This window comes from Aspergillus sclerotioniger, assembly GCF_003184525.1.
Source record: "Aspergillus sclerotioniger CBS 115572 chromosome Unknown BO94scaffold_23, whole genome shotgun sequence".
In the NCBI taxonomy this organism is placed as follows: domain Eukaryota; kingdom Fungi; phylum Ascomycota; class Eurotiomycetes; order Eurotiales; family Aspergillaceae; genus Aspergillus; species Aspergillus sclerotioniger.
Window position 1 is genome coordinate 1 of NW_020291013.1, and position 60,240 is coordinate 60,240.

At 37.8% G+C, this 60,240-nt stretch overlaps 10 protein-coding genes across 10 annotated transcripts; 7 read left to right on the forward strand and 3 right to left on the reverse strand.

The window, feature by feature from the left end:
• Window positions 1-19,919: 19,919 nt before the first annotated feature.
• chl1 (DNA helicase) lies at window positions 19,920-23,246 on the forward strand. Its single transcript, XM_025612246.1, has 8 exons — window positions 19,920-20,232; window positions 20,289-20,293; window positions 20,478-20,568; window positions 20,621-20,787; window positions 20,849-21,490; window positions 21,546-22,211; window positions 22,265-22,435; window positions 22,506-23,246. The coding sequence occupies exons 1-8, from the start codon at window positions 20,109-20,111 to the stop codon at window positions 23,199-23,201; spliced, it is 2,562 nt and encodes an 853-aa protein (XP_025464906.1). The 5' UTR covers window positions 19,920-20,108; the 3' UTR covers window positions 23,202-23,246.
• Window positions 23,247-23,473: 227 nt separating this feature from the next.
• On the forward strand, window positions 23,474-24,335 carry BO94DRAFT_521498 (60S ribosomal protein uL15; the record flags this gene model as incomplete). Its single annotated transcript, XM_025610150.1, has 3 exons — window positions 23,474-23,587; window positions 23,732-23,930; window positions 24,117-24,335. The coding sequence occupies exons 1-3, from the start codon at window positions 23,556-23,558 to the stop codon at window positions 24,333-24,335; spliced, it is 450 nt and encodes a 149-aa protein (XP_025464907.1). The 5' UTR covers window positions 23,474-23,555.
• Window positions 24,336-24,847: 512 nt separating this feature from the next.
• Window positions 24,848-26,336, reverse strand: BO94DRAFT_567688 (uncharacterized protein). The gene is made up of 2 exons (XM_025614644.1): window positions 25,788-26,336; window positions 24,848-25,735 (listed from the first exon to the last, which is right to left on the reverse strand). The coding sequence occupies exons 1-2, from the start codon at window positions 26,176-26,178 to the stop codon at window positions 25,014-25,016; spliced, it is 1,113 nt and encodes a 370-aa protein (XP_025464908.1). The 5' UTR covers window positions 26,179-26,336; the 3' UTR covers window positions 24,848-25,013.
• A 919-nt stretch (window positions 26,337-27,255) lies between these two features.
• On the forward strand, window positions 27,256-33,270 carry pld3 (phospholipase D). Its single transcript, XM_025605887.1, has 4 exons — window positions 27,256-27,498; window positions 27,580-32,985; window positions 33,052-33,120; window positions 33,175-33,270. Exons 2-4 carry the CDS (start codon window positions 27,581-27,583, stop codon window positions 33,179-33,181), a joined length of 5,481 nt encoding a protein of 1,826 aa, XP_025464909.1. The 5' UTR covers window positions 27,256-27,498; window position 27,580; the 3' UTR covers window positions 33,182-33,270.
• A 408-nt stretch (window positions 33,271-33,678) lies between these two features.
• BO94DRAFT_548450 (uncharacterized protein) lies at window positions 33,679-35,259 on the reverse strand (the record flags this gene model as incomplete). Its single annotated transcript, XM_025613401.1, has 1 exon — window positions 33,679-35,259. One exon carries the CDS (start codon window positions 35,257-35,259, stop codon window positions 33,679-33,681), a length of 1,581 nt encoding a protein of 526 aa, XP_025464910.1.
• A 2,172-nt stretch (window positions 35,260-37,431) lies between these two features.
• On the forward strand, window positions 37,432-40,784 carry orlA (putative alpha,alpha-trehalose-phosphate synthase subunit Tps2). Its single transcript, XM_025605886.1, has 3 exons — window positions 37,432-38,103; window positions 38,161-40,405; window positions 40,523-40,784. The coding sequence occupies exons 1-3, from the start codon at window positions 37,678-37,680 to the stop codon at window positions 40,690-40,692; spliced, it is 2,841 nt and encodes a 946-aa protein (XP_025464911.1). The 5' UTR covers window positions 37,432-37,677; the 3' UTR covers window positions 40,693-40,784.
• Window positions 40,785-41,341: 557 nt separating this feature from the next.
• Window positions 41,342-42,709, forward strand: BO94DRAFT_587925 (uncharacterized protein; the record flags this gene model as incomplete). The annotated part of the gene is made up of 5 exons (XM_025615863.1): window positions 41,342-41,413; window positions 41,467-41,673; window positions 41,726-41,922; window positions 41,993-42,036; window positions 42,132-42,709. The coding sequence occupies 5 exons, from the start codon at window positions 41,342-41,344 to the stop codon at window positions 42,707-42,709; spliced, it is 1,098 nt and encodes a 365-aa protein (XP_025464912.1).
• Window positions 42,710-43,748: 1,039 nt separating this feature from the next.
• BO94DRAFT_163545 (putative MFS monocarboxylate transporter) lies at window positions 43,749-45,903 on the forward strand. Its single transcript, XM_025605885.1, has one exon. The coding sequence runs from the start codon at window positions 44,086-44,088 to the stop codon at window positions 45,547-45,549; it is 1,464 nt and encodes a 487-aa protein (XP_025464913.1). The 5' UTR covers window positions 43,749-44,085; the 3' UTR covers window positions 45,550-45,903.
• Window positions 45,904-45,969: 66 nt separating this feature from the next.
• Window positions 45,970-47,116, forward strand: BO94DRAFT_537352 (PDGFA associated 1 family protein). The gene has a single exon (XM_025612247.1). The coding sequence runs from the start codon at window positions 46,298-46,300 to the stop codon at window positions 46,925-46,927; it is 630 nt and encodes a 209-aa protein (XP_025464914.1). The 5' UTR covers window positions 45,970-46,297; the 3' UTR covers window positions 46,928-47,116.
• Window positions 47,117-47,262: 146 nt separating this feature from the next.
• BO94DRAFT_537353 (unc-50 family protein) lies at window positions 47,263-48,879 on the reverse strand. The gene is made up of 4 exons (XM_025612248.1): window positions 48,701-48,879; window positions 48,478-48,581; window positions 47,978-48,315; window positions 47,263-47,911 (listed from the first exon to the last, which is right to left on the reverse strand). The coding sequence occupies exons 1-4, from the start codon at window positions 48,808-48,810 to the stop codon at window positions 47,600-47,602; spliced, it is 864 nt and encodes a 287-aa protein (XP_025464915.1). The 5' UTR covers window positions 48,811-48,879; the 3' UTR covers window positions 47,263-47,599.
• Between the last annotated feature and the right edge of the window lie 11,361 nt (window positions 48,880-60,240).

Sequence of the window (60,240 nt, forward strand, 5' to 3'; positions counted from 1 at the left end):
CAGAATATGTATAATATAATCAGAAAAAGATGAAAAACCCAGATTAATTATATTTTATTTAAGAAAGTTAGTTCAAGTAAAACTCAACTATGATATTTTATAATAAGAAATTATTAATTATTATAATAATATTCAAGTAATAAAAGATCTATCTTAAAAAAAATAAAGTATATTATTATTATAAAATAGACTATAAGAACTTAATCTACTTTATAATAACCAAAGAATTGACTAGAAGATAGGCAAGATAGAATAAAGTTTTATTATAATATAATTTCTGTATTATATATTATAAAAAATAAAAAAATAAATATATAGATATATTAAGTCACAGACTAGATTATAAAATAAAAGAAAAGAGTATTAAATCAGCCATTCTGAAACAAAATAAAGATAGATTAATCAGTTATAATAAAGCTAATCTAGCAGTAATATTAGAAATAAGCAGTAATATAATTAAATAATTAGCTAATATTATTAAAAAAATAAGAAACTTTAAGAAATAAGTAAAGACTTATTAAATAAGATTATTATTAATAAAAATAGACTAGTCTACTTTTATAGATTAATCTTTATATTAATTATCATAAAATAAAGATTATGATTAAATATTATAATAAACTATTTAAAGATTACTTAAAAATTAAAAAGATTATAAAATTAATTATCAGAACTATTATATTTTAAATCTCAGATAGAAAGTATATAATTATATTAAATAATATAAAACATATATTAAGAATAAGTCTGTAAGATATTAACCTTATATTTAATATAAGTATAAAAAATACTATAATAATTATAAAAATAGATAATAATTAACTTTATTAATTTACTACTAAAATTAAAAAAATATAATATTATTACAGTTATTACTAATCATCTTATTAAATATATTTATCTTATATTAAATAAAATAATAATAACAGTAATACAGATAGTAGAACTATTTTTAAAAAATATTATTATAAATCATAGAATACTAAAATATATTATATTAAATAAAGATAAGCTATTTATCTTAAAATTCTAGATTATTTCTAGATCTTATAAAAATTAAAGAATAAATAATAATAACTTATCACTTAAAGATGAATGGACAAATAGAAAGGATTAACTAGATAATTAAGTAAAATCTAAGATACTATATTAACTATTAATAAGATAATTAGATAAATCTATTATTTATAATATAGTTCTTATATAATAATACTAATTACTTAATAATTAGAGTCTTATGATTCTATATTAATTATAGTTATTATCCCAGATTCCTGGAAATATTATTAAGAAAGTAACTAGTTATTAATATAACTAAAGATATTATTATATTTATAGAAAACATATATATTCAGTTATCCTGAGATATTAAATTCATGAATCTAAGAAATAAGATCTATTATAATTATTAATACAGAAAGAAACCTAATCTAAAAAAAAAGAAGAAAATGTTCTTACTCTATAAAAATATCAAAATAAAATAATTAAGCTAGAAGCTTAATCATTATAAACTAAGATTATTTATTATCAAAGAAAAGAAAGAACCAGTTAATTATAAGTTAAGGCTACTGAAATTAATAAATAAAATTTATTTAATATTTTATATTTTATTATTAAAACCTGTATCAAAGAATGCTAGAATTATAAAGAATATAAAGATTAATAATAATATAAAATAAGAATATAAAGTTAAAAAGATTTTAAATTATAAAAAGATTAATAATAAATTATACTACTTAATAAAATAGAAAGATTATAATATCTTAGAAAATATATAGAAACTTATCAAGAATTTAATAAATTATTATTAATTTATAGAGTAATACTATTAATAAACAAGTTAAAGTTTATTTAGAAAAAAAAGAGCTAACTAGCTAAGATAAACTAAGATCAAACTTAGATATAGTAGCTAGTTTAATATTATTATTTATAATAATACTAGTCTCAGTCATAGATATTATAGCTTATTAATTATATAGCTTTTCTTATATTTTATGCTTCTTTTATTCTTACTTCTTAAGCTTTTCTAGTTTTTTAATCTTCTTTATATTATAAGTTATAAAGTCACTAACTTATTTTTATAATAATTATTTTTATTTTTATAATTAAAGAAGTTTTGCCAGAATAACTTCTTCTTCTTTCTTAATAAAACTCTGAGTCTTAATTAAATACTTTTACTCAGTATTAGAAAAAGAAGGATCAGATATTTTATAATAAATACTATTTATTTTAATATATTTATTATAATAATCAGAATCTTTAAATTTAATATATACTTTGTATAAATAGATATAATACTTATAAGAAAAAACTATAAGAAAATCCTTATTTTTAATTTATTAGTAAAGACTTTTCTTATAAATAAAAGAACTAGATAATATAATTAAATCTGGATAAAAAATAAATTAAGAATATTATTAAATACTTATCTTAAAGGAGGGTATTATAGATTTATGTTTCTTAAGAACAAGAAATCTTGAAGAAGGAGAAGTAATATTATAAATCCCTGCTAGTTAAACTACTAGTAAAATAGACTTATTAGATAAAAAATACTAATAAAAACAGTACTTAGATAAGATAAAACTATTATTATAATTTATTATTATAATATCTGGAGCAGCTATATATTATATAATTAATAATATATTATTAATAAGCTATAACATATTAATACTATAATCAAAATATAGTAATAATATAATATATTATAATAATAATATAGAAAGAATAAAATATATAAAAATATTCTTTTATATACTTAGTTAAGTTCTGTTCTTTTTATTTAATTTACTGTCTTTAAATAATTATATACTTAGAAGCTTAATAATAATACTTATCTATATTTACTTATAGATAGCTATATAGTATTATTCAGTCTTACTTTTCTTTTCTTATTTAAGACTAGTTGTTCCTAGATAGTCATCAGCCTGATACCTCCTTGACTCAGTTCGACGGTACGTATACCAGTGAAGCTAAGCTAACAGGAACAGGGAGAATTGATCCTAGGGTTTGACAAATAACTCAATATTATTAATAAAGATTAATCCTTTAGAAGCTAATATTAATAATATAGAAGCCCAGATCAATAATATAAATTAAAAACTAGATTTAATACTGTAATATTTTATCTAATAATATTTGAATATATTAATACTGATGGAAGTATTATTTTAAAATAGTCTAATATCTAATTCCTGTCTCAAAAACAGATTATTATATTAATTAAAAAAATTATAATTTTAAACTCTATATTAATAGCTTATATACTAATCTTCTATAATAACTTTAAAGTAATTCCATATTATAAATTTAAAATATTTTTAAAATATATTCTGCTATAATTCTATATTAAGAATACTTAAGATTAAAAGTACTTTACTCTGAGATTAAGATCTGATAATCAGAATAGAGAGTAATGATATTATATTTGCCTTTATATATATAATCTCTAAATAAGAAGAGAAGCTTATTAAGTTTATTAAGTCTGTATGAATAATCTTTATATTAACTAACTTGCCATATCTGAATATTGTTATTTTACTTTTTAAAAGAATCTATTAAAGTAATAATCAAGTTATTAAATATAAAGACTATCTGATACTTAATTCCATATATTCTTTTATATTTTAAATAATATTACTGTTGATTAATCTTTAATCAGCAGATTTGGTAAAAGATTTTATTAATAAAACTTTAAATATAGGCTTCAGAGTTTATCTGTATTATAAGTTACTTTATATTATTATAAATCAATATCAGATATTACTGGATTAAGAAATCGAACTGCTAGTATAGAAATCAGATAATATTATTTATAATAATTAAAATATAAGTATAGCTAATCTTATACAGTGCTTCATGTTCTGAAAAATACCAGAGATATAAAAGACAAGTAGTTAAAAAATAGAATACAAGATTAAAAGTAATATTACATTAATATTCTTATATAATTTAATTAAAGTATAGTAAGTTAAAATAATAACTTCATTATTAATAAATCTTTCAAATCAGTGAAATTTCTATATAAATAATCAGAAATCATGAAATTTAAACAATATTGTCAAACCCTAGGATCGCTTCCCTGTCCCGGTTAGCTTAGCTTCACTGGTATACGTACCGTCGAACTGAGTCAAGGAGGTATCAGGCTGATGACTATCTAGGAACAACTAGTCTTAAATAAGAAAAGAAAAGTAAGACTGAATAATACTATATAGCTATCTATAAGTAAATATAGATAAGTCTTATTATTAAGCTTCTAAGTATATAATTATTTAAAGACAGTAAATTAAATAAAAAGAACAGAACTTAACTAAGTATATAAAAGAATATTTTTATATATTTTATTCTTTCTATATTATTATTATAATATATTATATTATTACTATATTTTGATTATAGTATTAATATGTTATAGCTTATTAATAATATATTATTAATTATATAATATATAGCTGCTCCAGATATTATAATAATAAATTATAATAATAGTTTTATCTTATCTAAGTACTGTTTTTATTAGTATTTTTTATCTAATAAGTCTATTTTACTAGTAGTTTAACTAGCAGGGATTTATAATATTACTTCTCCTTCTTCAAGATTTCTTGTTCTTAAGAAACATAAATCTATAATACCCTCCTTTAAGATAAGTATTTAATAATATTCTTAATTTATTTTTTATCCAGATTTAATTATATTATCTAGTTCTTTTATTTATAAGAAAAGTCTTTACTAATAAATTAAAAATAAGGATTTTCTTATAGTTTTTTCTTATAAGTATTATATCTATTTATACAAAGTATATATTAAATTTAAAGATTCTGATTATTATAATAAATATATTAAAATAAATAGTATTTATTATAAAATATCTGATCCTTCTTTTTCTAATACTGAGTAAAAGTATTTAATTAAGACTCAGAGTTTTATTAAGAAAGAAGAAGAAGTTATTCTGGCAAAACTTCTTTAATTATAAAAATAAAAATAATTATTATAAAAATAAGTTAGTGACTTTATAACTTATAATATAAAGAAGATTAAAAAACTAGAAAAGCTTAAGAAGTAAGAATAAAAGAAGCATAAAATATAAGAAAAGCTATATAATTAATAAGCTATAATATCTATGACTGAGACTAGTATTATTATAAATAATAATATTAAACTAGCTACTATATCTAAGTTTGATCTTAGTTTATCTTAGCTAGTTAGCTCTTTTTTTTCTAAATAAACTTTAACTTGTTTATTAATAGTATTACTCTATAAATTAATAATAATTTATTAAATTCTTGATAAGTTTCTATATATTTTCTAAGATATTATAATCTTTCTATTTTATTAAGTAGTATAATTTATTATTAATCTTTTTATAATTTAAAATCTTTTTAACTTTATATTCTTATTTTATATTATTATTAATCTTTATATTCTTTATAATTCTAGCATTCTTTGATACAGGTTTTAATAATAAAATATAAAATATTAAATAAATTTTATTTATTAATTTCAGTAGCCTTAACTTATAATTAACTGGTTCTTTCTTTTCTTTGATAATAAATAATCTTAGTTTATAATGATTAAGCTTCTAGCTTAATTATTTTATTTTGATATTTTTATAGAGTAAGAACATTTTCTTCTTTTTTTTTAGATTAGGTTTCTTTCTGTATTAATAATTATAATAGATCTTATTTCTTAGATTCATGAATTTAATATCTCAGGATAACTGAATATATATGTTTTCTATAAATATAATAATATCTTTAGTTATATTAATAACTAGTTACTTTCTTAATAATATTTCCAGGAATCTGGGATAATAACTATAATTAATATAGAATCATAAGACTCTAATTATTAAGTAATTAGTATTATTATATAAGAACTATATTATAAATAATAGATTTATCTAATTATCTTATTAATAGTTAATATAGTATCTTAGATTTTACTTAATTATCTAGTTAATCCTTTCTATTTGTCCATTCATCTTTAAGTGATAAGTTATTATTATTTATTCTTTAATTTTTATAAGATCTAGAAATAATCTCTAGAATTTTAAGATAAATAGCTTATCTTTATTTAATATAATATATTTTAGTATTCTATGATTTATAATAATATTTTTTAAAAATAGTTCTACTATCTGTATTACTGTTATTATTATTTTATTTAATATAAGATAAATATATTTAATAAGATGATTAGTAATAACTGTAATAATATTATATTTTTTTAATTTTAGTAGTAAATTAATAAAGTTAATTATTATCTATTTTTATAATTATTATAGTATTTTTTATACTTATATTAAATATAAGGTTAATATCTTACAGACTTATTCTTAATATATGTTTTATATTATTTAATATAATTATATACTTTCTATCTGAGATTTAAAATATAATAGTTTCTGATAATTAATTTTATAATCTTTTTAATTTTTAAGTAATCTTTAAATAGTTTATTATAATATTTAATCATAATCTTTATTTTTATGATAATTAATATAAAGATTAATCTATAAAAGTAGACTAGTCTATTTTTATTAATAATAATCTTATTTAATAAGTCTTTACTTATTTCTTAAAGTTTCTTATTTTTTTAATAATATTAGCTAATTATTTAATTATATTACTGCTTATTTCTAATATTACTGCTAGATTAGCTTTATTATAACTGATTAATCTATCTTTATTTTGTTTCAGAATGGCTGATTTAATACTCTTTTCTTTTATTTTATAATCTAGTCTGTGACTTAATATATCTATATATTTATTTTTTATTTTCTTATAATATATAATACAGAAATTATATTATAATAAAACTTTATTCTATCTTGCCTATCTTCTAGTCAATTCTTTGGTTATTATAAAGTAGATTAAGTTCTTATAGTCTATTTTTATAATAATAATATACTTTATTTTTTTAAGATAGATCTTTTATTACTTGAATATTATTATAATAATTAATAATTTCTTATTATAAATATCATAGTTGAGTTTTACTTGAACTAACTTTCTTAAATAAAATATAATTAATCTGGGTTTTTCATCTTTTTCTGATTATATTATACATATTCTGATAGTATAGTCTAATATATTAGTTTTAATAATAATTTCTTTTTCTAGATTATATTATACAAGTATTAATAATATAATAAGTTAATATTTAATATTCTTAAACACGCTTTATTATAATTCTTTCTATTTATATTCTTATAATTTCTTTATAAGTTTAAAGAATAATATTATATAAATAATAGATCTATCTATAAATTATTAATAATAATTAACTAATCTGATAAACTACTGTATTTTTTTCAGATTCTTAAATTAAGGTTAATTCTATATAGCTTATACTTTAACTTACTTAATATAGACTCTCTTTATAGATATCTAATATTTTAAAAACTCTGTTTTCTGTATATAGAATTCATACTTCTTTAATTTATATCTTAATTAATATAAGTATAGTTTGTACAGAACAAGTCTCACATACTTAATATATTCTTTTTTTATTTTAAAAAAAATTAAGATATTATCTAGATAGATAATCATGAATCTGTCAAGATATTCTTCTAATACTTTATTAATATATTATTAAAATAATACCAGTATATTGATAAGCTTAAATAGTATAATTAAATACTTAAAGTATTTATACTTTATTTTAAACATGGTTTTCCATTCTTTACTTTTTATAATATATATATTATAATATATATTCATAATATCAAGCTTAAGAAATTTTCTTATTTTTTATATCTTATTCTAGATCTCTAAGATTAAGAATAAAAAATGTTAATTCTTGATTATAATTATATTAAGTGATTGATAATCCATATATAATTATAGACTACTATCTTTTTTTAATATAAATAAGACTTTATATCCTGCTAGCAATTTTGAAGATCTAATATTATTATTTACTAATTAATTATTAATATGTTTTTATAATATCTATAATTTCTTTTTAAATATTAAATAAATCTTTCTATATATCAGTAACTTTTCTTTTTTAATAAAGATAATATGGTCATGCTTTCCGTATTAAGATAATTTAGATTATTCTAATTATTTAAATAAATTCTTAAACTTCTTATATTATAAAAAAATATATATATTATTTTTAATTATAACTAAAAGTTTTTATAAATCTTCTGGTCCTTATATTTATATTTTAGTTTTTAAGTTAATATTATTAATACTATACTTTTAATACTTTTCTATTATTATTAGTACCTATTCTAATAATTTCTTAAATTAATCTCTATATAATAACTTAATAATTATTATTATCTGTATAATAATACTTAAGATACTATTTTTCTTTAAGTTTTCTTTAATATCTAGCGTATTAGGCTTCTATAATATTCTCAATCTTTTTATAGATTACTTAATTTTTACTTTAATCTTATATTAAATAATAGACTATATAGATCCAGATCCTATATCTAGTCCTTGTTAGTATTATCTTGGACAATCATAATTCATAAATTAAAGACTTTCAGTCTTTTAATTAATCTGTAAATTATGATTCCTAAATTATAAAATTCTTAATATAATATTATATTATTTTAATAGTATTATATTAAAATCTATATATACAAAATAATTTATTATAACTATAAGTACAGTTCTTAACTTGATTATTAATATAAGAGTTTTTAAATTCTCTTTATTTAGTTCTATAATTAGTTCAGATTTTGTTGTCTATTTTTTAAATATTCTAAATTACTGTATAAATCATAGATTTATAAAGTTTCTGATTATATCAAAATCTATTAATACTTGAATTATTTAATTTAACATAATTATTTAAATCTTTAAGTATATTCTTGATTCAGTGGCTACTAATTATTAATCTAGCTAGTTAGATTCTAGTTATCTTAGATATTTTCTTAAAAATATTAATCCTTCTATCTTTACTATATAATATATTATATACTAATTATTAAAGCATGTTAGTTAATATATTAATCTATAATATAGATATTATTAATACTCTTTATATAAATAATTAAAGTTAAGATATAAATAATAGCTTTTTCTAGTCTCTATTATTTCTGATATCCTGGATTAATAATTTATAATATATTTTTAATTATAATATATAAAATATATATTTATATAATATATAATCTAAAAAATTTATTATATTTTTTAATATTTTTTATTTTTCTTGAAATATATATACAGATATCTTTTATTATTATATTAAGATTCTGTTCTAGCTACTTGTATTTTTTAACTAATCTTAAATAATTAATAATAATAATCTATATTATCTTATCTATATATTAAGTAAATTTTTAGATAATAGAAATATCTTTATAAATACTGTCTTCAGATCTTATTTTATGATTTTTAATATCTTAAATTCTAATATAGATAATACTATATAACTTTCTTAAATTCTAAATAAAATCATGCTGAATTCTCTTAATATTTCTTTATAATATAGTCTAATTAATAAAAGATATTATTTTCATTATTTTTCTAGTTTTCTTTATCTTTATCTTACTATATTAAATATATTTTACTAGTTTTTAATAAGGGGCTTTTCAGAGTATCAGGTATCTTATTAAGTCTTTTCTTATTAAGTCTAAGATTTTTTAGCTAAATATTATATTCTTTATTTAAAGAGTTAAACTTAGTCTAAACTATACTAGGATATTCATTCCTTGAAACTGGCTTATTATTATTATTAATTTTTATAGGCCAATCAAATATTACAGATAATTAGTAATCTTCTTATTATTCTAATAATATTATTAGCTTATCTGTGATAACCTGTTATCTTAACTAATCTTAATATATTTTTTTTAATATTAATAATTATTTATATTATATAATATATAGCTTCTTATTATCTAAAATCTGTATTATAAATCCTGTCTAAACTTTAGACTGAATATTAATAATATTATAGACTTCTTTATCTTGATTTTTATATATTGTTCTTAACTATTTCTAAGACTATTATTATTTCTATTTACAGTCTTTTAATTAATAATCTACTTTACTATAGCTAAAGTATAAGTAGTCCTTTTTACACTGTTTAAGCTTTTCTTTAAATACTCTGTTTTATCAAGTCTGATACTGTGCTATATCTAGTATTATTAGTTTTAATCTATAAAAATCTTTATATATTAGACTTTTAAACTGTACTGATCTTCCATTATTAACTTAGTAACTTTGTTAGTTACTTTATCAATATATAGACCTATTAATCTATTAATCTATTAATCTTTTTTTTATTTTATATTATATTTATATAACTTATTATTAATCTTAATTATTATTATAATTATCTGTAACAGTATATTTAATTATTTTTATTAAATAAATTTCTTTTAAATCTTTATTTTAAGTTCTTTCTTAAATTATATAATATAAGTACCTTTATCTTTATCTAAGTAATTAATAACTTATAAGAATTCAGAAATATATATAAATATTAATCTAATTTATTTAAATTATTATAACTTTTATTTTATATTATATATTATATTCATATCTCTGAATATTTATTTTAGATATTTCTTAAATCTTGTATAACTGATAAAGATTTTCTTAATATTATTATTCTAATTATTTACTAATCTTTTCTAATACTCGCGGATATATAGCTTGAATTAATTAAATATTATTTTAATTAAGTAAATGTTACAGACCCCTGCTAGCCAGGTTACTAGCAGAAGCGGACTCGTCAGGCAGAAAGGTAACGACCAGGAAGGACTCAGGCAGCCAGCAACTCTTATTGAGTAAGATCCCGGTTAGGGTAACACCCGAGGTAATACTGTGTCACGTGACTATCTACCATCAGATCTACCATCGAGAATATATAATATAGTATACAGAATCCAGAAACATGATTGGACCGACCCTCGATCTACCCTGAATGGTATATGAAATGGTATATGAAGAATAGGATATAAGGACACTCTTTCATATACTTAGCTAGTTCTATTCTTCGTGCTCAATCCACTTATCTTTAAGTAACCATATATTTTGGTAGAGCTTAATAATAACACTCATCCATACTTACTTATGGATAGCTGCACGGCACTATCTAGCCTTACTTTTCTTCTTCTGTTCAAGATCAAGTCATCTTTAGATAGTCAACAACCTGACTACCTTTGATTCGGTTCACAAGGTATGTATTGGAACGGGAGCTAAGCTAACAGGAACAGGGAGAAGTGATCCTAGGGTTTGACACATTGAGCACCAGTCAGTACGAGTGTTACCCAGTGATAACCAGTCATTATATCAACTATATTGAACATATCGCGTGCGCCTCAGCAGCAGGGCTTGACAACCAAGGAACTGATGGATATGGTTAGTCAGCTACAAGAAAGCGTCACTGTCTTAGAATAAAAGAACCAGTTACTTGAAGGTTGCTTATTAGTTAAATCTGTCAAGGTCTGATTACCCGAGCTATTCAACAGCAAATGAGCGAAGCTTAGAGCTTTCTTGACCCAGTTAGATCTGTACCTCAACATGAACAAGAAAAAGCTCAAGAATAAGGAGAACAAGATCTTTTTTATATTTATTTATCTTACCGGAGTAATATTTAATTAGTTTAAACTATATATCCGCGAGCGATAAGAGAAGTTAGTAAGTAATCAAGATAATAATATGAAATGACTTTTTACTAGTTATATTAGATTTAAACAGTGTCTTAAACAGATATTTAGAGATATTGATGCGGCACGGAATACTGAGTAAAAGTTATAATAATTTAAGCAGACAGAATCAGTATTTACATATACTTCAGAGTTTCAGTAAGTCATTAGTTACCTAGACTGGAATAATAATACTTATATCTTATGATTTAAAGAAAGACTCAAGATAGAGATCCAAGAAAAGATCATTTAGTAAGAATGACTGGACACCTTGGCCAAGATGATTAAAACAGCAGTAAAGATTGATAATAAATTATATAACTTTAATATAAAATAATGAGAGGGTCAGTGGACCAGCGGGTCTACATCTTGACACAATAACCAGCCAGGTTACCAAGTTAATAATGGAAGGTCAGTACAATCTAGAAGCTTGGGATATAAAGATTTCTATAGGCTGAAACCCATGGAGCTGGATGCAGCACAGCATCAGACTTAAGAGACTCGAGTATTTAAGAAGGAATTTAAACAGTATAAACAAGACTGCTTGTACTTCAGCTGCGGTAAAGTAGATTACCAGTTAAAGAACTGCAGTCAGAAACAGTAACAGCCTTAGAAATAATTGAGGACTATAAATCAAGATCAAGGCAGAGAAGTCTATGATATTATCACTATTCAGTATAAAGTTTAGATAGATTCTGTAATACAGATACTAGATAATAAAAAGTTATATATTATTTAATATGGTCGGCTATTAAAAGACAGGATATATTATAATTAATTAAGATAACAGGCCATCCCGGATAAGTTAACAGTACTATTTAATTAATAAAAGGATTGATGATTGTCTGTACCATTAGTTTGGACTATAAAAGTTAATAATAATAATTATAAGCCAGTTTTAAGGAATGACTACCCCAGTATAGTTTAGAACAAGGATAAATCATTGAATAAAGAGTATAATATACTGTTTAAAGATCTTAAATCTAGTAAGAAGAGACTTAGCAAGATACCTGATATCCTTAAAAAACCTTTATCAGAAATTAGTGAACTCTGTTTATTATAGTAAGATAAGGACAAGAAGAACTAGAAGAATAATTAAGAAGATGTTGCTTACTGGTTAAACCATATTTTAAAAAAAATCTTGAAAAATCTAGTATAATTCTGTCTAGAACTTAGAATAATTATACAGCATTGTCTATATTAGGATTTAAAATGTTGGAAATCATGGAATAAGACTTAAAAGTAATATTTATAGAGATGTTCTTGTTATTTAAAAGTTTGTTTAATATATGGATAAGATAATATAGATTATTATTACCAGTTATCAGAAGTTAGCTAGAAGGTAAATATTGCAGGAACAGAGTCTTGATATAATAAATCATGTCTATATATTTATTTTAAAGAAAGTTGAGATTATTAAAGATATAATAAATTTTCTTAGCTTATATATTATATAAACACATGCTTAATATATCATGATTAGAAGTATATTACTAACTACTGATCTAAAATACTGGAAGTAGTTAGGGCTAAGATAAGCTATTATTTATATAATACTTTTAATTGCGTGTATAAAAAGTATTAAAGATACTCTTACTATAGATTAATATATTAGCTGGCATATTTTGATAATTAGTATATAATATACTATACGGTAAAGATAGAAGGCTCAAGATTTCTAAGAAGACATCTACAATAGTTAGAACCTAATTAGCTAGAATAGCAGTTAATAACTACAGAATCAGGACTATATTTAAAGATCTAAGTAATTATATTAAATTAATCAGCCCAAGTACTGATAGACTCTGAAGTAACTAGAAACTTTATATATCCAGGATTTATATAACAGCTTAAGATATTTAGATAATAAAAAACAAAATCTGAACTGATTACAGGATTAAATAAAGAGAATTTGGAAATTCTTATGTTAATAATCAAGTCAGAAACTGTATTTATAACTATAAAGAGTCATTATAAGTATATAGATTTTAATATAATATCTTTAAAACAGTATAATATTATATTAGAGATTTTATAACTCAGAAATCATAATCCACAGATTGATTAGAAGACTGAGAGTCTCTAATTTATAAATTATGATTACCTAAGATAACACTAGCAAGGACTAGATATAGAGTCTAGATTTATATAGCCTGTTACTTAGCAAGAAGCTAAAGTAAGGACTAAGTAACCTAGCAAGAAAAGATTAAGATTATTATAAAAGCCTAACATGCCAGGCATTAGAGATAACTTAGAGGAAAATAACATCTCAAGTATAGTTATATAAGTAATAGTAGTAATTAAGCTATTATAGAGAGATTAGCTTATAGAATTATCAAGATAGGCACTGACAATAATAAAAGAATACTATAAGTATAATATTAACAGCTCTGATATAAAGATCAAGATAACTATCCAAGAACTAGAAGATTTATGGAAACTTCTAGCTGTGGTTAAGAGTGATACACAGATTCTATCATAATATAAGAGATTTAAAGACTTATTTAAATAGTTAGAGTAATCTAAATTATCTTAGTATAGAAAGTATAATCATACTATTTCTATAAAAGAAAAAAAATCACTAATATATAGAAAGATTTATCTAATATCTGAAAAGAAATTACAGATACTATAAGAATATATTAATAACTAGCTGGCTAAAGATAATATCAGGCCTTCGAAGTCACCAGCAGGACATAAAGTCTTATTTATATTAAAAAAGAATAATAGTTTATGGTTATACATGGATTATTGGTTATTAAATACTATTATAATCAAAGATTGATACCTGCTATCTTTAATTTCAGAAATCCAAGACAAGATATAAGGAATGAAGTGGTTTATTAAGCTTAATATTATAGATATATATTATTATATATATATCGCGGAAAATAAAGAATAGAAAACTGTGTTCAGAATAAAGTATGGATACTTTAAGTACTTGATTATATTATTTAGACTTACTAACGCACCAGTGTTATTTCAGTAATATATTAATAAAGTTCTTAGAGAATATCTTAACAGGTTTATAATTATTTATCTAGATAATATATTAATCTTCTTGAAAATTAAGAAAGAATATATAAGACATGTAAGACTAATTCTATATAAATTATATCTATATTAATTATAATATAAGCTAAAGAAGTATGAATTCTATATACAGAAGACAGAGTTCCTGGAATATTAGATATTTATAGAGAGAATCTATATTAAGCAAGCTAAAGTATAAGTTATACAGGATTAGTCTTAATCTAAGAATCTGAAAGAACTACAGTAATTTATCAGATTAGTTAACTACTATTAATGATTCATGGACGGATATACTATCCATATAATGTCATTTTTTAAGCTTATAAAGAAGTTGAAGAAATATTAATAGAAAGAACTACAACAGAGCATGTTTAAAAATATTAAGCAGTAACTTACTATATTATTAGTACTAGTACAGTATAATCTAGAAAAAGAAATAACCATTGAAACCGACATATTAGACTATATTATTAGTATGTATATAATGCAACCTGAAGAAGATAGAAAGCTAAGACTGATTATATTTTACTTAAGAAAGTTGGTTTAAGTAGAACTCAACTACAATATTCATGATAAGGAATTACTAGCTATAGTAATAATATTTAAGCAGTAGAGGGTCTATCTTGAAGAGATAAAGTACACTGTTATTATAAAGACAGACTATAAGAACTTAATCTATTTTATAATAACCAAAGAGTTGACTAGAAGGCAGGCATGATGGGTAGAGATTCTGTTATAATATGATTTCAGAATTATATACTGTAAGAGAGTAGAGAATGAATATGCAAACATGCTGAGCCATAGGCCAGACTATGAATTAAGTAAAAAGACTATTAAATCAGCTATTTTAAAGCAAAACACGGATGGGTTGATTAGCTATAATAAGACTAATCTAGCAGCAATACTGAAAATAGATAGTAATCTAATTAAATAATTAGCTAAAGATACAAAAAATAATAAAATACTCTAAAAAATAAATAAAGACTTACTAGATAAGATTATTATTAATGAAAATAGACTAGCATACTTTCACAGATTAATCTTTATATTAACTATAATAAGAACAGAGATTGTAGCTAGATATTATAACAGACTGCTTAAGAATCACTTAGAAGTAGAAAAGATGATTAAACTAATTATAAGGAATTACTATATTTCAAACCTCAGATAGAAAATACATGATTATATTAAATAATATAAGACTTATATTAGAGATAAGCCTGTAAGATACCAGCCTTATAGATAAATATAAATATAAGAAGTATCACAACAGCTATAAGAATAGATAATAATTAACTTTATTAGTCTATTATTGAAATTAGAAAGATTTAATATTATTACAGTCATTACTGATCGCCTTATTAAATATATCTATCTTATATTAAGTAAGATAATAATAATAATAATATAAATAATAAAACTATTTTTAAAAAATATTATTATATACCATGGAATGCCAAAGTATATTATATTAGATTAAGATAAGTTATTTATCTTAAAGTTCTGGAGATTATTTATAGATCTTATAAAAATTAAAGAATAAATAATAATAACTTACTACCCGCAGATAAATGGGTAAATAGAAAGAATTAACTAAATAATTAAATAATATCTAAAATATTACGTGAACTACTAGTAAAATAATTAAATAAATTTATTATTAATAGCACAATTCTTATATAATAATATTAGTTATTTAATTATTAGAGTCTTACTGTTTTATACTAATTACAGATATTACTTAAGGTTTCTAGAAACACTATTAAGAAGGTAGTAAGTTACTGATATAGCTAAGAATATTATTATATTTACAGAAAATATATATTTACAGTTATTCTAAGATATCAAGTTCATAAACTTATACAGTAAAATATATTATAATCATAAATACAGAAAGAAACCTAATCTTAAAAGAGGAGAGAAAGTGTTTCTACTCCGCAGAAATATCAAAATAAAATGACTAAATCAGAAGCTTGACCATCACAAGCTAGGACTATTTATTATTAAAGATAAGAAGAGACTAGTCAACTACAAGTTGAGGTTGCCAAAATCAATGAACAGAATTTACTCAGTATTTTATATCTTATTGTTAGAACCCGTACCAAAGAACACTAGAATCATAGAAAATGTAGAGATTGATGACAATACAGAGAAAGAATATAAAGTTAAAAAGATTCTAGACCACAAGAAGATTAGCAGCAGGCTAAAGTATCTGGTAAAATAGGTAGAATATGATATCTCAGAAAACATGTAGAAACCTATCAAGAATTTGACAGGCTGCTACCAGCTTGTGGAGCAGTATTACTGACAGATAGGTCGAAGTTCGCCCAGAAAGAAGGGGAATCAACCAACTGAGTCAGACTAGGAGTATCTGACACAGCAGTAAGTCAAGCAGCGTTGTATTTATCAGCCAGACACTCTAACTCTCGGAGATCCTCAGTGCTTGAGGAATCCTTCTCATCCAGCCACTCTAACACAGTTGAGTCGTGATCCAACATCCGCTCGCCATAATCTTTTAGGAACTGTTGTTGCTTGAACAAGCAAGCCACTTTGGCAGCAATACAGGCCTGTTCAGCAAGGGCCTTAGTAAGTTTATTTTGCATATCTGATTAATTATGTTTTAAATCATTTTACTCCCTATCACTGTAAAATCATTTTTCATATTTTCAGCCACGATGAGTATAGACAGCACAATTTCAGCTTTTCAAATCCATAATATAAAGAATGTCTCTCAGAAAACAATGTTTACAAGAACTTTCAGTAATGAAACTGTTAGCATGAATCTTATTAGACTGACAGATATATTCTTTTACCCGATCACGATTAGTGTAATGACGAGATATGATAAATTATCATAAGAAAAAGAGAAATTAAGAAAACTCAACCGACATAGGAGGAACACGCATCTTTATGTCTCTTGAGGATAAGAAACCTTGAAGGAGGGGGAGTGATGTTATAGACCCCTGCTAGCCAGGTTACTAGCAGAAGCAGACTTGTCAGGCAGAAAGGTAACGACCAGGAAGGACTCAGGCAGCCAGTAACTCTTATTAAGTAAGATCCTGGTTAAGATAACATCTAAGGCAATACTGTGTCACGTGATCATCTACTATCAGATCTACTATTAAGAATATACAATATAGTATACGGAATCCAGGAACATGATTAGACCGATCCTTAATCTACCCTGAATAGTATACGAAATAGTATATAAAGAATAGGATATAAGGACATTCTTTTATATACTTAGCTAGTTCTGTTCTTCGTGCTCAATCTACTTGTCTTTAAGTAACCATATGTTTTGGTAGAGCTTAGTGACAACACTTGTCTGCACTTACGGATAGCTGCGCGGCACTATCTAGCCTTACTTCTCTTCTTCTGTTCAAGATCAAGTCATCTTTAGATAGTCAACAACCTGACTACCTTTGATTCGGTTCACAAGGTACGTATTGGAACGGGAGCTAAGCTAACAGGAACAGGGAGAAGCGATCCTAGGGTTTGACAGTAAATAAATATAAAGAAGATCTTATTAATCTTATTTCTGAGCTTTTCTTTATTTATATTAAGATATAAGTCTAACTGGGTCAAGAAAGTCCTGAGCCTTGTTCAGTTATTATTAAACAGTTCTAGTAGTTAGATCTTAACAGATTTAACTGTTAAATAATCTTTAAGTAACTAGTTCTATTACTTTAAAACAATAATACTTTCTTATAGCTAATTAACCATACTTATTAATTTCTGTATTATTAGACCCTGCTGTTACAGAGTGCGCAATGAATTTAAAATAATCAATATAATAAATAATTATACTGATTAGTACTTAATATATCAAACCCTAGGATCACTTCCCTGTCCTGGTTAGCTTAGATTTACTGGTATATATACCGTTAAATTGAGTTAAGAAGATATCAGGCTAATAACTATCTAGGAATAACTAGTCTTAAACAAGAAAAGAGAAGTAAGACTGAATAGTATTATATAGCTATCCATAAGTAAGTATAGACAAGTATTGTTACTAAGCTTTCAAGTATATAGTTACTTAAAGACAGTAGATTAAGCATGAAGAACAGAACTTAACTAAGTATATAAAAAAGTATTTTTATATATCTTATTCTTTCTATATTACTATCATGATATATTATACTATTAGCATATTATCTCATATCATCACCATGTCCTGGTCATAGTGTTGACATGTCGTAGCTTGTCAGTAACATACTGTCAATCACATAATATGTAGCCGCTCCGGGCGTCATGGCGGTAAGTCACAATAACAGTTCGGTCTTACCCGAGCGCTGCCCTTATCAGTGCTTTCTGCCTGGCGAGTCCGCCTTACTGGTAGTTCAACTAGCAGGGGTCTGTAACAAATATCTTAATTTAAAAGACTCTACTGAGTATAACTAATAATCAATTCAGAAGATCAAGCCTCAATATTAAAGTCTAATTACTGAATCTAATCAGAAATTCTGTATAGTATTAAGACTACCTCTATCTCTATCTTTATCTCTTTCTCAGCTTCTATCTCTTCTTCCATATCAAGCTATAAAAGAGTTATACAGGCTATCACTAAAAACCTTAATCTTTTTTAATTAAGCAGTTATTTCATGATCATGGTATCTAGAGATTAGAATTACATGTTCTGGGGGTTTAATATTACTTACACAGGCTAAAATTACTACACAACATATAAAAATTCAGATAATTACTAATTGTTAGGCGCTAGACCCAATCAGATTCTGCCAGGCAGAAATTAGTATTATAATAATATTAATATTAATATTGCTGAACTTCTCTAGTACTCCGTCTTCACTCTTTGGAGTAAGTACGCCATAGGGTAAGGGTAGACTGTAAATACCCTCCCTGTACGTACCTACACTAGATACTAGATACTTAGAGTTTGGGTTGACCTTCCAGAACAAATCTTACCATACCTATCGGGCTAAGTTGGAGGGTTCCAGTTTTCTGTCCACTCACCTTTGCCTATCTGGTATGGAAGACAATGCCCATGCGAAGAGGAAGGGCTGTTATATCATACTATCTACCAATAAGACACATAATTTCTCCTGCCCAAAGCGGTCTTCGTTCACTGAGGTTAGGTATGTGTTTTCTGATTCACAGCAGCGTGACCTATTGGTTTCTTGGTGGACCCGAAATTGGGATTTTCATCTTGGTCGGTATTCCGTAACGACCACCTCAAAAGTACCAAGTAGCTCCCGTCTATCGGCATAGGATGCCGTACTACTAGTACTATTGCTTTTCAGAGAAAAGCCCTGGGGACTACCCTCTTATGCTTTCTACCCAGACAGATTGTGAAATGTCAAGTCACGGGCCGTACTAATACTGTTACAAGAGTTCGAAATAGGCATTCCATCACGCGAAGATATACGGCTAGGTTTATTCTCTACTTGGGACAGCCATTTGCCTTTGCGTGGCTGAGCTTCGGCCTCAGAAATCACCAATGGAACTCCAGGATAAAAATTTCCACCACCCTTATTCGCCTTATGACATCCAACTCCAGTTGATGCGGGCGCTATACGCCTGTCTTGAGCAGGGGAAGGTCGCTGTTTTTGAGTCGCCTACTGGTAAGCTAGGTGGATCTCGAGTTAAAATCAGCTGCGGCTAATTCAGTTTGACTCAGGGACCGTAAGTCAGAGCTTTATTCCAGCTACACCCATCAGATTGCAAATGGCAGAGCAAGTTATTCCTTTGTCGCCATGATATGGAATATCTTCGTCTGGAACGCCCGGCTTTGGTGTACAAGCGAGGGAACCCATCGAAGCTGCCGTGACACCTCGGATCATAACTAAGAAAACTTCCAAATTCCTAGGGAAAATCTTTAAGTTTGATATGCGGTTCTCTGACGTGGTTACGAGATCACAAGCGTTCCGCCTTTCAGGCGGCTGTCAACAATGCTGCACGTTAGGCTCCTTGGTGTGGAATAGTTGAATCTCACCACTAATCATGCTTTAGGAGATGATGATGAACCTGAATGGATGTTAGACTTCGCTAAGCGGGAATCGAGCCGTGCGATGACTGAGAAGAGGAAAGAGTTTGAAGACAGACTGGAAAAGGCAAAAGAAGAAGAAGAAAGGCAAAGAAACGCAATTGAGGACCCCAAAGGGGCTCGAAAAAAGCAGGTACGAGGGATAATAACATTTGGCCTTTAGAAAGTCTTACTTAAGAAAATTACCTGCGCAGAAGTTCAGTACACCATCGACTGGTCCCCATGAGCTAAGTGAAGATCATTTTGCACTCGATGAATATGACAGCGAGAAGGAAGAGTACAAAGCGTCCCGGAATGGGCAGGATCATTCTAGCGGACTTTCCTCTAGTACGCTAGAATTATTGGAAAGGTTTAAAGGGCAATTTTCGACCACCAAGCTACGGAGTGAAGACGGTGAAAATGATGAGGTCCGGATCTTCTATTGCTCCAGGACGCACTCCCAATTAAGCCAATTCGCCAATGAACTGAGGCGTGTTACAATGCCATCGAGCGTACCCGAGGAACTGAGTGCTGGCCTAGCTGGGGATGAAGAGCTCGGGGAGCGTTTGAAGCATGTCACACTCGGTTCTCGGAAGAATCTTTGCATCAATCCAAGTGTTAGTTCGTTGGAAAATTCAACCGCGGTCAATGAACGTTGCTTGGATCTGCAACAACCTGGTGTGGCTCCTCAGCATAGATGCCCATTTTTGCCATCGAAAGAAGATGAAAGACATGTTTTTCAGTTCCGAGATCATGCGTTGGCCACGGTGAAAGATATTGAAGACTTGGGGAAACTCGGCAAGAGAATCGGAGTATGTCCCTATTATGCATCCCGATCGGTTGTCAAGCATAGCGAGGTCTGCTGCCTTCCAGAACTGTTCTCTTATTAGCCTTGTGACTGATGAGTGACAGATCGTGACACTACCATATCCTTTACTACTACAACGCTCGGCCAGAGAGGCCCTTAATATTTCTGTCAAGGGCCATGTCATTATAATCGACGAAGCCCACAATCTGATGGATGCAATATCTAGCATCCACTCAGTGACGGTGACGCTTTCGCAGCTTCAGACTTCTCTTTCCCAGGTGACTACCTATGCTCGCAAATTTAAAACCCGCCTGAAAGGAAAAAACCGAAGCTATGTTTCTCAGGTTATCCGGCTCATTGGTTCGATCGCCGCTCATCTTCGGTCAATCCTCGAGAGCGAAAAGGCTCGTGAAGGCCCTGTTCTGCCTTCTGATCTTATGTCCGGAAAGGGTGTCGACCAGATCAACCCTTATAAGTTGAGTCAATATCTCCAGGAAAGTAGATTGGCAAGAAAGGTTGATGGATATGTCGAGTTTTCCAAGGATCAGTCGGGCAGGCAGATGACTGGAAGCCCGGCGGTGCCTGTTTTATTTCACATACAGGGCTTTCTCATATCATTAATGAATCCTTCTGCCGAAGGACGGCTATTCTACATGAAGGATCAGGATGACATTCACTTGAAGTACATGCTTCTGGACCCTACCAACCAATTTCGTGAAATTGTTGAAGACGCAAGGGCTGTCATATTAGCGGGCGGAACCATGTCACCTGTAAGAGCCAGTGGTCCTCAATCACACGAACGCCCATCTAACGAACTCTGCAGATGACAGACTATATGGACCATCTTTTCTCCTACGTCCCAGCCGGCCGATTAGACACCTTCAGCTACGGCCATGTCATCCCATCTGAGAACCTGATTGCTCACACACTGGTACGGGGTGTCCGGCGCTCGGAGTTTGATTTCACCTATGACGCTCGTGATTCCGAGAACATGGTGAGAATATTTTAGACGTCCCACATCACTCGTTATTTCAAGGAAAGCTAACATCCCTTGCGTGAGCCAGATCATTGATCTTGGACGGACAGTAGCTACGCTTTGCCATGTCATCCCAGACGGCGTGGTTGCCTTCTTTCCCAGTTACGATTATCTTGGACGAGTCTTGAGCATCTGGAAGAAGCCGAAGCTGGGCGAGCAAGGCCAAACTGTCTATGGCTTGATTGAGCAGAAAAAGCCCATCCTATTTGAATCCCGAGACATGAAATTCACGACCGAAGAGCTGCTCCAAACGTATGCGAGCACCATCGATACAGGCAGAGGTGCGCTTCTCTTGTCCGTTGTGGGCGGCAAGCTGTCAGAGGGAATTAATTTCTCCGACAAACTTGGACGGGGCGTGCTGATTATTGGACTGCCCTTTCCAAACATCCGGAGTGCAGTCTGGCAGGCTAAAATCCAGTATATCGAACAAAAGACACATCGGCAGGCTACTGGCTCCGAGGCAAGCCGCCAGTCAACAGCAAGAGCAGCAGGAAGGGACTACTATGAGAACTCCTGCATGCGCGCAGTGAACCAGTGTATTGGACGAGCTATCCGGCACCGGAACGACTATGCAGCGATTGTTCTGTTTGATAGACGGTATGATAAACCTGGTATACAAGCCAAGCTACCTGCCTGGATCAAACAAAGCATGGTAGGGGGTTCGGTTCAACGACCCGCGGGTGCTACTGTTCAGAGCCTGGCCAAGTTCTTTGCGAGCAAGTGAGGCAGATGGGTCCGCAAAAATAGCTATGTCCTAATAAGAATTCCGCTCATGCTTCTTCATGCAGAATGGATATTTTACTTGTGTCGTTGGTCTTGCTAGGGTAGATGTGAGTAGGTACTAGTGGATCAAGAGAGATGCATTATGTAATCGGGCGGCGCAGGGAGGAGGGCACGTGAGACGAGGACGCCCCAGCCGCCAAGGGAGGCGACAGGGCTGGCCCTAAGTTAGGGCAAGCAAATTAGCGCACACTCTAGCCGCCCCGGGGCCTTGATTTCAACATCTGAGCCAGGAGTATACAGGACCGCATCCCCCCCTATCGCCAACTCTCTTGTCGAGCTCAGCACCGTCGACAAGATGCCTACCCGTTTCTCGAAGACCAGGAAAGCGTGAGTCGCACCACATTTCCCTTCGCCTCCGGTGGTCGACCGTCCCGTTTGTCGTGGTGAATATGCGACAGGCTGAGGCCTCGTCCGGCGACCATCCGCTCAATCTGCAGAACAACAAGAACTGACGCTGATCCCTTTCCTTAGCCGCGGTCATGTCTCGGCCGGTTACGGTCGTGTTGGCAAGCACCGTAAGCATCCCGGTGGTCGTGGTATGGCCGGTGGTCAGCACCACCACCGGACCAACCTTGACAAGTACCACCCCGGTTACTTCGGTAAGGTCGGAATGAGATACTTCCACAAGACCCAGCAGCAGTTCTGGAAGCCCACCATCAACCTTGACAAGGTACGTTGAAACCGATGTTGGAATTCGACCTGGACAGGAAAAAGGAACAGGAGCTTGGGGGATTACAGGGTACATGTTTGCCTCAAGACAACGAGATCGGATTGTGGTCAATGGGAGCGAAAGGACGAAAGGCTTTGGATACGCTGTGAAGGGCTTGGTTGGCTGATTGGTTTCCTTTCGATATAGCTGTGGTCTCTCGTTCCCGCCGAGAAGCGTGATGCCTACTTGAGCGGCCAGAAGACCGACACCGCCCCCGTCATCGACCTGCTTCCCCTCGGCTACTCCAAGGTTCTCGGCAAGGGCCGTCTCCCCGAGGTCCCCATCGTCGTCCGTGCTCGCTACTTCAGCCGGGATGCTGAGGAGAAGATCAAGGCTGCCGGTGGTGTCGTTGAGCTCGTTGCTTAAGTGTGGAAGTCTGGGATTTCACTTGGAGGATGAAAACCGGGACAGGTGCTGCGCTGGCTACGGTTCGGTGTAATAGAGTCGAATTCTCTCCGGGGAGTGAGACATCAAAAATGGGAGCCACGGATCGGGCACCTTCGTCCGTGTATCTACAAATAAAAAGGGTTTCTATTTGTGACGAGCAAAGCATGGCCTCCGGATGCCCTTACGACCTCGCTCTATTGAACAAAATACCATAAAGGAGGACTTCTTTTTTTTTTTTTTGTCGCTCTTGGATTGTGCTCCTAATGAAGCCTGTTGATAGGCAACTCCTATATTCGGAGATTTGAGCCAGACACATAAGTACCGATGTCCAAGAATGAGCCAACAGTTCTGGTTTATGGGATAGGTATTCTGGGCCTAGGTCCCAGTTTCTTGACTAGAATACGTAGACTACCGACCTGCCCCTTACTACCTGCCTAAGGAGGTGGAATTGTAGTTTCATTTCAGGTCAATTGCGTAGATATCTCACGGATGCTGCATCGTCCTGTGACAGGATCTACTAAAGGCCCTTTTATCTGCATATCAGTAAACCTTGCTAGTTGCAGTGGGCCAATAATGGCCCGATGATTCTTTGAACGACATGTCTAATCCTCTCTACCTATATGAAACGGCAGTAGTACACCAACGGGCAGCAATGTTCTAGATCTTTGATTCGCGCACCGACCCCACCTTTTCTAGTGGATTGCTACTGGCTTCCAGGGTTTCATAAATGAATCGCACCGCCTCAATGAACATTTTTGGGGTCATTTCGTGGGCGGCATCGTCATCGATAAGATCCTCGAAGGTAACTGCACCGTCCGCAAACCAACCACTTGGAGCAATCGCCTGTTTCCACCAAGTCAAGAATGCCTCCCCACGATGGTATGGTACTAACTTGTCTTTGCCGCCTGACAGGTTAAGAATGCGTTTTCCAGCTACACAGTGCGCCAGGAGTGGTCGCAATGCAGCCTTCTCACTCTCCGTCGGCTCTGGTAATGGCCCGGTGTGAAGAGAACCCATGTCTGGCTTCGAACTCACATGGCTCAAAAACCGGCTCGCCGGGTCATACTTGCGGACTGCATCCACCAAGGAAGAGGGGAACGCTTCGGAGCCTAGGAACTGGGATCCGGGGATGTCGCTGTTTGTCCAAGACGGTAACTTCGACAGCCTTGCACGGTCCGCCATAAGACTTACGTAGTCAGGGCAGCCAATGACGATGACCCCGGCGCTTATGCGGGGTTCATGCAGAATGCAGCTCCATGCTGCATGCCCACCCAGAGAGACCCCCAACACCAGGTTATCGGAGATCTTGCGGTCAGATTGGGGGCACACAAAAGATGGGAGGTAGTCGATCAGAAGAGATACGTCTCGTGCGGTGCCCTCTAAACGGGGCGGTTAGATCACTTCAAGCTAGCTATATGACAGGGCGCTCACGAAAGATGGAGAACATATCTTGCGCATGTCGAGGATTTCCTTGTCTCCATGCTTCGTTGGCCAGCGGCTCCACCAACCTTGTCCCATGATTTCTTTGATCGAATGCGACGGCGATGAGACCCTTGACTTGTTGGCTGGGACTGGCACGAGCATCGTGGATCGTGGCGTTCCAGTTCGCGATGATGGTCATAGCAATGCCCGCCATGCGCTCTTGGGTTGCCCCTCTATGATGCAACAGCCAGAGACAGGTAATCTCGGAGGCTTGCTCCGGAAGTTCGTCAAGACCGTAGACCGTGGTAAGTATCCCAGCGATTGGGTATATCTTTCGGGAAACGGATGACGTGCCGGCGTAGCAGTTTGCATCGTCGAGTACCTTCAAAGGATCCGCCATGGTTGTCACTTATCGTTCTGTGTTGGGTAGGTGTCAGAATGACGGAGAGTCTGGGGTGCTCATGGGTTGGTCAGCTTCTCCAATTTATACCTCGACGGTACTTTGCCGAGGAGGTGCTGGGTACGGAGTACTAGTATGGGAAGGGCCCTTTTATCAAGTGTGATGGGATTTCGGCTAGCAGAATGACTGTGGGTATCTAGTGATACATACACCCGTTGGAGATATCGAGTAGTCCGCCTGGATAAGTAATCTGCTTTATCACACGTTTGGCTATGTTGTTTGTGCGTTTGTGTGTGTGGATATAAATCTAGTTAATACTTACACTTAGAAAGTTTCCTGTCTATGGAATATCTAGAGCAACGGAACATTTGTGCTGGGACGGCTCGTGTATGATATACTATATGAAAGAGAGATAAATGTTGGCAGCAGACTGCAAGAATCCCAAAAAGAACAAACAGGGGTTTGTACTCAAGAAGACACCTGAAAACAATAGAGACTGATAATATTTACAGTATTACAGCACCTGATCATTCATTCATTCATTCATTCATTCATTCATTCATTGCCCTCTTTCTTGTGATGCTGCGATAATTAATAGCAAATATCTCGGACGGAACAGGCAGATGTTCATCAGGCGGTAAGAGGGGCGGTAAGAGGGGCGGTGAATGCCTCAGCCTGAGTATCAGGGACCCGCCGATAACTTACATTCCCACATGGCATCAGTCTGATACGGTACGGAACATGTAATTCACCACACGGTGGCTGGTGTTGCTGCCTTGGTAGAACTCAGGCCTCCCGTTCCAAGAACTACCACCACGTAATCGGTACCTAAGTTAAGTACTCCCCAAGGTACATTAAGCAAGATAGGTAGGGAGGGACCCCTTAGGTTGTCGCGTTCTTCTTTTTTTACCCTTCTTTCCCCCATCCCAAGTCTCCATTACTCTGGAGCTCTATATCGGTGATTGAACCGAGGCACCGTCAATGCAGAGCGAACCCCGTTCCATCGCCCCATCAAGTCGAACAGCTCTCGCGATCGACCCCTTTACTTCGTCCAAGCCCGACTGCGCCAAAGCGGGCCTTCCGTCTCCAGTCGACCTGCGATTCTTCTATGGGGCGGACTCCACCGCGGCTAGGCATTGTCGCTGCTAACTCAACGCTCCTTTCACGTCCTCCTCTATCTACCTACTCCGTACTATCCCCTTAATAACTACTGGTTGTCGTCGATCAGTCTCTTCCGTCCCGGCTTCCGTGCGGTATAGAATGAATGTCCATCTAATTGAGATCCAAAGCGGGTTCTAACAGGATCTTCCCGATCCGCATGTACGCCGTTATCCCCCGCTCTTCTCCCACCCCTGAAAACTATCTCGCCTGTCCACTAACATTGCTTCCCCCCCCAACTAGCATGACCGATTATACAGTCAATCCTTTAGAAGTGAGAGGCTCTGAAAACACTCCCAATCGCTATTATTCGAGACAACCCGAACCGATGTCGTTAGACAGCCCGGAGCTGTCATCGCCGCTTCCGTCCCCGTCTTTGACAAGGGAAGACGCCGACAGAGCGGATGTAGCAAATGAAGGGGAGGATCAGGTGGATGGTACGCAGATTACAAGAGGAGTGAGAGGGACCCATCACGAAGCAAAGGGAAAGTCGCGTGCAGAACACGCCAGCGGTTCTTGGGAGGAGGAAATGGGGAATATCAGTCGCCCCGGCAAACCAGCCTCATTAAGCCTTCGACAGCCAAATGACGCAACGGTGAACCAGCAACATCCCGGAAGCCGAAAGTCACAGACTCCAATTCTGGGATCCTCTGCTTCGCCTCGCCGCCCAAGCGTGCAATTTACTCAAGACACTCCCGATGTCGACACTGCCAACCAATCTCAATCAAGACCCCCGTCTGTTAAAGGCGATGAGGTGGATTTGGGCCTTAAAGGGAAACAATCTTTACTTACGAAGTTGAAGTCCTTCGCAGCCTCGCCGTCGTTCACTTCCCACACTCGCTCAGCCAGTGGTGCAACTCTGAGCGATTTCAGAACTACGAACAATGACATGGCTACTCCTGGCTCAGAGAGGGGGGAGTTCCGCTTCCCGAATACCCTGGAAGAGGAGGGGAGCGATATTGATGCCGACGCCGAGGAGAGTGCAGGGGAACAACGCGCCCGCCAGCAGAAGAAGAAAAAGAAGCAGCCACGTCGGCGGCAGCAGGACGACTCGATGCCTCCAACGCAGCCAAATACACCCAAAGTCACGAGTCGACCGTCGTTTCATCTCCCAAGCTCGTTTGCTCCCTTCGAAAACTATCGCCCGAATTTTTTTCCACGAAGGGGCAGTACCGGTGATTTTACACACCAACATCGCGAAGGTGTCTCGGAGGACGAAGGTCGCGATCGTTTGAACAAGGATACTACGTGGAGACGGAGAAGCGCTTGGCTTGCCAATGCCCGGGGGCTTACCTACAGCGGACGCCAACTGGAAACGCAAGCAAATCCAGAGGAGAGAAGACCGAGCAACCTTAGACGGCTGACTGGTTTAGCTGGACCATCTGACAATGCAGAAGGGATAGCACCTCCGTGGCGGCGTCACCGAACTGACCGTGGCTCTAGTCTCAGTGCTCAAAGATGGCGGCAGATAAAGGCGGGTCTCAAGTTGATTGGACAGCGACGCAAGGTGGACAATACAGTAGACCATGCAAAATCGGCAGAACTGTTGGCCGAGTTGACCTCCGGGGTGCCGGCCGCCTTGATACTGGCTAGCATGTTTCAGCGGGATGAGCACGGCAGCAAGCGGATTCCCATCCTCCTCGAGCAGCTTAAAGTGCGTGTCACCGATAGCAAGATTGACTCCCATTCCGGGGACCGCCATCTCGTCTTCCGTATCGAGCTTGAGTACGGTAGTGGTATGACACGGATGAAATGGGTTATTTACCGAACCTTAAGGGATTTTGCGAATATCCACCTAAAGTACAAGCTGCATTTTGGAACCCAAAAGTACATTCAACTGCGAAACACCGAAGGCGGGCAGAACCTTCCGCGCTTTCCTCGAAGCGCGTTTCCCTATCTTCGAGGCGTGCGCGGGCTGGAAAGTGACATGGAGGATGAAGAAGATGACGGTGGCTATGAGACAGCAGCAGAAGCCACTAGTGGTAACGAGCGGGCTGGGAAGAAGCCGCAGCAAGCGCATCGCCGTTCGTCGGGTGGCTTATCTCGGAGACAGTCAAACGCAACGAACCCTGAAGCGGAGGGTGCTGCTGGAGCCTCGGGACCTACGGAAGCAGGGCAAGCAAGTAAAAAAGAGAGCTATCCAGAGAGGCAGCGGAAAAAGCTTGAGTCCTATTTGCAGAAGTTGATTCGATTCCTTATATTCAAGCCCGATAGTAATCGCCTGTGTAAGTTCCTGGAACTGTCGGCCCTTGGTGTTCGTCTTGCAGCCGAAGGTAGCTATCATGGCAAGGAAGGCTTTCTGGTCATTCAGTCATCTAAGGGTCTTGATTTCCGGCGGGCATTGACTCCAGGCATGGTGAAAAAGCGACACTCTCCCAAATGGTTCCTTGTCAGACACAGTTATGTTGTCTGTGTCGACTCCCCAGAGGAGATGAACATTTACGATGTGTTCTTGGTGGACCCGTTCTTCAAACTCCAAACCCAGAAGGTCAGCTTAAGAAATCAGAAGGCGAAGGATTTTGCCAAATCAGCGACGGAGTCAGCCAGACACCCACAACATCATACGTTGCGTCTTGAGAACTCGGAGCGCAGGCTTAGACTGCTGGCCAGAAATGAGCGTCAGCTCCATCAGTTCGAAGACTCTATCCGATTCATGGTCAACAACACCCCGTGGGCAAGACCGAACCGGTTTGACAGTTACGCCCCGGTGCGACACAAGTGTTTCGCACAGTGGCTGGTGGATGCGCGCGATCATATGTGGGTTGTATCACGGGCGATCAACCAAGCGAAGGATGTCATCTACATTCATGACTGGTGGCTGAGTCCCGAGCTCTACATGCGTCGACCTGCAGCCATCAGCCAGAAATGGCGTCTGGATCGCCTCCTTCAACGGAAGGCCCGTGAAGGTGTGAAGATCTTCGTCATCATGTATCGGAACATCAACTCCGCCATTCCCATTGATTCGGAGTACTCCAAGTTTTCTCTTCTGGATCTCCATCCAAACGTCTTCGTGCAGAGGTCGCCGAACCAGTTCCGACAGAACACCTTCTTCTGGGCGCACCATGAAAAGCTTTGCATCATCGATCATACCCTGGCTTTCGTAGGAGGAATTGATTTGTGCTTCGGGCGCTGGGATACGCCACAGCATCTCCTCACGGACGACAAACCCACCGGGTTTGAGACACCAGATGGGCCGAAAGATGCGGATCATTGCCAGCTCTGGCCCGGAAAGGACTACTCGAACCCTCGGGTGCAAGACTTCTACGACCTCGACAAGCCCTACGAGGAGATGTACGATCGCAATGTGGTCCCAAGAATGCCCTGGCATGACATCTCCATGCATGTAGTCGGCCAACCGGCTCGGGACCTCACTCGCCATTTCGTCCAACGATGGAACTACATCTTGCGACAGCGGAAGCCCACTCGTCCCACGCCGTTCCTACTACCCCCGCCGGATTTTGAACCAGCCGACCTTGAAGCCCTCGGTCTCGATGGTACCTGCGAAGTGCAGATCCTCCGGTCCAGTAGCATGTGGTCGACTGGTACACCGGACATTACGGAGCATAGCATAATGAACGCCTATGTGAAGTTGATTGAGGAGTCGGACCACTTCGTGTACATTGAGAACCAGTTCTTCGTTAGCACTTGCGAGATCGATGGTAGGAAAATCGAAAACTCGATCGGCGATGCTCTCGTGGAACGGATCACCCGGGCTGCAAAGAACAAGGAAGCGTGGCGGGCTGTAATCGTCATTCCACTGATGCCGGGGTTCCAGAACACCGTGGACAGTGAAGGTGGAACGAGTGTACGTCTGATAATGATGTGCCAGTATCGCAGCATTTGCCGTGGTGAGACGTCCATCTTCGGCCGGCTACGGGCGTTGGGGATCGAACCCGAAGACTACATCCAGTTCTTCAGTCTTCGAACCTGGGGCAAGATCGGTCCTCAGAAGCAGCTGGTCACCGAGCAGCTTTACATCCATGCCAAGTGCATGGTCGTGGATGACCGAGCCGCTATTATTGGGTCCGCAAACATCAACGAACGCTCAATGCTGGGGTCTCGAGACTCAGAGGTTGCAGCGGTCGTACGTGATACCGACATGATATGGTCCTCCATGAACGGTCGCCCTTACCTCGTGGGACGATTCCCACACACCCTCCGCATGCGCCTCATGAGAGAGCATCTCGGCATTGATGTCGATGAGCTGATGGAGCACTCCATGGCGACGGAGGAAGAGCTCCGCAGGATTGAAATCGCCGAAGAAGGGTCCAAACCCCCCGAAAGCCAGCTCGACTCGGAATCTCTTATGCTTGAGAAAAAGGACGAGAGGGACATGATTGAGCGTCGGCACCGCCTTCAAGACGAGTTCCTCTCCCGGTCTGAAGACATGCATAGTTTCAACCATGACGTTGACTGGGAACAGGGAAACAATCCAAACCTCAAGTCGAATCGAAAGCTCACTGCCGATCCGAGAGTGACCTCCAATGCCGAGCACAAGAAGGATGTGGACGGCTTTGGCCCAGACAATCTTACCACGGCCCAGGGGGCTGGACTGGGCGATGCCCGCGATTCTGAGTTCATGGGCGCGAAGACAGAGGTCTTGATCTCTCCTATTGCATCGGAAGGCAAGGGCACTATTCAACAGCCGAAACACCCATTCCAACGCAATGCCCATCGAGAAAACGCCGCCGGCGATAAAGAAGCTAAGCCGACTTTAAAAAATATCCTTGATGAGCAGGGCAACGAGGCGATGCCGGTCGTGGAGGGGCTGCCAACTGTTCGTCATCCGGCACTGGCGTCGGAACAGGAGATTGAGAGTAACAATAGCGGTAACCTGGTGGCATCGCGGGATAAACATGACCCTGTTAAGTCAGCGCATCTGTTTGCCCCAGATTTGAAGCATATCTTTATCGACAAAGATTGTATGCGGGACCCTGTGATCGACTGTTTCTATCTGGATACCTGGCAGGCTGTTGCGGATAAGAACACCAAAGTCTACCGGAGTGTCTTCCGCTGCATGCCAGACAGTGAAGTGAAATCGTGGAAAGAGTACAAAGAGTATGCCGCTTATGCAGATCACTTTGCCGAAATGCAGAACCAACACAGTGCCAAAGCATTCCAGCCCCCCGGCCAGAGGCAAACTGGGCCACCAGGGACAGGAGCTAGCGTTGCTGGAGCAGCAGCTGGGCTCAAGCACAACCTATCGGTGCATGTTCAGAGTACTGATGGACAACAGAAGGAACAGTCACCCGTGGAACGGAGCGAGCCCCGGGTTGCAGAATCGGGTCAAACTACAGACGCGCAACATCCTGAACTCGCCAACCCTGAAGGTCTGCTGCCATTAAACGAGAAATCCACGACGAAGGTGGCAGATGGGACGGCAGCGGGGAATTTGCCGAATGGACGACATGAAGAAAGTGGCTCGTCCGGCGAGGATCTGGAGAGACAGCGCTCTGATCCTCCGCTCGTCGATTATTCCGAGGCCTTGAATCGGAATGCCACCGGCCAGTCTCGACGTCGCAGACGAAGAGCGACGACGCTCGGCTCGAAGCGGGAGTTCCATGCGACCGATGAGGTAATGGACAAACAACGGGCAGAAGAACTCTTGAATCATGTACAGGGACATTTAATTCTGTGGCCCTATGACTGGTACGTAATTCGCTGCGTTGTGCGGTTGGCATCATTCGGCGGCTACTGACTCTATGACCTATCTAGGCTTGAGAAAGAGGAACAGGGCGGAAACTGGCTTTATACACTGGATCAGATCTCTCCGCTGGAAATCTAGTAAGTCCATGCCCGCAATTTGGTGCGACTGCATCATATTCTAACCTTCAATAGCAACTAAACCTATATCCACCTGTACACTGTCCACTCGGATCCCTTCTTTCCCTTGTTCCGCACTTGACACGGCAGACTTCTCTGGACTCGACGTAACTAAACACGGTCCTCTCAGCTCCCCCCTCTGGTCGACATCTCCCTATTTCCTGGGCTTACGTTATCATCCAAGCCTCTCCTGTAGTTGATGTTACTTTGGTCCTTCCCCAAGCATGAATGGTTGGCCGCTTCGGGTGGCCTTTGTCAGCCTCTGCATAGCAAGCGGGCGTTTTTATCTGGGCTTTTCTTCTTTCTGTTTCATTTTCTCGATATCACTCAATGCCTTACTGATCCTGGTGTTCTCGCGCGTGTCGGCAGCATCGGGCGTTAATAGACTTGGATGTTGATTATTCTTTCGGGGAAGTCTATATATAGGGCCACCGGGGACAAGGGCCAGTCTATGATGTTTGTGCCCGAGAAAATGAAAACTCTAGCCCAGGATCCATGATCTAAACCAAATGCCGTATTTTACGTATTCGTCCCCCCTCCCAACGCGAGTCGGCTGCGTACATCGTTGAAATCATCGAAGTTGGCTTGCAGGACACGACTCAGCACACTGCAATCTGGATCAACCGGCATGCACCTCTCCCACATGTCGAGAGCCGTTCTGAGACGCTTGCAGGTGCCCGCCAACGCGGACTGTAGAGCCATGGTCTCGATACAAAAACGGCCTAGGTCGTCCATATAGTTGGTGGGGTTCTGCAAGCATAGCCGTGTAGCCGCAACCCTGTTGCCTCTGGTTGCGGCAGTTCTCTTCAGGTTAATTATAGCTCTTTGGCCACGCAGATGGGCAGGGATATCGTCCAGGCCGTACATGCGGCTGGCTGTTTTGATGGTGTCTGCATCGAAGAAACCCGGAGGGTCGACGGAGATACCGGTCGTCGTGAGATCGACTTGGGTGCCGTACATTTGCAAAAAAGCAAGGAGCGTCTCTCCTAAACTATCGGTTTGTCGGAACCGGCCGTGGCTCATCTTCAAAAAGGCCACGACAAGCATGACAAGTGCCTCGGATCTGACGGACGATGCGTGCCGGCCATACACACCTTGAGTTTCGAGGATAAGTCGTGTAGCCATGTAGAGAGGCCGAAGCGACGGGTACTCGGCACAATAATCCTTGATATACTCGATTATTGGGGGTGTACCTTCACCACAATAGAAGCGAAGCCGGAGACCCGTACGGGTATCGATAGCTGTGATGGAGTCCAGCTCTGTTGATTGGTAAATGCGGTGGCCAAAAGATGGGCATTTCCGGAGTGCCTGTTCAACATCGCGTAGCAGGCTCCTATGTTGACCCAGGGCCTTGGGGCGCGTGGCGCTTGGCTTTCGAATATTTTCAACGGATCGTACCGAGTCAGGGACGGGCAGAAGAAGGTCTAGATCGGAGTGACTCATGGCCAACCCGGTTCGCCATGACCCGATGATAAAGGGAGGATGGGGCACGGTGCCTTCAAGACGACGGGTAACGTCCGCGGCAATCGTATATACCTGCTCCTCCTCTGGTGGGGTGGGCATGAGGTATTTCTCAAGTGCGCAGATCTCGGCATCCAGCTGCGAGAGGCCATCACTGAAGGGCCGGTCGAAATCCAAGTCTTCTAACCACGGCGATTGGTTTGATCGGCCTGTTTTGGGGTCGGAACACCACTGTATGGATCGATGTGGGACAGTGTGTTGGAAGGAATGGGAGAGTTGGTTGGGTTTCGGAATGGAGCGAGGTTTCCTTTTGGGGCTTCTCGGGGTCGAGGGAGGCGTGGAAGTTACATCTGCGGTCGGCAAATCGCCGGATGAGCCATCGCTCTTTGTCACATCCTCTAGGGTGTCATCGTGATCTGCCTTGTATGGTATCCTGCGGATTAGACTGGCTCGGTTCAAGGACCGATGCGCCTCAAGGGTTTTCTGCAGGCTATTTTTGAAGATTGCTGAACCCTTGGAGCTTGAGGAGGTTTTGTGGAAGCATCGCGCCTGAGACAGAAATACAACAGAGCGGTTCAGACGAGAAGAAACTGATGTGGAAGAGAAGGAATGGCGTTTCGAGGGACAAAGGGTGCGCATGACCGCGCATTCAGCAAGGCAATGAAGGCATTGCGGATGAAGCGTTGCAACCCGGGGCATAAACCGGACAGGGAAAGATTCACGGTATGGCAGGACTAATTGGCGCAGGCCTGGAACAGACTAGATCGACGAGAATCGCCGGGGTCAATAATTACTCGGGGAGAATCGGACAGACGGAGACGTTGAGGTCGAGGAATAATGTCAATCCTGAATCCAGATGCCAGATGTCAGGTGATGTTGCACTACACGTGACCATGGGCCGTGATCTGGCCAGCCCTAGGTAGGTTTTCACATGTCACACCCCCCTGCCGGAGGACGATCTGGAATCTCGATCCTCGAATCTCCAATCTCGCATCTCGACCTCTTCCTTTCTTCTTCCTCCGTAGTTGGACGGAGGCGAGATTTTCATTCATTCTTTTTGTTTTTCGCCCTGCGGCTGACATTTCCGGTGGACCCGACGGCATATGATTCATTATCGGGGCAGTCAAGTCGTCAGGAAACAAATTGGGTGATCTCCGGCTACATGCCAGCTCTGGATCCCTGCAATGTGCTCATTATTCATGGTCTCGTCGATGCCACCAGGAGGTTTATTCTCCCAACCGATCAGGCATTCTTGCAATGCACTAGGCCCAACTTCCCGGGATATTGTCTAGTAGCTTGCCAACGGACTGACATGGTTGTCTACCTAACTTCCTCTACCCAAGATTACTACTCCTGTAACTAGCCGTACCCTGTAGATGGTGGTAGAGAGAGAGAGAGAGAGAGAGAGAGAGAGAGAGAGAGAGAGAGAGAGAGAGAGAGAGTTCAACTAGTTGTCAATAATTATCAGCGGTCAATTCAGTTCCGAACTGCAGCTCGGATCATGACGTATGGGGGATGGCGGGGAACGGAGCCGGCCATCAATTGCTTTCTTCGGTGAACAATAATAACAACAACAACATCATCATCATTATTATTACTATGTATCATCACCCCCCACCACCACGACGGAGTACTTACCTACCTACCACTTAACCACTACTATTCACTACCTATCCACTATCCTCGATCCACCATCCATCATGACTCAACCGGTTTCCTTGCGGAACTTGGATGGATGGCTTTCCTCCCCTTTCCCACTGGATCGAACTGCCCAGTCGCAGTCCTCCTGATCCCCTCTCTGGCGCTATAATCCCCACCCGTTATATGCTTTCTTTTTCCTTCCACCTCTCCATCCGCCGCGCCTGGAACGTCTTGGGCCTATCGCTCCCCATCTCTCCCGCGACCCTTTCTCTGCCTCTCTCTCCCCTTCTGCGTCCTTCTATCTCGACCCGTGCATGAGGGATTGGTTGTTTATAAGCCTACCCTGCCGACGGACCCCCGACCAGCTGATGACAGGCTTGCCCGCTTGCATACCTGTTTGATTGCGCTATTGGGGTGATTGGTTACTATTCCGGGATTGTTTGGGAAGGGCTCCGGACCAGCGGTGGTGGCTCTGGTAGTTGAGATAATTTCCCGCCGACTCTGCAGACGCCTACCGGCCTATCTCCCTACCAACTACCTAGGGCTACTTATCTCTCTCGCATCTCGGGAGAGGAGGGGTTTTTTTTTAGATCGGATCTGTAACAAATTGCCTTTTTTATTTCTGGTGGTGGGTGCTGCCTTTTACTGCTACTATCTCTTTACTTTCTTCCTTCTTGTTCATCATCAACCCCACCACCATCATCATCATCATCATCATCATCATCATCATCTTCATCATTCCCGCCTTCACCGCCTCCCGGCTCCGACGCCTCTCTGGTTGTGGTTCTGGCTCTGGCTCTGCTTTGCCGGTGGTGACTACCCCTCATTACTATTATTGAAACGCTTCTTTCCCATTTCTTCCCCCCTCCATCGGTCAACCAGACACTCTCTCGCGCGCGCTCTGTCGGAGAGATTGATTGCATTGCCCGAGTCCATCTTCTACTTCTGCACCGGATCTGCCTTCTTACAGTGCCCACTTTTCCACCTATGGCCTAGTTCGCCTTCTTTTGGCCGGCCATTTCCCTGTTCCAACCCCACCAAAACTCCAGACCTCCCAGGTACTCCGTCTCCAGCTTATCTCCCTCCTTCCCAAGTCCCCCCCCCTCTCTAATCTACGTCGAGATACCTCAACGCTTCCTCCCCTCCGGCCCCTCCGTCCCTCAAACCAGAGTACTTTATCGTTCCCCTTTCAAAACCTGACGTGTTTCCCCCCTCCTCCCTTCTTCCAAAAAAAAAAAAGAAGAAGAAATCAAAAGGAGAAGAAAAAAAAAACTAAATAACCACCAGAGCATTAAAAGGCAGAAGAATAATGTTTTCATTTAACTGACCCTGGATTTTCCCAGATTGACTGCGGACTGGTCCTGTTCTGACCGGCACATACCTCTCTGACTCCTCTTCGCCGTATCCGTTTCCGTCATGGCCACCGAACAGTGGACTGCCGCCGTGCCCGATGGTCAGCCCAATCCGGGTCCCATTGGATCTGGCGTGAATGTGCTGGGGGAGGATGCATTTTTGAATGCCTCAAATGCCACCCCGGACCTGCGTGGTGAACAGGCACAGCCCTCCATTCTCCCTGATGCTCCTTCCTACTTTTCTGAATCCCCTGGGAATCACGCCTCGCCGGCCCCTCTAACTGTTACTTCCCCCACCACCCCAGCACAGGCAGCCAAGGACGCGAAGTCGGGCGTTGAGTTGTTGCGTCGTTTGAGCCTGAGAGGGACCCCCACCATGTTGGACACCGACCCCCGAGAACAATACCCCAGCCTCCGTCTTACCGGCCGAGTCATCAGCGCTGCGTTCTGTATCCCATACAAGCTTTATCTTCATCCTGGGTCCGACTGGGTAAGCCTCCCTCCACTTGGGGTCGATAAGAAACGTGACTGACCGATTGCCTCGTAGGATCTCAAACCCCGTCCAGGAACTTCGGCTCTATTTGATTCTTTGGCGTATCTTGGTTCTGATGAATCGAGATGGTCCCATACCCTCGTTGGCTGGACTGGCGAGGTCGAACCGGCCCATGAGACAACGAAGCCTTTGCAGCAAATCCCCATCAACACGAGTGCCAAGCTGCCGGCCACCCTCAACGGCTCGGCCCTACCCCTCAACAAAGCCGCAGCACCCGTGCCCGTAGATGCCAGCCAACGCCAGCCAAGTCACCCCCTTCTGGAAGGGTTCAGAGTGGACCAAGAGGACCGAGCACGGCTGGATACGCAGCTGAGTTCCAGCCGCTACGGTAAGATCGTCCCCGTCTGGTTGACAGGCGAATCCGAAGTCCCTGACGACACGGTTTTCTTGGATGATCAAGGGAGCTGGAGGCGTTACGCGGAGAGGGAGCTATACCCCCTCCTTCATTACAAGCAGCACGGTCCCACAGATGGCAAATCGGAACGCAAGTGGTGGGCCGACTACGTCCGTATGAATCGTCTCTTCGCAGACCGGATTGCCCAGGAATACAAGGAAGGGGACATTGTCTGGATCCACGATTACCACCTATTTCTGTTGCCCAGCATGTTGCGCCAACGCATTCCCAACGTATACATTGGCTTCTTCCTGCATGCTCCATTTCCTAGCAGTGAGTTCATGCGTTGTCTAGCCAAGCGCAAAGAGGTGCTCACGGGGGTCTTGGGTGCAAACATGATCGGCTTCCAAACTTTTTCGTATTCTCGCCACTTCTCCTCATGCTGCACTCGTGTCCTTGGCTTCGATTCCAACTCAGCCGGTGTTGACGCGTACGGCGCTCATGTGGCCGTTGACGTCTTCCCTATTGGAATCGATACCAACATGATCCAGAAACTAGCCTTCGGATCCACCGAGATTGAGAAGGCTGTCTTGGGTATCCGCAAACTCTATGAGGGGAAAAAGATCATCGTCGGCCGTGATCGACTGGACAGTGTCCGCGGGGTTGCTCAGAAGCTACAATCCTTCGAAGTGTTTCTGGAGCGGTATCCGGAATGGCGTGACAAAGTCGTCCTTATTCAGGTTACCAGCCCAACTAGCGTCGACGAGCAGAAGGAAGAGAACAAGATCGCCAGTCAAATCTCTAACTTGGTCTCCACCATCAATGGCCGATTCGGGTCATTGAGTTTCGCACCCGTCAAATACTACCCCCAATACCTTTCCCCGATTGAGTACTTCGCACTTCTGCGTGTTGCTGACGTGGGGCTCATTACGACGGTCCGGGACGGTATGAACACGACAAGTCTGGAGTACATTATCTGCCAACAGAATAACTTTGGCCCCTTGATTCTTTCCGAGTTCTCTGGAACAGCGGGTACCCTGTCCAGTGCCATTCACATCAACCCATGGGATACCGTCGGAGTTGCGGGTGCCATTAACAAAGCCCTAACAATGTCCCCTGAGGAGAAGATATCGCAGCACCAGAAGCTTTACAAGCATGTTACTGCCAACACAGTCTCGTCCTGGTCAAAGCAATTTGTCACACGTCTCCTCACTAACCTGTCGTCGTTCGACCAGTCGGTGGCAACGCCAGCACTCGATCGAGCTAAGCTAGTGAGGCAGTATCGTCGGGCTCGGAAGAGGCTGTTCATGTTCGATTATGATGGCACTCTCACCCCGATCGTAAAAGACCCACAAGCTGCTATTCCGTCGGATCGTGTCCTACGGACCATCAAGAGCCTTGCCGCAGATCCCCGGAATGCTGTTTGGATCATCAGTGGACGTGACCAAGCTTTCTTGGATGAGTGGATGGGCCACATCCCAGAACTCGGACTGAGTGCAGAGCATGGGTGTTTTATCCGCAAGCCGCACTCCGATGACTGGGAGAACCTCGCTGAACGGAGTAATATGGGCTGGCAGAAGGAGGTCATGGAAACGTTCCAGCACTTCACCGAACGGACGCAGGGCTCTTTCATTGAGAGAAAACGAGTAGCCCTGACTTGGCACTATCGCCGGGCAGACCCCGAGTACGGGGCATTTCAGGCCCGCGAGTGTCGGAAGCAGCTCGAAGACACCGTCGGCAAGAGATGGGAAGTTGAAGTCATGGCCGGCAAAGCCAATCTCGAGGTACGGCCGACGTTCGTCAATAAGGGATTCATCGCAACTCGCCTGGTCAATGAGTACGGAACGGGGCCTGGGAAGGCCCCTGAGTTTATCTTCTGCTCTGGAGATGACTTTACCGATGAAGGTAAACTCCCCTTTACCCGCAGAGCATTTCCTTGCCCTCTTAGTCGTGACACCCAACACTGTCCCGGTTGTTACGTTTTCTTAACTGGCTAACGTGGTTCCTTTTCTTTCACTGCAGACATGTTTCGTGCCCTGCAAAAGTTCGACCTGCCGCAAGATCACGTCTACTCGGTCACCGTCGGCGCGAGCTCGAAGCAGACGGCTGCCAGTTGGCATCTCCTGGAACCGGCGGACGTGATTGAGACCGTCTCGATGCTCAACAGTAGCTCGTGCTCCCAGGAGTATTGAGGTCCGGTCCTTGCTCTCTGATGCTGAAGCGGGACAGGTTCCTACCGCAACCGCCCGGTTTTCGATTTATCTCATGTCATTATTGATATATATTTCATTATTCTGTTCCGGGCGTAGAGGTGATGCAGTGGCGGCGGCTATTTGTTAGAGGGCGTCACGAAGCGGGTGCGAATTCGGCATTGGCATGAGCTTCAGTATTGGATTCTGGGGGACCGTTCAGCCATTAGCGAGAGTCCGACATGGGGGTTCTTCCTTCCGTTTCTTTGCGACCTTGATTTCGAAATTTGATTCCAGCATGATTGCGTTACGCGTGCGCGACGCAGAGCATGGGTGCCTGTTTATTGTTCTTTTAGTTGACTATATAGACGGGTCGACGAAGCTTGGCCGATGCCCTCCCTGGTTGTAATATGTTAGACGAGAATAGAAAATAACAGGTTACCGGGCATGGCCAGAGGAGACGTGATCTCCCCCCTTCCTTCATGAGTTGACTTGATCCCGACGGGTCTAAGGTCGTTGCTGCTCTAGCAGGACGGCGGTCCCGATGCTACCTACTATTAATTAGTGACGATTCTCTGACTTCTTGACATCCCCTCCCCCCTGCGCGCGCCCTGTCATCGTTGGGTTTCGGCACTACTATTTTTTTCTAACCATGCACTCGCTGTCGGTGTTCCTTTGTTCCTCTTCTGGTCTGCCCTTGTCCACCCCAAGCACATTCATGAGCGTGCCCATCCCCATTACCCTCCCCAGCCCCAGCCCACCACCGATCCCAGCCAGGTTGCAGGCCGGGTATTTGACTATGTTGTCGCTGGCGGTGGTCTGACGGGTCTTAAAATTGCTGGTCGTCTGATGGAGACATCGCCTGCTACCGTGCTCGTTATCGAGGCCGGCTACTTCGATTCGGACCGAGGAGCCTTCATTACGAACCTTACGGAGTATGCCAAAGCATTTGACTCATCCCTTGACCAAGCCTATAAACTGTTCGTTTAGCCGTCAATAACCGCACGGAGCTGATCCATTCGGGAAACGGACTTAGGGGCTCAACTCCTGGGAGACAGTCTTTGGCAACAAGGGTTGGAACTGGGGCACGCTGAGTCGGTATATAAAAAGAGCCGAGCGAGCCTGGCTGATCCGCCAAAAGAAGCAATCGAACCTCTATATATTGACTGTGTTGGGACAGTCTTTGTTCCGTCTGTTCTCCAGATGCCAGCGGTATATCGTTTTGGTCTACTGGTATGAACGTGACAACTGGATAGATGGTCGGGAAAGTGTTGATCACGAAAGCTGACCACAATGTTCCTAGGGTAGTTGGTATCGAGTTTGGCACTCACAATAAGCATAAATATGGTTCCTACTAGGCGGGTGGTTCTGCTGGCAGGGGGGGTCATTGTTCGGTGGGCATCCAGCAAATCGTTGATCGCCCTGTTAGACTGAATCTCCAGGACCAGGCCAGAACTCATGTGCAATTCCTACGGCGGAAGCCGGTGCGGGCCAAGGACAGGCCATCCACTTTGCAACATTCAACGACACATTTGGCAATTATAGCCAACAAGCTCACCAACATTTGCAGCCGGAGAATCTTCGACGATGGGCCGATGCGACAGTCACCCAAGGCAGCGAGCAGGTGCCCCAGACCCAATACGAGACCTATCGCCGGTGGCTGACCGAGGATGTCGTTTCCTATTCCGAGGTTCTTCTCGACACTAATGGTCAGATAGACATCACTGCAAGGTCCCTCCTCCCCTTCACCCGGGGTTCTGTGCACACCCTGGACCGGGACCCGTACCTCCGCTGGATAGCCTACGATTCACCATACCTCTTGAATTATCTGGACAGCTTGGAGCAGGCAGCTGCAACCAAGTTGGCACGGAAATTATTCCGTGAAGACGCCATGAGCCGGGTGTATGGCGTGGAACGATTGCGCGTGGTGGATGCGTCGCTGGCACCAACGCAACTGTCGTCGCATCGATGTCCGTTCTTTATGGCGTGGCGAAGAATATTACGGAAGATATTTTGGTGAACTACATGCGAGGGAACATTTGGGAGGATGCTCCGAACTGGTATAGCTGGCTTGAGTCAATGCATTGTGGGAATGGACAATACCGCCGAGATGGCATGCTCTCGGTAAGACATGGTATATAGGTAACATTCTCCTTTTATTTTTATTTTTATTTTCATTTTCGTTTTTTTTTCTCTTGAAAACCCAGGCGATGAGGAGACGCAGGAGGTAGTATAATAAATAAATAACTTCTTAGTAGTTTAGGCATGACGCATGGAGATTGGAACGAGCCCTATGGAGTATACTACTATTGATTGTATACTACTGTAGGACGGACATAGATACGGTATGGGACACGGCCGGACCGTATCGGCAGGTATTCTCAGCCCCCCCTCCCCCCTCCCCTCTCTCTCTCTCTCTCTCTCTCTCTCTCTCTCTCTCTGTGTGTGTGTGTGTGTGTGTGTGTGTGTGTGTGTGTGCACTTGTCCATCACCGGCCAGTCATACAGGGATGACTATCGCAGAATCAATCAGATTCCGACTCGAGCTGGTAATGGCAGCCAGGTCAATTGAGTCCACCCAGCAGGCCAGACAGGGATCCATAGTCCCCTCCGCAGTGGTGGTGGAGATAGTATCCACTCCATCCCATCGTCCCAGCGCAATCTGGGGTATGCCTCAGACCATGACCATGTCACCACTCACCACTCACCATGGTGCACAGTGACGAGGGGGCTTCCCCCTTAGCCTTTGCCCGTTGGACCCAGCCTGATCGTCATTCTTCAGCTGATTCGGCACGATACTGCCGGCCCTACCAGCCATCATGGCGGTTGCTTTCGGTCTTCTTTGCGAACCGCCAGAGCCCCAGCGTTTTCCCGAGTGCTACTACTTGCCGGCGTGACTCATGGCGTTGTTTCTGTCGTCCCTCTTTCCATTTACCCAAAGTGTTTTTATTCTTATTTTTTCAGCGCGGAATCCAAATGGTCCTGGGTAAGAGGACAGGTTTCTCAACGTTCTACAATTACGACCGATGCTGTGCGCTGGACGCTCCTTGAGTCATACGCACACGTCCGTTTTGCTTGATCGATCAATCCAAGACCTGGGGGATTAATGCATATTCCCTAGTGCCCGATTCTTGGGCCCTCTCTATTTCAACATCTGATCCTCACTCCTCGGTCTTTCGACACACTTTCACCCCGAGGGTCTGCTTCCATATTTCAGAGTGTCCTCATCACCCTACCCGGTTCTGTCAAGCCGTCTAATCGAAGCGCGAAGGGGCTTACTCTTCACGCAACTGGTCTGTCTTCGATCTACCAGGCAACACCAGCCTAACTACTCAATATACAAGAGAGCTTTACCGAATTCGTCATCCCTCAACTCCCGCGTAGATTTTCGCTCAAAATGGCGACTAATCCGTCGTTTGCTACTCAACCACACTTCCCTTTTTCTGCGGACGATGAAAAGGGCTGTTCCAATAGGGTTGCAAATGATCTTGCCCCTGGTCAGTTTCTTCCCCTGGGAAACAACAAGGGCAATGAAGAAATAGGTCTCAGTCATGGAGGAAAGAATGAGCTGTCTAAAGCCCCTACCAATGCCAGTCACGTTGGCACACTGGCCACCAGAACCTTGACCCTTGTCCGCACCAGGGAGTCTGGAAAGGACCTGGGACCTTCCCCCGATGGAGGCTTCAAGGCGTGGTCACAAGTAGCCCTGGCGCATTTTGTCATTTTCAACACTTGGGGTTACATCAACAGCTTTGGTGTCTTTCAAACTTATTATACCGAAGCACTCGGACGAACGCCGTCCGACATCTCTTGGGTAGGGAGTATCCAGATCTTCTTACTTTTCTTCATCGGGACTTTCTCTGGTCGCGCCACAGATGCTGGGTATTTCAAAGCCGTCTTGACCCTGGGGGCTGCTCTAGAGATATCCTGCATCTTCATGACCTCTCTCTGCACGAAGTACTGGCAGCTGTTCCTGGCTCAGGGCATTGGTCAGGGTATCGGCTGCGGGCTCATGTTCTGTCCGACTATTGCGCTCATTCCTACGTACTTTACCAAGTACCGCGCCATTGCGATTGGGATTACGGCTTCGGGTTCCGCCACCGGAGGCCTGGTTTTCCCAGCAGTCGTTATGCGACTGCTGCCTCGAATTGGGTATGGGTGGACGATGCGAACTTTGGGATTCATATCCTTAGCGACGTTGATTCCCTGCCTAGTTTTTCTCCAGCAAAGACTGCCTCCGCGCCGCAGCGGGCCCCTAGTCGAGTGGGGGGCGTTCAAGGAAGTCCCCTATGCTCTATTCGCTCTGGGTATGTTCCTCAACTTCTGGGGCATCTATGTGGGGTTCTTCTATATCGGTAGCTTCGCGCGTGACATCATCAGAGTTTCCAACTCGACCTCGATTGATGTCCTCCTGGTCATGAATGGAATCGGACTGTTAGGCCGGTTGATCCCCAACCTGATGGCCGACCGGTACACAGGCCCCTTGAACATGCTGATCCCGTTCAGCCTGGTGACGGGGATTGTGGCGTTCTGCTGGGCAGCGGTCAAGAGTTACAACGAGCTGTATGCCTTTAGTGCGTTCTACGGACTGGCTGCCGCGGGGATCCAGTCGCTCTTCCCTGCAACCTTGAGTACGCTCACCACCGACCTGAAGAAGACGGGCGTGCGAATGGGCATGGTGCTCAGTGTGGTAGCTGTCGCGGCCCTCATTGGCACACCAATCGCTGGGGCGTTGGTAGATCGAGATGATGGACAATATCTGTATGCGCAGATGTTCATGGGCAGTGCTATTCTGGCTGGGACCTTGACATTGATTGCGGCGCGAGTGACGAAGCAGGGGCTGGTCTGGCAACGCGTTTGAGGGCATGGGACAGGAATCCGGGGCGGGAATATGGGGTATAAGACTGAGACTCGGAGCTGAAGATATAAACCATCTACTATCTAGTAGTTGTTGGAATAGTCCTTGCGCAGTAGAGGCGAATAAGCCAATGACAGACCGCGTCTTAGTCAGGCCCTGCCCTCCCCGCCTGCTCTGGGCAACTGGCGGCGTGACTCAACCCCCTTCTTCTCTTTCTTCGTCTTCCTCTTCGTCATCTACTACTACGAGTAAATTTCCTGGTCGACCTTGCCCTTGCGGTGTCGGAGATTCTGGGCGGTGCCGCTGGTTTGTTTTCTCCCCCGCTTCGGTCCCTCCAAACGCCCTCAGCTGGTTTCAGTGGCTTGGAACCACAAACCTTCCGCCTCGGAGAAGAGACCCTTCTTTCTAGAAAACCCGCTTCCAAAGCGTTTGCCATCTCCTGCGTTCTCCTTCAACCGTCTTCCGCAATTCATACCATGGCACCCCGCGGCCGCGGAAAGTTCTCCAAGCCCTCGCGAGGAGGTATGTGAGCGGCACGGCCGCTGGTCCACAAGCACGAAGAAACTCAACTAACGACATCCACACGCACAGGCGGGAAAAGGTTCAGTCGGGACACCCAGCCTGTGGACAAAGATGGCAACCCTGTTGGTCTGTGGAGGGTAAGCATGCCCGGTTTCTCACCTGACTGTTCGAATCAACCTGAATCCCACCTTAACCCAACCGCCACCGCAACCAGGAACCCGACGATGCCATGCCCTCCTCATCACAAGAAGACGCATCTTCAGAATCGGAATCCGACGAATCCTCCGATGAGGAGAGACCTGGCCCCTCCGCCGTCTCACCCCCGACGGTCGCCACCGAAATGACGCGCGAGGAACGTCGCGCTGCCGCCAAAGCCAAGAAGCAAGCTGCGCAAGCAAGACGGCTACAAACCGCCGCACAGCCGGGCGATTTGCCCCCCTCCGACTCGGAGGGATCCGACAAGGAGGACGAGAACGACGACAATGAGGAGGATGAAGACCTCCCTGCCAACCCGAACCATACGACGAAATCTCGCTCCCAGCTGAGCGGTACCACCGACGACGCGGCACAGCCCGAGGGCGGGGATCTCTCGCAGCTCTCACGCCGAGAGCGCGAGGCGATCGAGGCGCAGCAGGCTCGGGAGCGGTACATGAAACTCCACGCGGAGGGGAAGACGGACGAGGCGCGGGCGGATCTGGCGCGGTTGGCACTCGTCAGGGAACGGCGCGAGGCAGACCGGCTTCGTAAAGAGGCCGAGAAGGAGGAGAAGGCTGAATTGGCGAAACAAAGGGCCGCCGAGTTGCAGGTCAAGTTGCAGGCCGCCAAGGGGAAGAAAAAAGGAGGTGCGAAGAAGAAATAAACTACAGAATAATGCCTCTTCCCTTTATCCTTTGATCCGTATATCATATACCATATCATATACCATGTCATCATATCATCATATCTAACAGTTCTTATATCGTGTTTCGGGTAGCGATTGAAGGGATGAGGAATTGTGCTTTTTTGTTGTCTGCTTTTCTCCCTTGATGCATGTGCAATTGGATTGAAGGATTACTTTTTTTTTTTTTTTTTTTTTTTTTTTTTGTTTTGCTTCGTGAGGCTCTTGGGTGAGGCTGTGATGGTGAGGTTGGACATACTTGCATGGTTGTCTACCGAAATGTCACGACAGATAAGTTTACATGATAAGCGACAGTGCTGGGGTAGATCTGGAAATCTGTATAGGAGCTATATAACCAGCTATGCTGTACAGTATACAACATTGTCTTTGTCATCTGCCCGAGCTTGGAGGCAGAGTACAGAAGAGATGAACAGTAAACCCGGATGCAACGACATTATGCTCCTTGAACCCATTCCGTTGACACAACATACGATTCATACCAAAAAGTCACCATATACACCGGCGCCAGAACGAAGCGGAAAATGGAAGAAAAAAGCTGGATTCCGGATGCATCATAGATGGTCACGACGGGTGCAGGAACGCCGTGGTTGACATGTTCCAGCACCACACGATTATGCTATGCTGCCGAGGTGATCATGCACCCCAGAAAAGACCTTCCACCCCCCCTCCTTGCATCACGACGCTCCATCCCGCAATCAGACTGACCAGCCACAGGACCACGAACGCCAGAATGGGGAGCAAGAGGAGCTCCGTGTTGTGTAGAAACGGGAGCGCGTTGTATCCGAGGAAGGTGATGTAGGTGTAGTACGTTAGCGCAGACAGGTAGAGAGTGTTTCCGAGGAAGGTGGCGAGGAAGTTGCTCGGGCTGCGCGTGAGAAGCGGGAGGAGCAGGAACTGGACAACGTAGAGATGTAGATACAGAGGGAAGAACGCCCGATTCGATACCTAAGACAAGTCGTTAACTGACGCCGCTCTTCTTGTGTTCATTGCCTCAAGGTAGATGCTACTTACATCGAAGCAGTATCCAAACTCCAACTGGTCCTTTTCTCCGGGTTGTGTGAAGAGGCCTTGCGCCGCGCCGCGCCTCCGTCCGCGACCGCCTCTGAATCCTGCCAGGGAAGCGGCCACGCCGTCGGGACCGAACAGCCGTGGGATCACAAAGTATCCAACTGTGGAGACCAAAAGGGAGGAGCCGATGAAGTGGAGGAAGATGAATAGTAGAGAGAGCCGGACGATAGCTCCGAAGGACGGCGCATAAGCGAGACCCCAGGCGAGGGCTGTGAGGAGGAGGAAGAAAGATAGTAGGTAGGTAAACGAGGGGTCAGGGCGGTGCCAGGTGTTTTTCGTTTCTAGACAATGCATCTTAGTATGGGGATTGTGGGTTGTTGGTAACAGGCCGGGGAAGCGGGCGATGATGGAATTGCGCGGTAGTTGGGCAACATACGTTTCTACAATTCGGGCATGGGGTCAGCATAATCGCACGCGGGCCATCTGGCAGCTTCCCATCGCACTCACATGGTAGTAGATCGACTTGAAGACCTTCTTCGGCGCAATCAACAGCGATGTCATCTCCCAGATGGCCATCTCGAAGTCCATCTGCGGGAACTTGAACAGTCTGAAACAAAGCCAGGGGCGTCAGCAGCAGGTTCATGAAGGTCTTGGAGGTCTTGGAGGCCCCATCGGATAAGCGCATCATAGAGCCCTCGCCGTCCAGAGGGGCAGGATGAGGCGTACCTCTTGAAGAATCGCGGAATCCGGATACTAGATCCGCGGCTGGCTGGGGTGGTGCCGCCGAAGCTGGACGGACTGGCATGTTGGCGGGGGACGGATATGTGAGGGTTCATCTTCAGTGAGCGTGAGCGGGTGAGAGCCCCCGGGCTTAGGACATGGGAGAAAGAAGGGGGGGGGGGGGGATATCATGTATAGGGTGGCCAAATGCCACCGGGAGTCAAGAGTTTCAAGCTGGTTCCTGAGGGAGCGTCATGGATTGGATGCATCTTCATCATTGCTAGTATTCGGTGGCCCGTCGAGGTGGTTGCAGGTCGCTCGGGTCCGTTTTTTCGGTCACGCGGTCCGCTACTAGTTAGTAAGCAGTTTTAGTCACGTGATGTTCAAGCAAGCTGTTATCTATTAACACTGTAAATTTCAGATTATATTATCTCTTTTAATATTCTTATATCCTACTACTACTATATATAATCCCTCTTCTTTAATTAATTAATATAACTGTTCTGAAGTCAAATATTAGTAATATTATTTATTAAACTATTTATTATTATTTAATTAATTCTGACATAAAATATTAATAATATCTCAGAAAAGTAAGTAATAAATATCTAGAGCTTTCTAAATATAAATAAATAAGCTTACTTTTCTTATTTTTAACTATCTATTAGATATTTATTAAATAATTAAGAACTATCTATATACTGTTTTTAACTGTTTATTAATAACTTTTAAACTACTTAAAATAAAGAGTATAAATATAAAATTTATTATAAAAAAGCTTTCTACTGGATACCAGACTGCAGTAAGACTATAATAAATTTTTTCATTAATTATAAACTAGTTACTAACTACTTCATAACTACTTTGATAACAGTTTTTTCAAATTAATGATATATATATCTATTTATAAAGTTATAAGAATACAGTTCTTAAATCTGAAAATTATAATAAATATACTAGCTAAGCTAAGATTAATATTACAGTTAATATATATTTAATAACTAGTTTAAAGCTACTTTAAAATACTTATTAATTACTTCAAAATAATATAAAAGTCTCTTTACTAATATTAAGCCTGATACTACTACTATATATATTAAAAAATCTATAATTTTATTTTATCTTAAATTAATATTAATATTCTTTTACTTTTAAATTAAGATTTTAATCTTCTTTTTCTACCGCGCAATAAAAAAAAGAGAGATAAGTAATTTTTTAATATTTCAAACTACATTTAGGATATCTACTAATTACTTAGCTATATTTAATTAATATATAATATAAAATAATTAAATTTAGTAATTCTATACCCTGCAAGTCTTGCTTTAATAAATCTAATTATTACTATAATATTAATAAATATAATAATATTTTTTAATTATAAAAATATTTATTTCTAAATTTAATCTTTTATAGATCTGTTTATTTAAATACTTTTAAACTACTTTTTAAATACTTTTTAACTATTAAAAAAATCAAGATTTTTTTTAATAGAAGATACAAATGATAATTTAACAGTTTAAAACTACTTCTGAATTTTTAAAAATCAGTTAATAAAGATTATAAATATATAAATTAAAAAATTTAATTTATAACGTATATTTATTATTAAAGATTATTTAAAATATTAAATATAAGAGACTTATTCAATATATATAAGAAAAATTTATATTAAATAAAATTAATTGTAAACTACTTAAAAATTAATAAATAACTAATTAAAATAAATTGTTTTTTATTTTATAGACAGCATCGGTATTCCAAAAAGTCAAGTTCTTGTACTTTATTTTCAAACTCTTAATAATATATATTTTCTTCTTATTTTTTAATTTCAGCTTTAAGCTTTCAGATTTTAAGTTTTTAATAATATTATTCTATATTTAATATATTAACAGAGATAATACGATAAAGTCTTCTTTAAGATAATATAATTAATTTAAATATTTTATTAATATTTAATAAGTACTTTTCAAGTACTTTTAAAGTACTTTAAATCATATACTAATTTTTATCTAACTGTAAAGATATCTGAGAGACTAATCTAATTTCTAATATAGTTATTAATAAAATTTGATTATTAGAATTATTAAATTATATAGAATAGCAACATTTATAACTCTCTAAAAAATTAATTACTTATATTCTCAGTTTATATAACATAAATAATTTAACGTAATCGGACACTGAGCCGGCGGCGGTCTGCCGCCGCCTCGCTGACTGCCTCGCTGACTGCTTCCTGAGGCCATTCAACCACTAAGAGAAGGCTATATACATTAATTCTTGTTGTTTTCATGAGGGCATCTTAAACGATTGTGTCCTTCACTTCCACATATACTGCAACGGGCAGGCCAGCGCGTCCTGGCCGGTCTTGGTGCTGCAGCCTCAATTGCTTCATTTTCTCGCGCCTGAGCTATATCAAAGCCCTCTTGGCCCGTTAAAGTGCCTCCATACTGTATATAGCGACGTGAGGCCTTTACCTTCCCTTTTTTACTTGCTTGTATAGACTGGAACTGCGTAACTTGTTTTTGAAGCAGGACTGCATTCTGTATAGACTGTTCCGCAGTCTTAATCACTTTTTTAATAACTTTGTGTGAAACTATTGATGCCAGACCTTGATCTGCAAGTTCTTGTAGTTCTTGTCTCTGTCTTCCGAGCTCATATAAATTTGCAGGCGTTTTTCCGAGATAAAAAGACTGATTAGAATGTGAGGATGTTGGTGGAGTTGTGTCAAACCCTAGGATCGCTTCTCCCTGTTCCTGTTAGCTTAGCTCCCGTTCCGATACGTACCTTGTGAACTGAATCAAAGGTAGTCAGGTTGTTGACTATCTAAAGGTGACTTGATCTGAACAGAAGAAGAGAAGTAAGGCCAGATAGTGCCGCGCAGCTATCCGTAAGTGAGTGCGGACGAGTATTGTCGCTAAGCTTTACCAAAACGTATGGTTACTTAAAGACAATTGGATTGAGCACGAAGAACAGAACTAGCTAAAGACATGAAAGAGTGTCCTTATATATCCATCCCTCGTATACCATTCCGTATACCATCGGGTCTATCGTATACCCACTTGGTAGTCATAGACCATGATGGTATGTCGTATACCACATGCTTGTCCGTATACCATGGTCACGTGATCCGTGTCGCCTGTCGGTTCGAGTCGGGATTCTCCTCGATAAGAGCCCCCTTCCGTCCGGGTGTGGCCTTCTGCCTGACATACCCGCCTTACTAGTTGTTCAGCTAGCAGGGGTCCGTAACATTTAGCTGCAGTAAAGTAGATTATTAATTAAAAAACTATAGTTAGAAACAGTCTCAGAAACAGTTAAGAACTACAAACCAAGATTAAGATAAAGAAGTCTATAATATTACTATTATTTAGTACAAAGTTTGAATAGAATCTATAACATAAATACTAGATAATAAGAAGTTATATATTATTTAGTATGCTTAACTATTAGAGAATAAAATATATTATAATTAATTAAGATAACAAGTCACTACAGACAAGCTAATAGTACTATTAAATCAATAAGAAAATCAGTAATTATTTATATCATTAGCTTGGACCACGGAAATCAATAATAATAATAAACCAGTTTCAAGAAATAATTATTTCAGTATAGTTTAGAATGAATTTAATCAGTTAAATAAAGAGTATAGTATTCAGCTTAAAGACCTTGAACTCAGTAAGAAGAGACTTAGTAAGATATCTGATATCCTGAAAAAACCTTTACTAAAAATTAGTAAATCCTGTCTAACACAGTAAGATAAGGATAAAAAAAACTAGAAAAATAATTAGAAAGATATTATTTATTAATTAGACTATATCTTAAAAAGGATCTCAGAGAATCTAGTATAATTCTGCCTAAAATTTAAGAAGATTATATAATATTATCTATATTAAGATTCAAAATATTAAAAATTATAAAATAAGATTTAAAAATAATATTTATAGAGATGCTCCTATTATCTAAAGGTTTGTTTAATATATAGATAAGATAATATAAACTATTATTATTAGTTATTAGAGATTAGCCAGAAGATATATATTATAGAAACAAAATCTTAGTATAATAAACCATATCTATACATTTATTTTAAAGAAAGTAAGGATTATTAAAAATATAATAAATTTTCTTGACTTATATGTTATATGAATACATGCTCAATATACTATAATTAAAAATATATTATTAATTATTAATCTAAGATATTGAAAATAATTAAGATAAAGATAAATTATTATCTATATCTAATCTTTGATTGTACATGCAAAGAGTACTAAAGACATTCTTATTATAGATTAATATATTAACTAGCATATTTAGATAATCAGTATATAATACACTACACGGTAAAGATAAAAGACTCAAGATTTTTAAGAAGATATTTAAGATAGTTAGAACCTAATTAATCAGAATAGTAATTAGTAATTACTGAGTTAGAGCTACATCTGAAGATCCAGGCAATTATATTAGATTAATTAGTTTAAGTATTAATAAACTTTAGAGCAACCAGAAACTTTATAAATCTATGATTTATATAATAGCTTAAAATACTTAGATAATAGAAAGCAGAACCTAAACTAATTACAGGACTAAATAGAGAGAATTTAGAAACTCTTATATTAATAATTAAGTCAGGAACTATATTTATAACTGTAAAGAGTTATTATAAATATATAGACTTTAATATAATATCTTTAAAACAGTATAATATTATATTAGGGATTTCATAACTTAGAAATCATAATCTATAGATTAATTAAAAGACTGAGAATCTTTAATTCATAAATTATGATTACCCAAGACAATACTAGCAAGGACCAGGTTTAGAGTCTGGATCTATACAGCCCGCTACTTAATAAAAAGCTGAAGCAAGGATTAAATAATCTATAGAAAGATTGAGATTACTATAAAAACCTAATATAACAGATATTAAAGATAATTTAAAGAAAAATAACATCTTAAGTATAGTTATATAAGTAATAATAGTAACTAAGTTATTATAGTAAGATTAGCTTATAGAATTATCAAGATAGGTATTAATAATAATAGAAGAGTATTAAGAATACAGTATTAAGAGCTTTAACACAAAGATTAAGATGCTAGAACAGAGACTAGAAGATTTATAAAAACTTTTAGCTGTGATCAAGAATGATATATATATCTTATCACAGTACAAGAGATTTAAGAATCTGTTTAAATAGCTAGAATAATCTGAATTATCTTAACATGAAAAGTATAATCATATTATTTTTATAGAGAAAGAAAAGTTACTAGTATATAAAAAGATTTATCTAATATTTAAGAAAAAATTACAGACTCTATAAGAATATATTATTAACTAGTTAGTAAAAGATAATATTAAGCCTTTAAAGTCACTAGCAGAACATGAAGTCTTATTTATACTAAAAAAAACAGTAGTTTACAGTTATGTATGGATTATTAACCACTAAATATTATCATGATTAAGGATTAACACCCGTTATCTTTGATTTCAGAAATCCAAGATAAGATATAAGAAATAAAGTAGTTTACCAAGCTTGATATTATAGATGTATATTATTGTATATACATCATAGAAGATAAAGAATGGAAGACTATATTCAGAATAAAGTACAGATATTTTAAGTACTTGATTATACTATTCAGACTTATCAATATATTAACATTATTTTAGTAATATATTAACAAGGTTCTGAGAGAATATCTTGACAGGTTTATGATTGCTTATTTAGACAATATATTAATCTTCTTAAAAACTAAGAAAGAATATATTAAGTATGTGAGATTAGTTCTGTATAAACTATACTTATATCAGTTATAATACAAGCTGAAGAAGTATAAATTCTATATATAGAAAACAGAGTTCTGTCAAACCCTAGGATCGCTTCTCCCTGTTCCTGTTAGCTTAGCTCCCGTTCCGATACGTACCTTGTGAACTGAATCAAAGGTAGTCAGGTTGTTGACTATCTAAAGGTGACTTGATCTGAACAGAAGAAGAGAAGTAAGGCCAGATAGTGCCGCGCAGCTATCCGTAAGTAAGTGCGGACAAGTGTTGTCACTAAGCTTTACCAAACATATGGTTACTTAAAGATAATTGGATTGAACACGAAGAACAGAACTAGCTAAGTATATGAAAGAGCGTCCTTATATCCTATCCTTTATATACTATTTCATATATTATTCAGGGTAGATCGAGGGTCAATCTAATCATGTTTCTGGATTCTGTATACTATATTGTATATTCTTAACAGTAGATCTGATAGTAGATGGTCACGTGATACAGTATTACCTCAGGTATTACTCTAATCAGAATCTTACTTAATAAGAGTTGCTGACTGCCTAAGTCCTTCCTAGTTATTACCTTTCTGCCTGACAAGTCTGCTTCTGCTGGTAATCTGGCTAGCAGGGGTCTGTAACATCACTCTCCCTTCTTCAAGATTTCTTATTCTTAAGAAACATAAAGATGCGTGTTCCTCCTGTGTTGGTTAAGTTTTCTTAATTTCTCTTTTTTCTTATAATAGTCCATCATGTCTCGTCGTTGCGCTAATCACGATTAGATGAAGAAATATATCTATCAGTCTAATAAGATTTATAATAATAATTTTATCACTGAAAGTTCCTGTAAATATTGTTTTCTAAGAGGCATTTCTTGTATTATGAATTTAAAAAGTCAAAATTATGCTGTCTACACTCGTTGTGGCTGAAAATGTGAAAAACGATTTCATAGTAATAGAGAGTGGAATGAATTAAAATATAATTAATTAGATATATAAAATAAACTCGCTGAGATTCTTGCTGAACAGGCCTGTATTGCTGCCAAAATGGCTTGCTTGTTCAAGCAACAGTAATTCCTAAAAGATCATGATAAGCGGATGTTGGATCACGACTTGACTATGTTGGAGTGGCTGGATGAGAAGGATCCCCCAAGCGCTGAGGATCTCCAGAAATTAGAGTATCTGGCTGATAAATATAACACTACTCAACTTGCCGCTGCGTCAGATACTCCTAGTCTGACTCAGTTAGTTAGTTCCTCTTCATTTTAGGCGAACTTTGACCTGTCTGTCAGTGGTACTATTCCACAAGCTGGTAACAGCCTGTCAAATTTTTAATAGGTTTCCACATGTTTTCTGAGATATCATATTCTACCTATTTTACCAGATACTGTAATTTATTATTAATCTTTCTATAGTCTAGAATCTTTTTAACTTTATATTCCTATTCTGTATCATTGTCAATCTCTACATTTTCTGTGATTCTAGCATTCTTTGGTACAGGTTCTAATAATAAGATATAAAACACTGGATGTATTCTGTTCATTGATTTTAATAATCTTAACTTGTAGTTAACTAGTCTCTTCTTGTCTTTAATAATAAATAGTCCTAGCTTGTGATGGTCAAGCTTCTGACTTAGTTATTTTATCTTGATATTTCTGCAGAGTAAAAACACTTTCTTTCCTTTTTTAAGATCAGGTTCTCTTCTATATTTATAATTATAGTATATCTTATTATATAAGTTTATAAACTTAATATTTCAGAATAATTATAAATACATGTTTTTTATAAATATAATAATATTCTTAGCTATATCAGTAACTTACTATCTTTTTAATGATATTTCTAGAAACCTTAAATAATATCTATAATTAGTATAGAATAGTAAGACTTTAATGATTAAGTGACTGGTATTATTGTATAAGAATTATATTATTAGTAATAGATTTATTTAATTATTTTATTAATAATTTATATAGTATTTCAGATATTATTTAATTATCTAGTTAATTTTTTTTATTTATTTATTTATCTGCAGATAGTAAGTTATTATTATTTATTTTTTTATTTCTATAAGATCTGCGAGTGATCTCCAGAACTTTAAGATAAATAACTTATCTTAATCTAATATAATATACTTTAATATTTTATAATATGTAACAATGTTTTCTAGAAATAGTTCTATTATCTGTATTATTATTATTATTATCTTACTTAATATAAGATAGATATATTTAATAAGGTGATCAGTAATGACTGTAATAATATTAAACTCTTCTAATTTTAATAATAAATTAATAAAGTTAATTATTATCTATTTTTATAACTGTTATGGTGCTTTCTATACTTATATTTATCTATAGAATTAATATTTTATAAACTTATCTTTAATACAAGTCTTATATTATCTAATATAATCATATATTTTCTATCTAAGATTCGAAATATAGTAATTCCTTGTAATTAATTCAGTTGTCTTTTTCATTTCTAAGTAATCTTTAAGTAATTTATTATAGTATTTAGCTATAATCTTTATCCTTATTACAGTTAGTATAAAGATTAATCTATGAAAATAGGCTAGTTTATTTTTATTAATAATAATCTTATCTGGTGAGTCCTTGCTCATTTTTTAAAGTATTTTATTATTTTTTATATTATTAATTAATTATCTAGTTAGATTATTATCTATTTTTAACATTACTGCTAGATTAGTCTTATTATAGCTGATCAATCTATCTATATTCCGCTTCAGAATGGCCGGTTTAATAATCTTCTTATCTAGTTCATAATCTGGTCTACAGCTTAGTATATTTACATGTCTATTCTCTACTCTTTTATAATATATAATTCTGAAGTTATATTATGATAAAATCTCAGCCTATCATGCCTATCTTTTAGTCAATTCTTTGGTTATCATGAAGTAGGTTAAGTTCTTATGATCTATCTTTATAATAACAGTATACTTTACTTTTTTAAGGTAGATCCTCCACTGCTTGAATATTATTATTATAACTAGTAATTTTTTGTTATGAATGTCGTAGTTGAGTTTTGCTTAAACCAACTTTCTTAAGTAAAATATAATTAGTCTTGATTTTCTGTCTTCTCTAGATTGCGTCATACACATACTAACAGTATAGTCTAATATATTAATTTTAATGGTTATTTCTTTCTCTGGATCATGCTGTGCAAGTACTAGTAATATAATAAATTATTACTTAATATCTTTAAACACGCTCTGCTGTGGTTCTTTTTACTAATATTTTTTTAACTTCTTTATAAACTTGAAGAGTGGTATTATATAGATAGCATATCTATCTATAAATCATTAATAGTAATTAACTAATCTGATAAACTGTTATAATTTCTTCAGATTTCTAGATTAAGGCTAATCCTATATAATTTATACTTTAGCTTATTCAGTATAGATTCTTTTTATAGATATTTAATATTTCAGGAACTTTATTTTCTATATATAGAATTCATACTTCTTTAGCTTGCATTATAACTAATATAAGTATAATTTATATAGAATTAATCTTATATATTTTACATATTCTTTCTCAGTCTTCGAGAAGATTAATATATTATCTAGATAAGTAATTATAAACCTGTCAAGATATTCTCTAAGAATCTTGTTAATATATTACTGAAATAATACTAGTGTATTAATAAGTCTAAATAACATAATCAAGTATTTAAAGTATTTATACTTAGTTTTAAACATAGTCTTCTATTTTTTACCTTCTATAATATATATATGATAATATACATTTATAATATTAAATTTAATAAATTACTTTATTTCTTATATCTTATCTTGAATTTCCGAAATCAGAGATAACAGATATTAATCCTTAATTATAATAATATTCAGTAATTAATAATCCATATATAATTATAAATTACTGTTTTTTTTTAATATAAATAAGACTTTATGTTCTGCTGGTAACTTTGAAGGCCTGATATTATCTTTAACTAGCTAGTTATTAATATATTCTTATAATACCTGTGATTTCTTTTTAGATATCAGGTAAATCTTTCTATATACTAATAATTTTTTTTTTTATAGAAATAATATGATTATACTTTCTGTACTAAGATAATTCAGGTTATTCTAACTATTTAAATAAGTTTTTAAATCTCTTATACTGTGATAGAATCTGCGTATTATTCTTAACCACAGCTAAAAATTTCTATAAATCTTCTAATCCCTGAATAATCATCTCAACCTCTATATTAGAGCTATTAATACTATACTCGCAGTACTCTTTTATTATTATTAATATCTATCCTGATAATTCTATAAACTAATCTTTCTATAATAGCTTAATTGCTGTTATTACTTGTATAACTATACTTGAGATATTATTTTTCTCTAAATTATCTCCAATACCTGGCACGTTAGATTTTTATAATAATCTTAATCTCTTCTTACTAGATTATTTAATCCTTACTTTAGCTTCTTGCTAAGTAGCAGACTGTACAGATCTAGATCCCATACCTGGTCCTTGCTGATGTTGTCTTAAGCAATCATAATTCATGAATTAAAGACTCTCAGTCTTCTAATTAATCTATAGATTATGATTCCTGAGTTATAAAATCCTTAATACAATATTATACTGTCTTAAAGATATCATATCAAAGTCTATATATTTATAATAACTCTTTACAGTTATAAATACAGTTCCTGACTTGACTATTAACGTGAGAATTTCTAAATTCTCTTTATTTAATTCTGTAATTAGTTTAGATTCTTCTTTCTATTATCTAAATATCTCAAGCTATTATATAAATCATAGGTTTATAAAGTTCCTGATTACTTTAAAATCTATTAATATTTAGACTAGTTAATCTAATATAACTGTTTAAATCTTTAGATGTAGTCCTAACTCTGTGACTACTAATTACTGTTCTGGCTAGTTAGGTTCTAACTACCGTAGATATCTTCTTAAAAATCTTAAACCTTCTATCTTTACCATGTAGTATATTATATACTAATTATTAAAACATGCCAGCCAATATATTAATCTATAGTAAGAATATCTTTAGTATTCTTTATACACATAATCAAAGATATTGTATAGACAGTGACTTATCTCAGCCCTAACCACTTCCAGTATCTTAAATTAATAGTTAATAATATATTTTTAATTATAATATATTAAGCATGTATTTATGTAGCATACAAGCTAAGAGAGTTTATCATATCTTTAATAATCTCTACTTTCTTTAAAATAAATATATAGATATGGTTTATTATATTAAGACTTTATTCCAGTAATGTTTATCTTCTAGCTTATTTCTAATAACTGATAATAATAGTCTATATTATCTTATCCATATGTTAAGTAAATTTCTAGATAATAAGGATATCTCTGTAAATATTATTCTTAAATCTTATTTTATGATTTCCAATATTTCAAATCCCAATATGGATAATATTGTATAATTATCTTAAGCTTTAGATAAAATCATGCTGGATTTTCTAAGATCTTCTTCAAAATATGGTTTAATTAGTAAGTAACATCCTCTTAATTATTTTTCTAATTCTCTTTATCCTCATCTCACTACAATAAACAAAGTTTACTAATTTCTGATAAGGGTTTTTCAAGGGTATCAGGTATCTTGCTGAGTCTCTTTTTACTAGGTTTAAGATCTTTAAGTAGTATATTATATTCTTTATTTAATGATTTATCTTTATCTTAAACTATACTGGGATAGTTATTTCTCAAAACTGGCTTATAACTGTTATTATTAACTTCTATAGTCCAAACT

Bases quoted from the DNA above. Each gene is read 5' to 3' on its own strand.
- BO94DRAFT_537353 (XM_025612248.1), bottom strand. From the start codon at position 48,810: ATGAACCCTCACATATCCGTCCCCCGCCAACATGCCAGTCCGTCCAGC. The intron at 48,316-48,477 runs GTGCGATGGGAA...TGCATTGTCTAG, and splicing joins GTCGATCTACTACCATGTGA to AAACGAAAAACACCTGGCAC. The intron at 47,912-47,977 runs GTAAGTAGCATC...GACTTGTCTTAG, and splicing joins AGTTTGGATACTGCTTCGAT to GTATCGAATCGGGCGTTCTT.
- BO94DRAFT_163545 (XM_025605885.1), top strand. From the start codon at position 44,086: ATGGCGACTAATCCGTCGTTTGCTACTCAACCACACTTCCCTTTTTCT.
- orlA (XM_025605886.1), top strand. From the start codon at position 37,678: ATGGCCACCGAACAGTGGACTGCCGCCGTGCCCGATGGTCAGCCCAAT. The intron at 38,104-38,160 runs GTAAGCCTCCCT...ATTGCCTCGTAG, and splicing joins TTCATCCTGGGTCCGACTGG to GATCTCAAACCCCGTCCAGG. The intron at 40,406-40,522 runs GTAAACTCCCCT...CTTTCACTGCAG, and splicing joins AGATGACTTTACCGATGAAG to ACATGTTTCGTGCCCTGCAA.
- pld3 (XM_025605887.1), top strand. From the start codon at position 27,581: ATGACCGATTATACAGTCAATCCTTTAGAAGTGAGAGGCTCTGAAAAC. The intron at 32,986-33,051 runs GTACGTAATTCG...TGACCTATCTAG, and splicing joins ATTCTGTGGCCCTATGACTG to GCTTGAGAAAGAGGAACAGG.
- chl1 (XM_025612246.1), top strand. From the start codon at position 20,109: ATGGAACTCCAGGATAAAAATTTCCACCACCCTTATTCGCCTTATGAC. The intron at 20,788-20,848 runs GTACGAGGGATA...TTACCTGCGCAG, and splicing joins AAGGGGCTCGAAAAAAGCAG to AAGTTCAGTACACCATCGAC. The intron at 22,436-22,505 runs GTGAGAATATTT...TGCGTGAGCCAG, and splicing joins CTCGTGATTCCGAGAACATG to ATCATTGATCTTGGACGGAC.
- BO94DRAFT_537352 (XM_025612247.1), top strand. From the start codon at position 46,298: ATGCCCTCCTCATCACAAGAAGACGCATCTTCAGAATCGGAATCCGAC.
- BO94DRAFT_567688 (XM_025614644.1), bottom strand. From the start codon at position 26,178: ATGGCGGATCCTTTGAAGGTACTCGACGATGCAAACTGCTACGCCGGC. The intron at 25,736-25,787 runs GTGAGCGCCCTG...CGCCCCGTTTAG, and splicing joins AGATATGTTCTCCATCTTTC to AGGGCACCGCACGAGACGTA.